This window comes from Phocoena phocoena, chromosome 6 (assembly GCF_963924675.1).
Source record: "Phocoena phocoena chromosome 6, mPhoPho1.1, whole genome shotgun sequence".
Taxonomy (NCBI): Eukaryota; Metazoa; Chordata; class Mammalia; order Artiodactyla; family Phocoenidae; genus Phocoena; species Phocoena phocoena.
The window spans coordinates 113,923,610-113,993,121 of record NC_089224.1 but is presented as its reverse complement, the minus strand read 5'-3'; the positions used below and the strand labels follow the sequence as shown (position 1 = coordinate 113,993,121).

General features: G+C 55.9%; 1 protein-coding gene across 1 annotated transcript; it reads left to right on the top strand.

Moving 5' to 3' along the window:
* Positions 1-29,269: 29,269 nt before the first annotated feature.
* On the top strand, positions 29,270-57,572 carry NACC2 (NACC family member 2). Its single transcript, XM_065879582.1, has 5 exons — positions 29,270-30,155; positions 52,799-52,963; positions 55,122-55,227; positions 55,527-55,624; positions 57,067-57,572. The coding sequence occupies exons 1-5, from the start codon at positions 29,270-29,272 to the stop codon at positions 57,570-57,572; spliced, it is 1,761 nt and encodes a 586-aa protein (XP_065735654.1).
* The last annotated feature ends 11,940 nt before the right edge of the window (positions 57,573-69,512 follow it).

Here is a 69,512-nt window from a genome sequence, read left to right as displayed (position 1 = left end):
GACGAGGCCTCACCTTGGCTCCTTTATGTGTCGCTCGGCGTGACTCCGAGGGCCCTGCCCCATGCTTTTTGGGTGAGGGCACCCCACGGGCACCGGGGAGAAGGCAGGTCTAGCCACGGGCACAAGGCCACAAGGTGGAGGCTTTGGGATGGCCCCGCTGGCTGCTCCCTTTCATCAGACCCCCACGGCCCCGCCCTCTGCAGGGAATACCAGGCAGTCATGGTCTTGCCTTGGTGGGGAGGTGGCCCAGAGCTGCCGTCAGACCACGCCAGGGCCGAGTGTCTTCGGAGAGCGTCTTGTGCCCACTCATGTCATGTGAGGAAACAAGGGCCTGAGGGGTGAGTCACAGAGCAGAGCTGGGGGTGGTGATAGCTGTGCCCACTCGTGGGTTTCTTGGGGTTCCAGGGTGCTGCCGTGGTGGGCTGTGGTGGGGCAAAGACAGCCGGAGCCCCCGGGTGGCAGCGGCTACCTGGGCCAGGTGCATCCGGGTGGACGGAGCTGGGTCGGGACAGACTGACCCTGGGTGAGGATGGCCGCACGAGGGACCAGCAGGAAGGGGCAATGTGTCCTCGTCCTGGGTGGGGTGGGGGTGAGGGGTCGCCCCTCCCCTGGCTCTTGGGTATTCCTGAAGGTTTCAGTTCTTCCTCAGTGTTTCTTTTTTTTAAGATTTTATTTATTTGTTTATTTATTTATCTTTGACTGTGTTGGGTCTTCGTTTCTGTGCGAGGGCTTTCTCTAGTTGCGGCGAGTGGGGGCCACTCTTGAACGCGGTGCGCGGGCCTCTCACCGTCGCGGCCTCTCTTGTTGCGGAAACACAGGCTCCGGACGCGCAGGCTCAGCGGCCATGGCTCACGGGCCCAGCCGCTCCGCGGCGTGTGGGATCTTCCCGGACCAGGGCTCGAACCCGTGTCCCCTGCACTGGCAGGCGGACTCTCAACCACTGCGCCACCAGGGAAGCCCTTCCTCAGTGTTTCTTAACTGAGCTTTCGTAGTAACTTTAACTGCACAGAGCCCCCGAGCGGGCTCGTTCCGAGTCCCGGCAGCTGTGATTACGTTGCAGCCACTGATTTCCAAGAAACCTCACGAGGGAATTTGTTACAGCCGCAGTGGACGCGGGTGCCCGGCACCGCCTTCCCGACGGCTTGTAGCAGGGGGAGCACTTGCCCGGCCTGGGCAGGACGAAGGGCTGGTGCTGGCCTGTTGCCCTGGCCTCGGCTGGCCCGGGCGGCCAGGGGAGTGATGCTTGCAGGGCGTTGGTTAACAAGGTGGGCCAAGGTAGTCCCTTGGGAGCTGGCCGGCCTGTTTCCGCCCCCCCACCCCCCACCCCCGGCCACCCTTCCCTCTGGGTTTCCAGCAGTCTGGGAGCCTGGTGGGTCCCGAGGTGGCCATCCCAGTTCTGAGTTTGATTTGGTCTCTCTTCTAGGGAACTCTTTCCTGTGTCCCTCGTTGGTTCCAGAACATACGAACACGTGGGAACAGACTGTTTCTTTTCCCCGAGACTACTGGAGACCCGTGACCCCGGGCTGCAGTGTTTCTAGGTCAGCCTCTTCCAGCACCTCCCTTCGTCCCCATGCCTCCTGGAGGGGCTGCTGGCCCCCAGGCCGGCCCCGCTGCCCCCATGCAGCTGGAGGAGCAGGGCACTGGCTCCTGCCCAGGCTCACGTGGAGACAGGGCCTTCCTGGGGCCACGGTCACAGCTGCTTGTGACGGAGAGGGACCAGTGGGCCCGGAAGTGCTGTCGTCATGGTGATGAACAGCACAGGTGTGCTTACTTATCCTTAAAATCGTCTTAACACTAGTGCTGGGAACTGGTCTGTTTCTCTCACTGCCTTCTAGCCCCCTCACCCCAAAGTGCACCGTCTGGAGACATGTGACACCCCAGGTGTGTAGGGTGCTTGGCGGGTCCCGGGGATGCTGGAGAGTCTGTGCCACCCACAGGCCTCCTGGCTCAGGCGTCTGGCTGGCGTCCTCTCCCCGAGCCCTTTCTGCTCTGGGGTATTGGAGGGCACCCCCTCCCGGGAGCTTGGAGAGGAGAGCCCCCACCTGCGCCACCCCCTGAAAACTACTACGAGCAAGGGCACCAGTGTCCTTTGTCAGCTGATTCCGTGCAGTCTGGGCCGGGCCACTTCTGCACCGACCATGACCTTAACAACACTGTCTAAGACCCCACTCGGTGGGCTGACCCGTGGGCCTCTGTAGAGCCCACAGGGCTGGAGACGGAGGTGAGGTGGGCGGGCCTGGGGTCCCGCAGGCCACGGGCCGGGTCCTGCTTCCAGGCTGTGCCTTGATGTGGTCACGGGCTGAGGAGCCAGGGAGCTGGGCCCTCCCAGGGGTCCTGGGCAGCCCGGGGTCTGCAGACCCTGCTCCACCTGCCCGGCCCTGGCCGTCGGGCCTCTTGCTGGTAGGGAGCGTCCTCTGCCTGGAAGCTGAGGGGCGGCACCCCTGGCTGATGCCACCGGGCTCAGCCTCCGAGGCTCAGGCCCCCGCTGCGGCTCGCCTTTGGGGATCCGGCGGGTGGGCCTCCCTCTTGGCCCCCTGCCCCCTTGGCCCCCTCACGTTCGGGGTCCCCCTCGCCCGGGACGGGAGGCTCAGACACACGCATGAGTAGTTTTCAGGTTCCGTGCCCTAAATTAGTATAGTGTGCACTTTGTTTTAAAAAGCCATGATTGAAGTCAAATTAACATATTTACCTTCCGTGCTCCCAGGGGAACCGTTAGGGAATCGCAGAGGTGCAGCGGCGGCTGCAGTGCCGGCTGCTGGCGAGGGTGGCACCCGGCTCTCCAGGCCTCCCGGGCAGGTGGTTCTCACGAGCGCTCACCCCCAGCCTCCCCTGCAGCTCCCCTGGCGCTCGCAGGGGCCCTGGGGCCCTCCTCCCCGGATGAGGCAGAGGAAACCAGGCAGGGGACTGTGCTATGGCCCTGAGGACTCGTGACCCCACCTACCCCACCCACCTTGGTGGCTCTTTCCTCTGGGCTTTGCTCAGCCCTTGTGGCCAATGCCCAGGGCCTTCGTCCTCCTCTCTCTGGTGTCTGCTTTTGGCCCAGGAGCGTTTTGTCCTGAGTCCTGTCTGTGGATGAAGGGGTCTCATGTCCACTCTCAAGATCCAGGCTCCAGTTCTCAGGCCTGTGAGCGAGTTCCTGCCCCACCCAGAGCCTCAGTTTCCCAATCTGTAAAATGGGGTAATGGTATTTATTCTGAACTTGAATTAAAAGAGGACACAGGACCTGGGAATTTAGGCCATTGAAACCAGCCCTGGGATTATTTAGGGAGCCTCCCCTCCCCCGCCCCGCCCCACACACATGTCTGCTCTTCTCAAGGAAACTGGATTCTGAGGTCAAAGGACCTGAGGTTTTCTGGATTCAGGGCTTAGGGGAGTGAGGGTCCTGGGGAGACCCGGGCTGCCCCACCACAGGGTGGGGCACATGCCTGGGCCTTGGGCCTGTGGACACAGTGTCTGTGGGTAGGCATTGCCTCCTCTGCCCTCGACACTATATTTTTAAAAACTTGTGCATGGATTTTTTTATATGCAGCACTGAAAATTTTATGATCAAAAAACTATTAATAGGGCCTCCCTGGTGGCGCAGTGGTTGGGAGTCCGCCTGCCGATGCAGGGGACACGGGTTCGTGCCCCGGTCCGGGAAGATCCCACATGCCACGGAGCAGCTGGGTCCGTGAGCCATGGCCGCTGAGCCCGCGCGTCCGGAGCCTGTGCTCCGCAACGGGAGAGGCCACAGCAGTGAGAGGCCCGCGTACCGCAACAACAACAAAATAAATTTAAAAAAAGCACACCTTTGTGTAACGAGGTACAAACTAATATTTAAATCCATTGTTCAGTTCTCACACTGCTTCCGACTACCTTTTATTACCATGTAAGTGGATATCTTAAGCACACTTGGCCGTGTAGCCTACAGAAAAGGGCAAAGATCTCAAGCGCACAGTTTGATGTATTTTTTTTCTTAATTTATTTTTGGCTGCGTTGGGCCTTCGTTGCTGTGCCCGGGCTTTCTCCGGTTGCAGCGAGCGGGGGCTACTCTTGTCGCGGTGCGCGTGCTTCTCATTGCGGTGGCTTCTCTTGTTGCGGAGCGCGGGCTCTAGGCGTGTGGGCTTCACTAGTTGTGGCTCTCAGGCTTCAGTAGTTGTGGCTCGTGGGCTCTAGAGCGCAGGCTCAGTAGTTGTGGCACACGGGCTTAGCTGCTCCGCAGCATGTGGGATTTTCCCGGACCAGGGCTCGAACCCGTGTGCCCTGCATTGGCAGGCGGGCTCTTAACCACTGCGCCACCAGGGAAGCCCCCATCTGAACCGTTTTTAAGTGTATAGTTCAGTGTGGCATTGAGTACATTCATATCGTTGTGCAACCATCACCACATCCGTCTCCAGAATTTTCCCATCTTCTCAAACTGAAGCTCTGTCCCCACAAAACTTGCACTGCCCCTCCTCTTCTCCAGCCCCTGGCCCCCACTGTCTCCATGAAGCTGACTTCTCTAGGTCCTCCCATGGGTGGAATGCCACAGGATTTGTCTTCTGGAGACCGGCTTATTTCACTGGACACGATGTTCTCCAGGTCATCCTTGTCGTACCCCATGTCAGAACTCCCTTCCTTTTTAAGGCTGAGTAATATTTCATGGTCTGAGCAGGAAAGCTCGATCAAAGAGCATTTGAGGAACTGAGTGTATTTATAGTCCCTGAAGAAAGAACATTGCACTCCAACTGTTCAGTTAGTTACACAATTGCTGGGTGTCCCCCAGGCAAGAGCACCAGCCCCCTTGGGCAACGCTTTTTTGCTCCTGGGCAGAAATAATCATTTGCATCTCTTCTGGGCACAGCCTTGTTTAAGAGTTAGCAGGTCGCAGCGTCTGGGACATAATCAATATCAGAGAGCAAACCAAGCAGAGGTACCTACAGTCCCCTGGAGAATGAAACAGTCCTGGTGGCCTCGTTGGCCGGTCCCTCCTGTGACATGGAAAGGGCACAGTCACCCTTTACCATATTTCCAAGTTTTTGATCATCGTTCAGCATCCCTCTGTGATCATAATTTCCAAGTATAGTTTCTAGAAGCGGGTTTTGTGTTCTGATTCATCACACGCCGTGGTAAGAGGGCACCCTGTGGAGGACAACACCGGAGCTGTGCGGCACGGGGGAGCTGCTAAGGCTGGTCGGTTTCTCTGCATTTCACAGGGAGGCTCAGGTCCGTTTTCAAGAAGCTCGCTAACTGCAGAGGTGGGTTTTTGCTCTTACCGGTCTCCCCCCAGAGCCTGGGAGCCCATGCGTGTTGCCAGCGGTGGCCCCGGGTTCAGGGTCGGCTGCAGGATCGGCTTGTCCAGCTCCGTCAGGGAATAAAAGAGACCAGATTCCCATGGAACTGCTGCAGATGGCTACATTGCCATGAAAGGTAAAGGGACTCCGGAAAAGTATTTGTTTCTGAATTCTGAGGCGTTGGGGAGAAGGCACACAGTGTACAGAACGTTTTGTGTAGTTTGCAGACGTGAATCTGCTGCCTGGAGGGCTCGAGCTGCACTGGGTTGGAAGAGGAGGGTTTTCTTCCCCAATATTCCAAGACCAGCCCCGCAGTTAGGTCTTGGTCGTTGTGGTCAGCATGAACCTTGGGCAGCAGCCCATCACTTCGTGGACCTAAAGACATCTGGAGACCTGGCCCCCTTGCCACCGTCGGGTAGGAGCCGTCTAAGGGTGAGCCCACGCAGGGCGCCTCCTCGGGAGATGCGCACGTGGGCAAGTATGTCCCTCTTTGTGGACAGCCCCCTTCTGGCCTGCAGCTTCCAGGGAGCAGAAGCCGCCTGTGGATGACCAGATGGGATCGGCTCCTTTCACGGGAGTGCCAGCCTGGAGGCAGGGACATCCTGCAGGGGCATCAGGCAGAACCATAGCCTGAGGGTTTGCTTGCTGTTTCCCAGAGTAAGAGCATAAATGGGCGGTGAGGGTGGAGGCCAGCGTGGAGCTCCTGGAAGGGAACACGTGAGGATTCTGTTCCCATGGACGGCGCTGGATGGGCCAAGCTGAGCCCGGGAAGGCTGGCTCTGGACTTGACGCCTCTTCCTGGGCAGTTCTTCCCGTGGAGTTGAGAATTGCAGGACATCAAATCCAGCATTCCCCAATTCATCAGCTGAAAACAGTCGTTTATGATTGACTCTGAGAAACTACAGAGAACAGTCAGATGTGAAGTCCGACTTCATTTATTTCAGGGTCTGATTTGGGGAAGATGAAACCGGTATCGTTGTCAGAGGAGATGTGGGTATTTGATCAAGTAGAACACTGAATGGTTTCAGCCTGGCTGGCTATTAATCCAAGGGACAACACATTTAACAAAATAATCTTAGAAATCAGTAACACCTTTCTAAGGAACCTTAACTGCTTGGGGAGAGAAGAATCTTAATTAAAAAAAAAAATACTAAGGATGTGACTAGTGCAAAGTACTGAAAGTCACCCTGGGGCAATCGGATGAGCGGTCAGGGTGGTGGTGAAGCACCCAGGTCTCCTCGTCCTGACACACCAGCACCGGTCACCATTTTCACACAACACCAGGTTCTTGTTTTACAAAATATAATGCTTGGCGGTAAAGGATCCATAAGCACCTTTAAAAAATTGTCTTATGAATACGCCCATCAAAACCAAGCAAATTTTGCCCAAATTTTAACGTTTCACGGCTTCTTTTCAGACTCGTCGTGTCCAGGTATTATAAACCCAAGGAAATAAAGATTCCTCTCTATGAACCTCCCACAGTGTTCCCTGTGTCCGTCCTAGGTTTTATCTTCCCCATCCGCTTTCACGTGCTGGGGCAACCAGACATTTCACTTTAGGGCAGAATGCCTCTTTTCCCCGTGATAAGGAAACACACCCTTCGGTGTGCTTGGATGTGAGCCGCGCTGCTAGTAGCCCCATTTTATTAGTTGCGCCTTTTAACTCCCGTAACTAACTTCTCCCTGATCAGGAAGGCTGCAGGTGATAGGAGGGACATGATAGGGACCTGCTTGTCTTACGTAAACGTCTTAGCACATCAGGCGAACCCAGAGCACACCTGTCAGCATCCCCCCAACACACACACGTGCCTCTCACACCTTGTTAAAGTGGCCGGGAACGTGGGCATGGAATCTGATGAACCCGCATAGGAGGCAGAGTGTGTGTTAAAGCTTGGCTTACCGACCAGTGTTTGGATCCTATACTTACAAATGATCCATCTATCTAAACATTAGTAGTTAATTAAATTTAATATTAGTGTAGGGTGTTAAAGTAAATGATTTCGGGAATTTTAGGTTGATATACCACACAGTTGCTTTTTTTTTTTTTTTAACATCTTTATTGGGGTATAATTGCTTTACAGTGGTGTGTTCAAAGTGAATCAGTTCTACATATACATATGTTCCCATATCTCTTCCCATGCTTTTTTTTTAACTTTGTATTTTGAGATAATTATAGATTCACGTGCTGCTGTGAATTGTACAGAATGGATGGATAAACAGAAGTGGTCCATCCCTACGATGGAGTATTGTTTGACCATAGAAAGGAGTGAAGTACCCTTGAAATGGGTGAATTTTATAGTGTATGAGTTATATCTTATTACAGCTGGTATTAAGAAAGATAATACTGAGAGACACAGTGGACCCTTTACAGGAAGCCCCTGGGGCTGCCCTTTCGTAGCCCCCCACCTCCTCTCTCCCGCCCCTCTGACAGTCGTTAACTGCCCGGGTCTCTGTTTCTGGAAGCTGTCCTTCTCCCCTACGCTTGCCAGCATTTGGTGTGTTGCTGGTTTTCGTTTCAGCCATTCTGATAGGTCTGTAGTGCATCTGTTTGTAGTAATTTGCATTTCCTAGATGGCTAAAGGTGGTGGACATCTTTCATGTGCTAATTTGTCATCTTGTGTGTCCTCTTTCATGAGAAGTTTCTAGGACTTTAGCCAATTTTCTCTTTTTTTCCAGCACATGTGTATGTATATCATTTATTTTAAAAACTGGGCTCTGAGCATACATTCGGTTTTAGAGTTTGGTGTCTTCAGTTAACATACTGCAAATTCTTTTCATGTTATCAATATTCTGTGATTTTTCTTTAATTGAAGTATAGTTGATTTATGATGTGTTAGTTTCTGATATACAGCAAAGTGATATATATATATATATATATAATTTTCCATTATGGCTTATTACAAGATACTATAGTATTCTTTTTCGTATTCTTTCCCATTATGGTTTATTACAAGTTACTGAATATAGTTCCCTGTGCCATATAGTAGAATCTTGTTGTGTATCTATTTTATATATAGTAGTTTGTATCTGCTAATCCCGAACTCCTAACTTATCCCTCCCTACCCACTTTCTCCTTTGGTAACCATAAATTTGTTTTCTATGTCTGTGAGTCTGTTTCTGTTTTGTAAATGATTTTATTTGTATCACATTTTAGATTCCACATATAAGTGTTATCCTATGGTATTTGTCTTTGTCTGACTTACTTCACCTAGTGTGATAATTTCTAGGTCCATCCGTGTTGCTGCAAATGAAGAATTATTTCATTCTTATTTTTGGCTGAGTAATATTCCATTGTATATATGTACCACATCTTCTTTACCCATTCATCTGTCGATGGACACCTAGGTTGCTTCCATGTCTTGGCTATTGTGAATACTGCTGCTATGAACATTGGATGCATGTATCTTTTCGAATTATAGTTTTGTCTGGGTATATTGCCCAGGAATGGGATTGCTGGATCATATGGCAACTCTATTTTTAGTTTTTTAAGAAACTTCCCTACTGTTTTCTACAGTGGTTGCACCAATTTATATTCCCACCAACAGTATAGGAGGGTTTCCTTCTCTCCACACCCTCTCCAGCATTTATTATTTGTAGACTTTTTAATGATGGCCATTCTGACCAGTGTGAGGTGATACCTCATGGTAGTTTTGATTTGCATTGCTCTCATAATTAGTGATGTTGAGCCTCTTTTCATGTGCCTATTGGCCATCTGTATATCTTCTTTGGAGAAATGTCTATGTAGGTCTTCTGCCTACTTTTTGATTGTTTTTTGTTTGTTTTTTTGTTACTGAGTTATATGAGCTGTTTGTGTATTTTGGAAATTAATCCCCCGTAGGTCGCATTGTTTGCACATATTTTCTCCCATTCTGTAGGTTGTCTTTTCATTTTTTTTAATGGTTTCCTTTGCTGTGCAAAAGCTTATAAATTTGATTAGGTCCCATTTACTTATTTTTCCTTTTTTTGGGAGACTGACCTAAGAAAATATTGCTATGATTTATGTCGGAGAATGTTTTGCCTATGTCCTCTTTTAGGAGTTTTATGGTATCATGTCTTATATTTAAGTCTTTAAGCCATTTTGAGTTTTGTGTGTGTGTGTGTGTGTATGGTGTGAGGGAGTGTTCTAACTTCATTGATTTACATGCAGCTGTCCAGCTTTTCCAATGCCACTTGCTGAAGAGACTGTCTTTTCTCTAATGTATATTCTTGCTTCCTTTGTTGAAGGTTAATTGACTGTAGGTGTATGGGTTTATTTTTGGGCTCTCTATTCTGTTCCACTGATCCGTATGTCTTTTTTTTGTGCCAACACCTTACTGTAGCTTTGTAGTATTGTCTGCAGTCTGGGAGGGTTATGCCTCCAGCTTTGTTCTTTTTCCTAAGGATTGCTTTGGCAATTCTGGGTCTTTTATGGTTGCATATAGATTTTAGGATTATTTGTTCTAGTTCTGTGAAAAATGTCATGTCATGGGTAATTTGTTAGGGATTGCATTGAATCTGTATATTGCTTTGGGTAGTAAGGCCATTTTAGCAATATTAATTCTTCCAATCCAAGAGCATGGGATCTCTTTCCATTTCTTTGAATCATCCTCAGTTTCCTCTGTTTTATAGTTCTCAGCATATAAGTCTTTCAGGTTTATTCTTAAGTATATTATTTTTTTGATGTGATTTTCAAAGGGATTTTTTTAAATTTTCCCTTTCTGATATTTCATTTTCACTGTAAAGAAATGCAACAGATTTTTGTAGGTTAACCTTGTATCCTGCTACCTTGCGGATTTTGTTGATCAGTTCTCGTAGTTTTTGTGTGGAGTCTTTAGGAGTTTTCTATATATAATTCATGTCATCTGCATATAATTTTACCTCTTTCCTTCCAATTTGGATGCCTTTCATTTCTTTTTCTTGTCTGATTGCTGTGGCTAGGACTTCCAATACTATGTTGAATAAAATTGGTGAGAGTGGGCATCCTTGTCTTGTTCCAGATTCTGTTTTGTTTTTTGTTTTCTTTTTTCCAACGTTATTGCATTGCAGCAGGAGGGTTCCAAGCAGAGGTTTTACATTTGGATAAAGTTGTCAAGTTTATCGGTTTTTCCTTATGGAAGAATTCTTTGCATAGTCCTAGATCCCCAAAATATTCTCCTATACTTTCTTCTAGTTTTAAGTTGTACATTTAGGTTCTGATCCATTCTGGGTTCATTTTTGTATCAGCATGAGGTTTAGCTTGAGGGTCACTTTTTTTGCCTCTGGACGTGCCGTTGCTCCACTACCACTTGCTGAAAAGGCAATCCTCCACTGATTGCTCTGCATCTTTGTAAAGCATCAGTTAGGCATATTTGTGGGTCTGTTTTAGGGTTATCTATTGTGTTCATTAGCCTGTCTGTCTATCCCCATACAGTCTTTTTTTTTTTTTAATTACCATTTCTTATTTATTTATTTATTTATGGCTGTATTGGGTCTTCGTTGCTGTGCACAGGCTTTCTCTAGTTGCGGCAAGTGGGGGCTACTCTTTGTTGCAGTGCACGGGCTTCTCATTGCGGTGGCTTCTCTTGTTGCGGAGCACAGGCTCTAGGCGTGCGGGCTCGCGGGCTCAGTAGTTGTGGCTCGCAGGCTCTAGAGCATAGGCTCAGTAGTTGTGGCGCACAGGCTTAGCTGCTCCACGGCATGTGGGATCTTCCTGGACCAGGGCTCGAGCCCGTGTCCCCTGCATTGGCAGGTGGACACTTAACCACTGCACCACCAGGGAAGTCCCCCCCCTGTAGTCTTGATTACTGTAACTATATAGTAAGTCTTGAAATCAGGTAGACTGATTCCTCCCATGTAATTCTTTTCCAAAATGGTCTTAATTATTCTAGTTTTGTTGCCCTTCTGTATAAATTTTAGAATAATCTTGTCTGTGGTTACAAAAAAATCTTGCTGGAATTTTGAAAGGAATTGTGTTAAACCTGTATATCAATTTGGGGAGAATTGACATCTTTACTGTGTTGAGTCTTTCAATCCATGAACATGGTATGTCTCTCCATTTAGTTAGACCTAGATTTCTTTCAATTTGTAGTTTTCAGCATGTAAGTCCTGTGCGTGTTTTGTTAGATTTACATGTAGGTATTTTTTTTTTTTGAGTGATTGTAGATGGTATTGTATTCTTAATTTTAGTAATTGCTAGTACCTAGAAATATAGTTTATCTTATATCCTGTGATGTTGTCTATGAAGACAACCCTGTCACCTGCAAACGGGGACAGCTTTATTTCTTCCTTCCAATCTGTGTGCATTTTCTTGCCTCATTAAGAATGTTGAGTATGAGTGGTGAGCAGACATCCTTGCTGTGTTCCCCATCTTGAGGAGAAAGTGTTAACTGTAAGATTTTTGTAGATGCTCTATATCAAGTTGAGGAAATTCTCTGAGAGTTTTTATCATGGATGGATGTTGAATATTGTCAAATCCTTCTTAGGCACTGAATGATATTTTCATGTGGTTTCACGGATTTTCAGATATTGTACCAGCTTGAATCCCTGGAATAAATCCCACTTGGTCATGGTATATAATTCCTTTTAAATGTTGTTAAAATCTGTTTGTTAATATTTTGTTGAGGATTTTTGCATCTATATCACGAAGGACCCCTGGTCTGTAGTTTTCTTTCTTTGTATCATCTTTGGTTTTGGTATTGGGATAAATCATAAAATGAATTGGAAAGTGTTTCTTTCTCTTCTGTTTTCTGGAAAAGATTGTATATATGTGGTGCTAATTTTCCTTTAAATGTTTGGTAGCGTTCTCCAGGGAAACCATCTGTGCTTAGAGATTTCTTTTTTGAGAATTTTGAAATTAAAAATTCAATTTTTAAAATAGTTATAAGACTATTTGAATGCTCTGTTCATTGTGGTAGTCCCCTCCTCCCTTAGGAATTGGTTCATTTAATTTAGATTGTCAAGTTTATGTGTTAAAGTTGTCCCTATTATTGCCTTATTCTTTTGACATTTGCAGGGTCTGTAGTGATACCCCCAATACCTTTCTGATATTGGTAATTAATTTGTGTTTTTTCTCTTTTTTCTTTGTCGCTCTTGCTAGAGGCTTGTCAATTTGATTGATCTCAGAGAACCAGTTCTTCATTTCATTGATTTTCCCCTCTACTGATTTTCTGTTTTCAGTGTTACTGCTTTCTGCTCTTATTATTTTTCTTCCTTCAGCTCGTTTTGGGTTCATTTTGTTCTTTTTCTGGGTTCTTGAGATGAGAGCTTAGGTTATTGATCTGAAACTTTTCCTTCTTTCTAGTACATGTACTTAGTGCTGTAAATTCTCCTCAGCTCTTAAGTGGTGTCCCACAAGTTTTGATATATTGCATTTTCATTTTCTTTTAATCCGATTTCCTTGATACTTCCTCTCTTGACACATGGATGAGTTAGAGGAATGTTGCTTGTTTCCAAGTGTTTGGAGATTTCCCTCTTACTTTTCTGTTATTAATTTCCAGTTTGATTCCGCTGTGGTTGGAGAACACATTCTGTATGACTTCAGTTCTTCTAAATTTCTTGAAGTTTGTTTCCTGGCCCAGGATCTTGGTGTATGTTTCATAGGCACTTGAAAAGAATGTGTATTCTGCTATTTTGTGGTGGATGGTTCTGTAAATGTCTATTGGCTCCTGTTAGTTGATGTTTAGTTCTCTGTATCTTTGTTGATTAACTTTCTAGTTCTTTCAGTTGGTTGTTCAAGAGAGGGTTTTGAAGTCCCCAACTCTCTTTTCTCTTTCTACTGGTTTGTGCTTCATATATTTTGCTGTTCTGTTGTCTGGTACATACAGAAGACTGCTATGTCTTCTTGGTGATTGACCCCTTGACCATTGAAATATCCCTCTCTGTCTCTGATAATTTTCTTTGCTCTGAAATCTGCTTTATTTGATATTAATATAGAAACCCTTGTTTTCTTTTAAGTTTGCATGATTTATCTTTTTCTATCCTTTTTTATTTTTTAATTTTTCAAAGTTTTATTAAATATAGTTGATTTAAATCAAGTTAGTTCCAGGTGTACAGCAAAGTGTATAGTTTCAGGTGTACAGCAAAGTGATTCAGCCATATATATATATGTATATATATTTTTTTAACTTGCTTTTATCATTATGTTTGAAGTGAGTTTCTTGTTGACAGCATATAATTGAGTCTTTAAAAAAAAAATCTATTCTGCCAGTCTCTGTCTTTTAATTGGTCCATTTAGGCCATTTACATTTAATGGAATTATTGATATGTCAGGGCTTAAATCTGCCATTTTATTTTATTATTATTATTTTTTTTTGCAGTACGCGGGCCTCTCACTGTTGTGGCCTCTCCCGTTGTGGAGCACAGGCTCTGGACACGCAGGCTCAGCAGCCATGGCTCATGGGCCCAGCCGCTCCGCGGCATGTGGGATCTTCCCGGACCGGGGCACGAACCCGTGTCCCCTGCATCGGCAGGCGGACTCTCAACCACTGTGCCACCAGGGAAGCCCTGCCATTTTATTTTTTGATTCTGTTTATTCTTCTTGATTGTTTCTCTGTTTTTTTTTTCCTTGCCTTCCTGTGGGTCACTTGAACATTTAAAAAAATTTTATTTTGATGTATCTGTATTTTTTTTTTTAAGAAGGGTACAAGTCCTCCTTTTTTTAAAAAAATTTATTTTATTTATTTTTGGCTGCATTGGGTCTTCATTGCAGCACGCGGGCTTTCTCTAGTTGCGGCGAGCAGGGGCTACTCTTCGTTGTGGTGTGCAGGCTTATCATTGCTGTGGCTTCTCTTGCTGTGGAGCATGAGCTCTAGACGTGCAGGCTTCAGTAGTGGTGGCCTGTGGGCTGTAGAGCGCAGGCTCAGTAGTTGTGGCGCATGGGTTTAGTTCCTCTGCGGCATGTGGGATCTTCCTGGACCAGGGCTCGTACCTGTGTCCCCTGCATTGGCAAGCAGATTCTTAATCACTGTGCCACCAGGGAAGCCCTGTGTCTGTGTTTTTTATTTTATTATTATTATTTTTAAACATCTTTATTTGAGTATAATTGCTTTACAATGGTGTGTTAGTTTCTGCTTTATAACAAAGTGAATCGGCTATATATATATATATATATATATATATATATATATATACATGTATCCCCACATCTCCTCTCTCCTGTGTCTCCTTCCCACCCTCCCTATCCCACCCCTCTAGATGGTCACAAAGCACGAGTGTATTTTTGAAAAGTAACAGCTCTATTGAGATATACTTCCATACCATATAATTTACCCATACAGTGTACAAGTCAGTAGTTTTTAGTCTATTCAGAGTTGTGTAACCATCACTACAGTCAGTTTTAGAACATTTTCATCACTCTGAAAGAAACCCCCTGACTTTCATCAGTCACTCTCATTTCCTCCATCCCTCCCTAACTTCACTACTCCTAGTTTTAGGCAATCACTGGTCCACTTTATGTCTCCATAAACTGTTCTGGACATTTCATATAAATTGAATCATACAACATGTCGCCTTTTGTGTCTGGCTTTTTTCACTTAGCGTCGTGTTTTTGAGGTTCACCCATGTTGTAGCCTGACGGTACTTCATTCTTTTTCAGGGCTAAACAATATTTCATTATATGGATAGACCACATTTTGTTTATCCATTCTTCCATTGATGGACATTTGGGTTGTTTCCACTTTTTGGCTGTCATGAGTAATGGTGCTATGAGCATTCAGACACAAGTTTTTGCGTGAGTATATGTATTCACTTCTCCTGGGTAGATACCTAGGAGTGGAATTGCTGGGTCATGTAATAACTCTGTGTTTAACCGTTTGAAGAGTTGGCAGACTGTTTTCCAAAAACGGCTACACCATTTTACAATCCCACCAGATCTTCACCTGCATTTTTAATGTGTTTTTTATTACAGCCATTCTAGTGAGTGTAAAATGCTATTTCATTGTGGTCTTAATTTGCATTTCCCTAATGGCTAACGATGTTCAGTATCTTTTCATATGCATATTGGACGTTTATGTATTTTCTTTGGAGAAGTGTCTCTTACCCATTTTAAAATTGGGTTATTTGTCTTACCGTTGAGTTGTCGGAGTGTTTTTATATATTCTGCATACAAGTCTGTGGTCAGAAATATGATTTACAGATATTCCTTCCCATTTTTTGTTTTTTCACTTTCTTTGTGGTATTCTTTTTTTTTTTTGCGGTACGCGGGCCTCTCACTGCTGTGGCCTCTCCCATTGCAGAGCACAGGCTCCGGACGTGCAGGCTCAGCGGCCATGGCTCACGGGCCCAGCCGTTCCGCGGCATGTGGGATCTTCCCGGACCGGGGCACGAACCCGTGTCCCCTGCATCGGCAGGTGGACTCTCAACCACTGCGCCACCAGGGAAGCCCTCTTTGTGGTATTCTTTGAACCACAAAAGTGTTTAATTTTTGTGAATTCTAATTTATCTTTTTTTTTTTCTTGTGCTTTTGGTGTTTAAGAATCTACTGCCTAGTCTAAGGTCACAAAGATTTAGTGTTTTACAGTTTTAGCTCTTAACATTGAGGTCTTTGATTCACTTTAAGTTCTGTGTATGGTGTGAGGTAAGGGTCCAGCTTCATTCTTTAACATGTGAATATCCAGTTGTCTCAGCACCATATGTTGAAACACAGTTTTTCCCCCACTGGATGGTCTTGGCACCCTTGTTGACCATAGATACATGGATTTATTTCTAAACTCTCAATTCTGTTCCATTGATCTATATGTCTGTCCTCATACCAATACCACACTCTCTTAATTACTGTAGCTTTGTAGTAAGTTTTAAAATTGGGAGGTACTAGTGTTCTAACTTTGTTCTTCCTTTGCAGTATTGTTTTGGCCATTCTGGGTCCCTTGCATTTCCATATGAATTTTAGAACTGGCTTGTCAATTTCTACAAAGATGTCAGCTGGGATTTTGATTAGGTTTGCATTTGCTCTGTAGATCAATTTGGGGAGTATTTCCATCTTAGCAATATTAGGTCTAATCCATGAACATGGATGCCTTTCTATTAATTTAGATCTTTAGTTTCTTTCAACAAAGTTTTGTAGTTTTCAAAGTATAAGTTTTACACCACTTTTGTTAAATTTATTCTTAGGTATTGTACGCTTTTTGTGGTCATTATAAATGGAATTTCTTATTGAATTTCATTTTCAGATTGTTCATTGTAAGTGTGTAGAAATACATTTGATTTTTGTCTATTGATCTTATATCCTGCAACCTTGCTGAACTTGTTTCTTAGTTCTAATAGTCCTTTGCTTGGTTCCTTAGAACTTTCTTCGTACAAGATCATGTCATCTGTGAATCGAGATAGTTTTTCTTTTTCTTTTCCGACTATATGTCTTTTATTTTATTGTCTTGCCTAATTTCCCTCACTCAAATGTAGAACTTGTACAATGTTTACCTCCTTGCCTTGTCTTTGAGGTTAGTGGGACAGCATCCTGTCTTTCACCATGGGCTATGATGTTACTTGTGGGTTTTCCACACATGTCCTTCATCAGATTGAGGAAGTTCCCCCCATTCCTAGTCGGTTGAGTATTTTTTAGGTGCTGAGTGTTTTTATGTGTTATTTACGTGCTGTGCGTTTTTAGATGAAAGACGTTAGAATCGTCCGACAGAGGTTTTTTTGGTCTCGTTTTGTTTGTTTTTGTATTGTTGTTTTGTGTTGTTTATCTGACAGAGGTTTTAAAGCAACACTGCAGTATTCCAGTATTCCAGAGTCACAATTAACTTTGATATCAGCTTGTCAGAATTCTTCAATATAGTTGACTTTATAATTTTATAGTTTCCATGACCTTGGGCATCATGTAAAAGAGATGCTAGCTTCTCTGGTTGAAAGAGTATGCGGAGTTTCGGAAATTCAGATGAACTCCTTTCCTCATGAGAAAGCACATCTAGATCTTGAAAATAAAATATGTGCTGGATTTACAAATCAGGGAAAAGACATTGTGTTGTCTTTTTAACCCGTTATCAAAGCAGTCTGATTTGCCCAGGATCCCCCTTGATTGCAGGCATTTGGGGTATTACATGGAAGTGCTTTTCGGTCTAGTGGTTTCTCTGAAAAGGGTCCCCTCCCCTTCACATGCTAGGTCATCTAAAATATTAGAAGTTACGTTTATGTTCCGGGAATTCTGAAAATATTAGCTTATAAAGCTGCTCATCTCTTAGCCCGCGAGGACGCAGCTCTTAAGAGTCTGTAATTCATGGAATCTCTTCAGAGGGAGGAAAAAATTCCACCCTCAATGTGAAGGTAGGGCTTCCCTCGAGTCTAGACACAGGGAACCCTCCGCTTCAGCCATGGGTCAGAAATAAACACGGAAAATGTCTCTTCTCCCTGTCTCCGAGAGATGTTTTCCCTTGCAGGGGACATGAGCTATTTCCTTGATTGACAAATAGATGACCAGTGGGGACAGACAGGACCCCGTCATCCTCCCTACAGAGTCTCCCCACTCGCTGCCACCCCCTTGGGGTGCTCTGGACAGCGTGGCTGAGACCAGCCTAGTGGTCCCGGTAACTGCCCATCCCTGGTCCTCAATGCAGAAAAGGGACGTTAGGATACAGGTGGACTGACAGACTGCCACCAACCAGCTTGGACTGTTCCTGCAGGCGAGTCCGCCTGGCTACCTGTCAGGTATAGTTGTTTAAAGGTTGTAAACAGGACCCTCGTACAGATATAGAGAGAGTGCATGTCAGAGCTGAGTCTACGTCGACATGAAGGAAGCGGCAGGGTGGGCCCCCCGGGTAGGGGGAGGGATGTCCTGGACCTGCCAGGCCCGACCCTAAACTGGCTGATGTCCTGCAGGGCAGAACCCGTAACCTTTGGGGGTGTCTCTTCTATGGAGAGATACCTTTGCATCTTTCCTGGACAAAAAAGTGAATGAGTTTGCACGTCACTGGACAGAGCCTGGGCGGAGCACGGGCAGAAGAGTGGTCCTCGTCCTTGGATAATCCCGTGGGCAGCCCCTGTGATGGTGAAGGGTCGAGCAGTCGATATTTTGCTTAATTTCCAAGTTTCTAATAATCTGTGAACCGTCGCCCACCCACCTGGAACTGACGTTTGCGTGTCCCGTGAGCTTGCCCCCCACCCGGCTGCCTGCCCGTCACGGGGCAGGTAGAGCCACTCTGTCCGGCCTTTCCCGACCTGGTGGCGTCGGGGCCAGGGGCTGGGGTGGTGTTGCTGGAGCAGGTGCTGCAAGGGCTCTGCCCTTCTTTCTGCCACCAGCCTCTCTTGCAGGCTGGGCTCCCGGGTGACGCCTACACGGCCAGGTCCCCGTGAGGACCAGCCTCGTGCTCTGTAGAGCAGGGGAAGCAGCTGAGTGAGGTGAGTTCCCAGTACTCAGCGGTGTCGGTCGCAGGGCCCTCGCTGTGGTCCCAGTGGCTGGGGGGACCCGTGACCCACTTCAGTGTGCCTGGCGTGTCCCCACCGGGCAGCAGGAGACCACCCAGCGTCTGACGGGATATGAGTGTGTGGCTGTGGCTTCCTGCACCTCCAGGGCGGTGAGGGGAGCAGGCCTGGGGCAGAGCTGACCCACCTGGCATTGCTTCCTCTTCCCGAGCCCCCGAGGGGAGGGTCTGTTCCATCCTAGAATGCGGTGGGACCGGTGGGCCTTATCCCCACCCAGTGACAGCTCAGGATGAACCGTGTGACCTCCGGCCAAGGGATCAGGGACATCTCTCTCTCTCTCTCTCTCTCTCTCTCTCTCTCTCACACACACACACACACACACACACACACACACACAGAGGCACACACACACCTCCCCATCGCGGGCTCCCCTTCCACCCGTGCACACCCGCCGACACCCACAGCCTCTCAGGGCGCCCGGTGTGTCTGGGGCTGGTGGGCTTCAAGATGCAGAGAGGGAGGTTCTGGTGAAGGGGCAGCTGGATAGCGGATACCTGGATACCTGGCAGGTGGAACGAGCAGGGGAGGGCTGGGGCGGACATGCGCGGGGCTCCTGAGGGTCTGCAGGGGCTTGGTGCCCACCCAGACGCGCCTTTGATGCTTTTTACCCAGGAGCGATCTGACTGTTTGTCCTCTGTCCTGATCACATCTTTGAGGCCTTGGCGAGCCTGTGAGCCTACAGGACGGCCCTTGACCTTGGAGGCCAGGAGGCCTGGGCCTGACCCTGGGGGACCACATGTGAGGCCTTTCAACCTCTCACTTCAGCCAACCAGCTTGTCCTGGGGGGCCTGGCCCTTCCCGGGGTGCCCACGGAGCGCCCCCCCCCCATTCCCTGGCAAACCCAGTTGGCTGGTTCCCTCCGTGGGCCTCGGTTTCTGGAGATCTGGGTCTCCATAGCCCCCACCTCCTGGCTTGTCTTGGGAACCACGTGAAACTCGGTGGGTGGGGGGGCGGAAGCGACAGAGCTGTGGCCGTGGCCAGGTGCTGGGAGGGAGGTCCCCGCCTCGCGCCCCCCAACCAGCCTGCCTCACAGAGGAGCTGCCTCCATGGGAGGGGGAGGGGGGTCCTGCCCACAGCCTGGACCCACCTCTAGGAAAGAGCACGCCACCCAACATGCCGTCATTCCCCGGCCGTCAAGTCGGGTGTTTGTACTTATGCTCTTTATTTTCCATATCGCTAACTGCCTTTTATGGCCGTGCTGTCGGCCTCAGCCTGCACGCTGGACTTTCCTCCTCGCCCAGGACGTGTCCGTGTCGCAGGGGTGCTTCGGGGAGATCTGGTTTTGTGGTTGAGATTCTCATGCGGAGCACGAGGACAGTTATGTGTAGCTTTTATTTGGCCCCCAGGATTCTTACTGCATTATCTGTATTTCCTTTAATTTGTGGGATTTCTAGTAAATGGGCTTAAAAATAGGCCTGGGCGTGATGCCAGGCAGATGTGGGCAGCAGGCATCTCTGTGTCTCTCTCTAAAGGCAGAGCGGGGTAACCCCCGTGTCACTCGGGCCTGTGTCTCCTGCGGGTCCCTCTGGGGGCCCCGACTCCAGGCTGCATATGGGGGGGCTGGGGCCAGGGCTGGGCAGGGTGTGTGCTGAGCGCTAGTGTTCGGGGCTGCCCGGGAACATGGGGGCCAGGGGTGCTGGGGTCTGTTTGAAGAAATGGAGACAGACGGGTGCTCTGATGTAGGCCGGGTCACCTTTTGTTGGCTCTGCACCTCCTGGGCTCCCTGGGCAGCAGCTTTGCCCCCAGGTGCCCCCACTGCCCCAGCTGCACCTCAGACCCCAGGGACCCTGAGATCTGGTGTCAGTGCCGCCCACCAGGGCCCCGGTTGGCCCTCTGGTGCCCCCCGCCCTCAAGGGTTGGTGCTGTGTTGGGCTCTGAGTCGCCCAGAGCCTTCAGTTCTATAGCCCCATGCTGTGTCTCCCCGCAGACAGGGGGACTGGGCCTCAAGGGCAGAGCTGAGGCCCACGCGGGCCTCTCCTGCCCGTGCAGGGCTGGAGCCCCCTCGGGGGTCAGGGGCCCACTGTCACGTCCAGTCCTGTCCCCACGCCCTTCAGTAGCTTGGCGCTCTGGCTGTGCCTCCTGCCTGCCAAATCCCATCCCCAGAATAGGGCACTGCCTGGGGCTGGGGGCACATCTGCTCTGCTTCTCCTCTGCCGTGGACTCAGATCCCTCTGGAGAGCCGGTTAAATGTGGATGCGGGGGAGCCCAGGAACTGGGCCCCTGGGTGGGGTGGGTGGCTGGGTGTCCCCCAGTGCGGAGGGTAAGGGGGCACAGTGGCGGGAGCCCCTCGGGAGAAGGTGGGACAGGCTGGCCGGCCCCAGGGGAGGAGCGGCGGGGTCCCTGAGGTGCCGCGGGCGTATCCCCTGCCCCCACTTGTCTCTTTCTTTAGGGCCGCGGGGGTGAGGCTGGCTAGGGAGTGGCCTGGGACACTGCCGCCCAGCTCCTGGCCGGGGGGGACCCTGGGCCAGCGCCCACCGGCAACCACCTTGGCGTGAGCTTGGAGGTGGGAGCTGGTGCGCCGTGACCCCGTCTCAGCCTATTTGCCCCCCCCTCACCCCAGCAGCTGATTTAGTATTTCTGTGTCGGTCTGATTTACATTAGATTTTTAAGCATAATTAGAAATGCAGGGGAGCTTTGTGTCTTACCTCGACTATTTATGGCATGATATGCAGATGAGGGGAGCTATGAATATTAAAGATGGGAGTGTGTGCAGAGGCGCTAATGAGCTGGGTGACCGGCCGGGCCTGGCACGCGCGCCCCCTCCACCTGCCGCCCGGGACCTGGCCGCCTCGAGGACCCCCGTCAGCCCTCGGAGGGGACAGCAAGGTGCTGTAAGGCCGAGGGGGGCAAGTCTGGCTCCAGGGGCCCAGCTGCCCGGCCCGGGCAGCCCCTGCTCTCAGTGCCGGCCCCCCAGTGCCCCCAGCCTGGGTGCAGGGCGCGGGGGAGACCCAGCCTCAGCCTACGAGGGAGGAGTAGGGTGGCGTCTGCAGGCATGGATCTGGCTTTTTAAGTTACTAAACGATGCCCGAGGGGCACACTCTTCAAGCTTACGGTATTTAAGTTACAAATACAGGCGAGAGAGATTGTTGGCCCTGTTCAAAACACTGCTTAATTCTTCCCAAGCCTTCTGGAACCATTTGATGGCTAATCCGTGGACGTGGTGGGTGCAGGGTGGGCAGGTGGGCTCATGGAGGCTGCTGCCCTCCCTCTGGGCCGGCTGCTCCTGTTTCTTTAGGTTCACGCCCTGTTTGTTTAGCTCCCGACCCCCTCTCCGCACGAAATATCTGAGCGGAGGGTCAGAGGCTGGCGTGTCGGTGGCAGGCAGTCATGCCTGGTGGGCGGTGGCATGTTGGAAGGAGCCCCAGCTGCAGTTTTGCCCCTGCCCATGGGATGAGCTGGGCCACCCAGACCCCCAGGCTGGACCCTCTTCAGAGCCCACTGCATGGGCCACGTGCTGTGCGACTCAGGGCCCGCTGTCCCCTCTGGGAGGGTGTCCACCCAGCCCCCGCGGTCCTGCGGCCAGTGGGGCTGATGGGGCCAGGCTGTGGGTGCGGCACCCAGGGCCCTGGGCCCTCGGGGGGCTGGGGGTGCTGTGTGGAGGGCCGGCGGGGAACTTAGGTGTGTGCTCTGTCTCTGAGGACCAGCCCTGCATCTGTGGCTCCCTCCGGGGCGGCAGGGGACGGACTGATGAGCACATTTTTGAATTTGCAGATTCTCGCAGGCTGCCCTTCTCTGGTTGGGAAAAAAAAAAAAAAAAGCTTTTAGGCAAACATTTGTTAGTGCAGTTAAAACCGGCTTTTATGCCTGACGCTGGTCCAGGCTGTGGTCTGGGTGGAGGCTGCCCAGGTGCCTAGCTGAACACAGGAGGCGTCTTGCCTCTGCCTGTCAGGCTAGGGCTCAGTGAGCTGGTGATGGGGGGGGGGGGGGGGGCGGGGGTGTATTGGAGGTGTGGCCACAGCCCGGGACCCAAGTGGCCCTGAGGTTTCGAAGGCCTGTGCGCCCCCTGCCCTGGGCACCGGGGACTCCAGGACAGCCAGGCGCAGAGGCTGAGGTGGAATTCTCACCTCTGCAGCAGAGTCCTGGAGGCCCGGGGCAAGTCCAGGCCTCAGCGTCCCTCTGTCCAGCAGGGTCAGTCCCCACCCTCTTGATGACCTCGGTTGCCCGGGATCATGGGTGTTGAGAGCAGGCAGCTGGGGAGGGTGGTGACTGGATGCAGCCCAGGCCAGAGGCCTGGGCAGGAAGCTCATCCTCTGGGTACCTCAGCCTCCTGCTCTGCACCCACCTGGAGGGGGTGGGGCTGGGAGGCGAGCACACAAGTACACAAGTCGGGACGGTGGGGAGGGGGCTCCGAGCAGCTGAGACCCCACCCTGGAGCCCTGGTTCCCTGCCCGGGGCCTTCCATTAGCAGCCCGGCCCCCTGACAGCCCAGCCCTGCTTTGTGGTGCATTAGAAGTTTAATGCAAACCTGAGGCTCGAGCAGGCCGGTGCCTCGCCCAGCTTTCAGGGGGCCTGGCACGCCCGAGCCGAGCAGCCTTGCTTCAAACAGCCACCCGGACCTCCGAAGGGTCAACCCCCAGACGCCTCCCCCTTGCCCGTCGGAGGAGCAGAGCTCACAGCAGAGCCAGAGCATGAACGGGGGACTGCAGATGGGGCTGCCAGAGAGCCTGGTAACTGGAGCCTGCGCCGTAATCGGAATCGGAAAGCAAGGCCGTCGCTCTGATGGCTGCTGTCCAGAGTGACACCCCGCCCCGCCCACGCTCTCCTGACAGCCTCCGCGGGGCAGCCTGGGCGGTATTCCTGATGCCCCGACGCGCCCACGTGTGTTCATGCTGACTCAGTAACCTGCCCACCTCCCTGCAGGACACGGCCCTGGGGGATGTGGCCGCTGGGGCCTGGCCCCAACTCCGGAGCGCCCTGCCTTTTAGGAGGTGGCCTTGCTGCCAGGCCGGCTTCTCCCGAGGGCCTGAGATGGCAGGGCTTGGCGGCCGGGCAGCGGGACTGCCACGGGGATGGGCCCCCGGCTGGGGGCTAGGTGCTGGGGGTGAGAGGGGCTCCTTTTTCTGCTGCCGGAATGTTCCCTGGGGCACCTGCCCCCTTCTTCCCCTGCGGTGTGTGTTTAATGGCTGTGCATTTGCCGAGGTCCGGTCCGCTTATTAGGTTGGTAAAATTAAATCCTGCAAAATAATTTAATTTAATTTAATTTGTCTCGCCTCCTTTTCCCTCGCCCGTGGTGCTTCTGCAGAAATTAAACGCTGTGCTCCTGCGTGGCGCCGTGCCCCTGCCGTAGCAGGCCCCTGAGGATCTGCGGTGGGTGGGGGAGGCTGGCCTCTGACGCCCCCTGGCCCCTGTGTGCCTGCGTGTCTACAGCTCTTGGGGCTCATAGCCCCACATCCTTCTCTCGGCCACCTGTGGGTGCGTGGCCCGCCGGGGGCTGGGAGGCATTCTGGTGGACAACCCATAATCCCAGCCGTTCCCAAGGGAGGGTCCACAGAGAAGAGACCCCCCCGCCATCCACTTCTTCCTGGGGAGGTCTAGAGTCTGTGTGGAACAGGCCTCTCCCCTGAGGCTAGCACAGCTGCAGGGGCTGGACTCTGGCTTTGTTATGTCCCAAAGTGGGTTCCATTCTGAAGGGCATTATGAGGGGGAGGGTTCCGTGGTGCAGTGGCTTTGAGGACGGCCGGGATGAACAAGGATCGGATCTCGGACGTTCCTCCCGGCTCTTCAGGACCTTCCGTGAGCGGGCGGCACGGGAACCCTGCTGCGGAGGGAGACAGAAGAGGTGGTGCTGCTTGGGTAGCAGGGGGTGGGGAAACAGAGGCACAGAAGCGGAAGGAGGTCGTGTAGGGCTGGGCCGGGAGGCCAGCTCAGGCCCCTGGCCCCTCTCCTCTCCGGCCACTGCGCATGGATCGGCCCTCGGCACGTCCCGCTTTCACAGTCCTGGGTGCGTAAGCCAAGCCTTTATTTTATTCTTTTCTCCTAAAGTTCAGCTTTGTTCTCGCTCCGGCCGAGGCTTCTAAGAAAGCAACCTGAAACCAGCTCGTGCTGGGCTGTCCTGGGCTGGGCCGTGGGGCGGCGGCCTCACCCGCACAGGTGGCTTGAGGACACGGCAACAACAGGGCTGGTTGTCCCCATCCCCGGGGCCAGACGGCTCCGTCACCTTCCGGGGGGGATGGTCCCCTCTCCGGGTGAACCGTCTGGCCGCAGCCCCGGGGGGCAGGCCCATGAAGCACGGACGGGGCCTAGGCAGGCGCCGGTCTCTAGCCGTGTGCGTCTCTAGCCAAGCACTTTCCTAAGAACATCGTCTGCCTCGACCCCGTGGTCACCATCGGAGGGCAAACGTGACCCCCCTCCCAGGCGGGCATCCCAGACGTGGAGTCCTCTGCTGGAGGCCATAGGACCTGCATTTGAGGTGGCTGGCGCCGGGCCCGGCATGTGGGGTGGTACCCAGCGGAACCCAGGAGCCGCTCTTGGAAGGGTCGGCTTCGCAGACCTCGCTGGCCCCCGCTCTCAGTTCAGAACCTGGCTGCTCCCTGCCCAGCCCTGGGCAGTTGGGACCCTCTGGGGGCCGGTGCGCACTGCACCTTTGCAGCTTCCGCCCACCCCAGCCAGGCTCGCTCACCCCCTCCCCTCTCACGGCACGGGAGCCCCCATCTGGCTCAGGAGGCCCCACCTCACTCTCTGGGAGGCTCCCGGTGGTGGGTGCAGGGGCCCTGTGGCGGCCCTCCCCACTGTGCTGTGCGTCCCTGGGCCACACAGCCCCTCTCTTGCGGCCCTCCCTGGCTGTGCCCAGCATTGGGTGAAACGCCCGTCAGGCATCGGACAGACTTTCCCAGCCTCAGCAAGCTCCCGCGTGGCACCTGGGGGACTCCCCTGCGGAGCTGGCAATGAAACAGGGGCCTGAAGGTGGTCGCTCTCCTCCACCCAGGGAGGGCCTGGGTGCGGCACAGCGGAGGGGAGAGCTCGTGGAGGGCGGTGGAAGGCTGGGTGTCCTGCACCCAGGCCAGGGTTGGCCCCTGCCCTTCCCTACCCATCACGGGCCCCACTGTCCTTGGGCCTCTGAGTGTCCCTCTGTTTCTCCACACTGGCTCCATGTGTGCCCAGTCTGCCCCCCTTTGTGGCTGGGCAGGCACATGGGGCTGTGCCCGCACACACACACCCCGCCCCCCGAGGCCCCAGTCCCTCATCTTGGAGCTAGTGGGCTTCTTCTGGGCCCCAGGAAAAGGGGACCACCAGGATGACACAGCCCAGTCTGGGGGGCCTGGCAAGGCTACCCAGTGGGGGTGAGGGGAGGCGTGCAGACCCGGGCGTCCACGTGGACCCGAGAGTGCGGTGCGTAAGGGCCCTCGGTCCGTCACCTGGTGGCCGAGGCCAAGCCGGGATGTGAAACCTGGCTGGTGCTGAGATGATGGCCGCCCCGCATGGGCCTCAAGCTGGAGGAAGCCCGGCCAAGCCCCGCTCTCTCTCCCCACACAGCCCCCGGGTCCCCAGAGCACCGAGCGGGGACCATTTCTGTTAACGCTCCACGTGCGGGCCTGTGTTGCCGTCACCCCCCGAGTTGTCAGCAGCCCCCTGCAGGAGGCACCAGGCCGCCGCTGCCGGCAGCTGCTCGCGGGGCGGCTTCCCTACACCTCCATTCAGCAGCGTTTCATCTGGTCTCGGAAGCTGAGCCCACGGTGTGTGAATGGGGAGGCGCCAGACGGCTCTTTCTTTCTCTCCGGATGCCTCGGAAGGGACGGTGGGAGGGGTGCTGCCTGTAGCCCACCCCCCCCGCCCCCGCCTTGCCCCCACATCGCCTGATGGTGACGATGCTGGGCGCTGCAGGAGACAGACCTTCCTTGGCCATCTCCACTCTCGACCCTGCCCCTTCTTGCAGGCTGCCACAGTTGGTGGCAAGCAGGGACACTGAGGCTGGGCAGGCCAGTGGTCTGCCCCAGGGCCCACACTGTCCAGCAGGTGGGGGCTTGAGCCTAGAACGAGGTCCCACGTCCTCTGCAGCCAAACAGGCAGTAAGCACAGCACGGCCGCCCCTGCCCAGGAAGGGTTCAGTAGGCGGCGGACGCTGTGGACCCCGCACCAATGGCCTGGCCACACGGGTAACCTGGGGGCAGTGCCTTGGCTGCCACCTCCCCGGGGCAGGTCCTTCGGGGGCTCCTGGTTGCTGGCCACCACGGGCCTGGCCCCCGCCTGTAATCACAAAGTTGTACTTCTTTAAGAGAGCTGCCCCGGCTGGGGAGTGGGGGTACAGGGTGATTACCTGGGGTTTTGGGGCCGGACTAGCTGGGCCTGCCGCTCTGGGACCCCAAGAAGGGGGGAAGGCAGGCACTGGGGCCTGCAGGGCGCCGGGGGAAGGGGGGGCTGGGTCTCTTCCTCCCTGGCCCCTTGCCCTCACCTCTTTCTGCCTCATTTTCTCATCTCCCTTCTTTTCCTCCCCTGCTCACCCAGCTCCTGCCCTGTCTGCCCCGACCCCCTGGCCTCCCTGCCCCCCTCGCCGGCCTCCCCCACCCGGCCCCCCCCTGCCTGCACTGCAGGAGTTAGGCCGCTCTGCCAGCCCTGCAGACTGTTTGGCATAGTTTAAATGCTTTGACGCTCGGGCTGTACTGGATGGCGGGGTGGTAGTTTACTGGGTAATTCATATGCAGAGCCGCGCTATACGTCTCCAGGCCGTCTCGGTTGCGCGGCACCGCGAGCGTCTCTCGGCACACCGAACAGTACTGCTGCCATCTTTGTTTGCATTTGCAGTGAGTCATCAAAAGTCTGTCTTGTACCAACACCCGGAGCCGTGCATTCCTCTGGCACCGACACTCCACTGTTTTTAAAGCCGGGGCTGGGAGCTGGCATTACTTCGGCCCCCAAATCAAAGGCGGCTATTCATTCCCGAGGGCTGCCTGAATGTCCGTCTGCATCCGGCCTCTTCATTTAGATGCTGTGCGCTGCCCCGGAGAGCCGGGCTGGGTGCAGCTGAGCTGCGGCCCGGCCCAGCCGAGACTCTCTGTCCCCCTCCTCCCCCTCCTCCCCCTCCCCCCCTCCTCCCCCTCCCCCTCCCCCCGCAGCTCCTCTCGCCCTCCCCACCCCAAGGGCTCCCGCTCCGTTTGCTGCATTCCCGGAGCAGCTGGCGGCTGCGGGCGGCCGGTGTGCGGGCGAGCCTGCCCCTGCCAGGCTGAGCGGGCAGTGCCGGGGCCACGGCGGCAGCGGCCAAAGGTAGGTCTCCCCTGCCGCCGGTGCCACCGGCCAGGCCGGCAACTTCTCCGCGGCGGGGGCGCTGCGGGCCCTGCCCCCACCCCGAGCGGCCGCCCACCTGCTCAACTCCTGCCGGCGGCCGGGCCGGCGCTCCGCCCTCCTCTCGCCGGCCGCCCGGCGCCTCCGTGGCCGCCCGCACTTTCCTCCCGCGGGACCGAGCGGCCCTTTGTACGGGCGCCGGCTGCGCGGAGTTGGGCCGGCGCCTTCTCCGGCCCGTCCGTCCCGGCCCCGCTTCTCTGAGTCGGACACCAGCTCCACAGCGCGGGAGCCCCATCCCCAGACCCTGCGGGCCGGCAGCATCCCGACCACGGCCAATCCCTTGCTCGGCCCTCCCCTGTCTCCCCACGACCCCTTTAGTCACCTGGGCTGGGAGCGAGCCAGCAGGGATCGGCCGGCATCGGGAGCTGGGGGGCCGGGAGGGCGCGCAGGTGGGGCTGCGACAGGGTCCCAACTCCTGGGCTGGCAGCCGGGTCCCCGAGGCAGCTCGGGCTGGGGGAGCCGGGCGCGGCTCGGAGCACCTCTGGCCCGAGGTCTCCTTTGCCTGGAGGGCGAGCAGAGGTGTCGGAGGGGCTGAGTTCTCCCAGCTTCAGCTCACTTCCCTGGGCAACCACTCCTGCCCGCCTCTCCCGAGGGCCGAAGGGGCGGCTTCTCAGCCGGCGGGGCAGAATGCCCCCCCTGGCGGGCCCTGTGCACGGCTGCTCTAGGGAAAAGGGGAAAAGCAAACCGAAAGCAAAGCCTCCGAGAAACCGCTCGCCACGAGACCCCCGCCACACACACCGCGGTGCCCTGCCTCTCGCTCCGGGTTCGGGTCCCTCCCAGGGGACAGGCGGCAAGGGGCTCCTTTGCTGCTAACTTTTTCCTAGGAGAAGAGTTATGCAGACGCGGGCCTGCCGCCCTCGCCCCTCCAGTGCTGTGGGTGGACCGCCCCGTCCCGTCCTCCCGTCCTCCCGACCTCCCGTCCTCCCGTCCTCCCGTCTGTCCGCCGCCTGCAGGCCTGTTCTCGTCTTCTGCCAGGACAGGGTGTCTCTCGGCCCCGAGGGCTTACATGCTCTGCTGGGTGGACTCTGGGAGCATCCCGGGGTGGTGTGGGAGGGCCCCCACACCCCCACCCCGGCTGGAAACCCAGCTGGGGCTTCTAGTATCCTGGGCGGCACTGACGGCCCTGCCAGCGTCCCACCATCGGCCGGGTCTGCGGCGAGACCTGGTCTGGCTCGTGGCGGCTGGAGGGTCTGGGGGTGCCCCGCAGGGGGGCCTGGGCACTGTGGTGGTGGTGCGGGGCCCGGCCCTGCCAGTGGGCCGCTGGACGTCCGGGGCCCGACCCTGACCGCGGCGCCCTCTCTCCCGCAGATGCGCCCCGCTCGGCCGCTCCCGCACTGAGAGTCTGAGGCCCACCCGCCGCCCCCGCCCGCCATGTCGCAGATGCTGCACATCGAGATCCCCAACTTCGGGAACACCGTGCTCGGCTGCCTCAACGAGCAGCGTCTGCTGGGCCTCTACTGCGATGTGTCCATTGTGGTCAAGGGCCAGGCCTTCAAGGCCCATCGGGCCGTCCTGGCCGCCAGCAGCCTCTACTTCCGCGACCTGTTCAGCGGCAACAGCAAGAGCGCCTTCGAGCTGCCGGGCACCGTGCCGCCCGCCTGCTTCCAGCAGATCCTGTCCTTCTGCTACACGGGCAGGCTGACCATGGCGGCCAGCGAGCAGCTCGTGGTCATGTACACGGCCGGCTTCCTGCAGATCCAGCACATCGTGGAGCGCGGCACGGACCTCATGTTCAAGGTGAGCTCGCCCCACTGCGACTCGCAGACCGCTATGATCGAGGACACCAGCTCCGAGCCCCAGAGCCCCTGCAACCAGCTGCAGCCGGTCACCGCCGCGCCCCCCTACGTCGTGTCCCCCTCCGTGCCCATCCCGCTGCTGACCCGCGTCAAGCACGAAGCCGTGGAGCTGCCGCTGGCCGCGGGCCCAGGCCTGGCCCCCAAGCGCCCGCTGGAGACGGGGGCCCGGGACGGCGCGGCAGCGGCGACGGGCCCCGCGGTGGCGGCAGGCACGGCCCCGCTCAAGCTGCCCCGGGTCTCCTACTACGGGGTGCCCAGCCTGGCCACCCTCATCCCCAGCATCCAGCAGGCGCAGTACTCCCAGGGGGAGCGGACCAGCCCGGGGGCCAGCAGCCTGCCCACCACCGACAGCCCCACCTCCTACCACAACGAAGAGGATGACGAGGATGACGAGGCCTATGACACCATGGTGGAGGAGCAGTACGGCCACATGTACGTCAAGGCCGCAGGCAGCTACGCAGGTAATCCCCACCCGCCACCTCGGCCGCCTGCCTGCCGGCACCTCCTGTGTGGGCACCGAGGCTGACCTGGCCTTACCCCGGGCCACTCACAGCCTGGCAGGGAGACGGACACGTCCGGGGGCACCGTGCTGCAGGTGTACAGGGACAGTCCCCAGCCCAGACTGGACGAGCTGGCAGGAGCTGACACCCGAGGCAGGAGCAGGACCCAGGTCCGTCTTGCAGGGCCTTAGCTAGGGACTCTAGACTCATCCTGGGTGAGATGAGAGGCCACGGGAAAGTTCAGCCGCAGCGTAGCGTGTGGGACAGAGCCCCGGCTTTCATCGGACTGATGAAGAGACTGAGGGCCTCAGTGGACCAGGGACCTGCCTGAGGGCTCACAGGGCAGTGTGTGACCCAGACTCGTCACTCACCTGCTTGAGGCCTCAGTGTCCCTGTCGCTGAGGTGCCTGCCCCAGCAGGCCCATCTTCGCTGCCTTTGACCTCAGCCCTTTCCCCACCCATGTGCTTTCGCCTTCCCTCTGACTCAGGGAGGCCAGAGAGTCCCTTGGGCCCCTCCCAGTCGCGGCCGTCTCCCTGGGGCTAGCACCAAGTGGCCGGCAGACAGCGCCTCTTGAGCTGAACGTGCTGCCCCCCACTTATTCTGGGGGGAGCTCCCGCATTTGGGATCTATGAGCCCAGCACGCACTGGTTTGCGGTGCCTCTGCGTGAAGGGTCCCATAGTTGGGGCCCCAGGTCAGGTGTCCTCTTGCCTTCCGTGTTCCCCGAAAACTGGCTGTGCGCCTGGGCCCGCTGCCTGTCCTGATTTGCATGCGTGGCCCATGTCCGGTGACTGGCCCGGATGCATGCTGCCAGTGGGAAGTGGCTTCCCAGAGCTGGGGCCCCAAAGTGCAGTTTGGGGACTCTTTCCACCCCTGAGACCCACCACGTCCTTGCGCCCTGATGGGGCCGACGCTGCCCCTCCTCTCCCTCCCCCTTCCACTCCTCCGCCTCCAGGCGGGCACTGGTCTGTCAGTCCTGGGGGGCAGGAGCAGAGGGAGCCTGGTGCACTGGCCAGCTCGGGCCGCTGGGACAGCCGATCCCCATGTGGCACCGGGCGGCTGGGTCTCGGTCTCTGGTCTGGCCAACGTGGGCCCTTCTCAGGGTCCCTCTCAGAGCTGCGGTTAGGCCTGGCCGGGACCCCGGGAACCACCCGTGTGCAGTTTCCTCTCCCTGACGGCCCCCAGGGGGTAGAAAGATCCGTTAGCACCCAGACTGGGCCAGAGGGAGCTGGGGTGGCTCCCAAGCCCCTCCCCCAGGAAAACAGGCTACACGGGCTCAGGGCAGACCCTGCAGGACCGCCCCCCCCACCAATGCCAGCAGCTGGACAGGGCTCAATGGAGGGGTCGGGACAGAATCGGCTGAGGGCCCAGGGGCAGGGCTGCCCAACGGTGGTCCCTGGTGGTGCAGTGCCGAACCAGGAGAGGACCCTAGTTCACGTGTTACCCCAGGGTCCTCCCTGTATGGCCCCCTTCCCGCCAGTGTGGCCTCGGGCCTTGGTGTGTACGAGACAGTGAGAGACACCACAGGTGTTGGGATTGCTAGGTGTGGGTGCAGGGCGGTAGCCCGTCTGAGGGCACCTGCCCCTCTGGCTGCAGGAGCCTGGACCCCCTCCTCACCTGGACAGTTGGGGCCCACCTGCACCCTTGGATTTTCCAAGGAGCCAAGGGAGGTGGCCGTGGACAGCCCGGGGTGCGGCTTGGGAGACCGAGCTGCCCCACTGCCTTGTCTGTGACTGGACTTTCTCACCAGCCCCTCCCGCACTGAGGCCAGCTGCTGGGTCCTACTGGGGCAGGTCACGGGTCAGCCAAGGCCTGTGAGCCCCTCATCCCACATCCCTGGGAGCGTTGGAGGTGGGACGGGGTGGAGGGAAGCTGCGACACTGGGGGCGGTGGCCTGGGAGCCTGTCTCCAACAGGACTTGGGAGGCTCCGGTCTGGGTTTTCTCCTCCCTGAGCCCGTAAGTGGGGCAGGGAGGGGGTGTGTGATTTCTTGGTTAAAATCTAGGTTATCGGCAGTGACGTCGCTGGCGTCACTGGGCACCTGGCGCGCTGGGAAGAGGGTTGGGGGGAGGGTCCGTGGGGGCCGGGCAGGCAGAGAGGGGCCCGTCCCCAAAGGCTGGCTGCCCCTTGGGCGCTGGTTTCCTGTACCCCGGGCTCCCTCTGTGCTGGCCTGGCCTGGTCAGGGGGCATCCTCACACCCCGCGTGGGCAGCCGAATACCCAGGTGCCCCGTGCCAGGGCCTGGACAGGGGTTGGGCCGGGCTCTCGAGCTGGTGGAATCCGGAAGGTTCTAAGGTGAACTGGCGCATAAGGGTTCTCAGGAGTCCCTTCTCCTTTCGGTTTCCCCACCTGCCAAGGGAGGGGGTGGCCTGAGTGACCCTCAGGGGTCTTCTCTCCAGCACACCACGTGCAGGAAAGCAAAGGGCGCAGAGCCCTGCACTGGAGACCCCGTCCCCACCCTCATCCCCGTGAAGAGCTGTCAGCAGCTCCCACGTGATGGGCCTCTTGTTGGGAAATCGAGGAATTGAATGTTATAGATGAGTGGATGGACTCTGGATCCCTCCCCCCAGCAGCCCCCACGTGGTTTCCCGTTTCCGTGCTGTGTGTTCCTCCGTTCTGTCCAAGTCCTGTGTCATCGTCGTTTGTGGACATGCCGTGTTTGATTTATCCACTTCCCTGTTGGAGGATATTGGGTGGTTCCTAATTGGTTAGGTTAGGAAAGGTGCCACTGGGAAGGCCCTAACCAGGATGGGGCCGATCAGACTTACCCCACATCGCAGTGGGCTCAGCCCCCCACCCCGGGGCTCAGGGCAGCTCGCGCTTCAGCTCCGCAGGGCCCAGAGCCGGTGGGCATCTCTCTGCACATCAGCCTCTAGCCGGGAGTGGGGCAGGAGCCAGGGGTGGCCCCGTCAAGGCAGCGCGGGTCTGGGGGGCTTGGTTCTGGTTCCGGGGGTGGGCAGGGCACAGAGGGCACCCCCCCGCCATGAGGGGTCCGCTCCCATGGTCTCTACCTGTTCACCCTCTTTGGGCACACCTGCACCCACAGGCTGTGAGCAGTGGTGGCCGGGATGGGCGTAGTCCCTGCTCTTGCCTGCTGCAGTGGACACAGAGAGACACCAGACTGGACCCTGACGTGGTGTTTCATCGTGGCGGGAGGCCACCGTCAGGGCAGGCTGCCCCGGGAGTGAGGCTGAGGGGTGCGGGGACGAGACGACAGAGGGTATGGAGGGGAGGTTCCCACGCCAACCCGGGCCCCCTCCCCTGGTCTCTGCAGTTCCGACCCCCTTCTGGCCTCCAAGCCCGCCCCCCTCACTGGGCAGATGTTGAATCCCGCAGGCGGATGTGCTCCCCTATGGGCTTCTGAGCCACAGGCCCGCCTAGGTGTTTACGCACCAGCCCCGAGCCTCCACCTTCACCCTTTCCCAGGAGGGGACCGCCGCGGGGTGCCCTGCTTGTGGCCAGTGAGCTGGTGGCCCTGTGTGGCCCTGCTCTCCCTTCCCCTCCGGGTCTGCCCACTGTCCCCACGCCTGGACGTGGGACGGACGCTGGTGGTGCGCGGGAGGGGGTCCTGGCACGCGGCAGCATGTCTGGTCCCGGGTTCCGCCGCTCTGAGCAGAGGCCGCAGGTGGCTCCTGCATGCCGGAGGATAGAGCCCTGCCCCGGGCCAGGCCTTCCCAGCATGGCCTGTGAGGTCAGCGCGGCTGCTGTCCCATCTTCCGGGGGGCGGGCCAAGCCTGCTGCGTTCCCCCTCCGCACGGCAGGGCGTCCCTCCAGCAGAGCCTCTGGGAAGCCGGGTTGGCGGCTGCTCCCAGCCACAGCTCAGAGCTCACGAGCTGTCGCCTGGGGGTCCCACAGAGAGGGAGCAGTCGGGATGGGCTCTGCAAGCTCCACTCCCCGCCACCCACACTGCCTCCGGCCCTGGGCCAGGAGCGTCCGCACCGTTAGAGCCCAGCACAACCCCTGGCCTGCCTACAGTGGTGCCCAGGTGGGGGGCGGCCTGCCCAGGCTCGGGGGGTTCCCGCTCTTTTAAGGCAGCATCCTGGCAGCTCAGGCCAGGCGAAGGAGGTGCCAGCGCCAATGTGTCTGTCCCACTGTATACCCCGGAGGCTGCCCTGAGGGCTGGCCGGGCACCCCAGGCACCATCTGGGGCTCACCCCTGAGGGCCTCCAGGGGCGGCCCCGTGGCTCCCTGGCCTCAGCTTCCATGCAGTGTCACGTTTAACCCTCACACCCCCAAACACCCTGAGATTTCTTCTTAAACCAGTTTTATTGAGGTGTAACTTACGTACCTCGGTGACACGGGTATGAAATTACCCATTTGAGATGTGGGTGTGGTGCCATTAGCACAGTCAGATGGCGAACGTGTCTGTCACCCTGGAGGCCCTTGCGCCCCTTTGCTGGCATCCCCTCCCCCACCCCCAGCCGCGGGCAGCCTCGGATCTGCTTTCTGTCCTCTGGGTACTTTTGTCCGTCACGTAAACAGAGTCAGGCTGTCTGCACTCTGGTCCGGCTGTCTCGTCAGCAGAATGAGTTTGAGACTTGCCTGTGCTGGGTGGGCAGTCCCACCTTTTTCTCCCCGTCTTTTTTATTTATTAAAGTGTTTACACACAGTAAAATGTGCCGGTTTCAAGTGTACAGGTGATGAGTTTGGCCATTGTAATCAGTCAAGTACCGCGGTCAAGATACACAACAATTTACTTCCCTCAGATGTTTCCCCGCGTCCTCCCCACCCCATCCCACCACCGCAGCCCCCGTTGCTCTCCATCACTATCATTTTTCCTTAAGTGGGATCACACAGAATGGAGTCTTCTATTTTTGACGTTTTTCATTTACTGTATCTTGAGATCAATTCATCCGTGTGGTTCTGAGTGTGGGTCCTTGGTCCTTGTGGTTGATGGTGTTCTCCCATGCCGTGGACATGCCACCAGTGGCAGTCGTGTGTGGCCGTTATCATCGGGCTGCTGTGAACATCCACGTACACGTGGGACTGCTTTTTTGTTCATCTACTGAAATTATTATGTGGGTTTTCTCCTTAATTTTACTGATGTGGTGTATTGCATCAGTTAAATTTTTTTTTTTTTTTTTTTTTGCGGTACGCGGGCCTCTCACTGTCGTGGCCTCTCCCGTTGCGGAGCACCGGCTCCGGACGCGCAGGCTCAGCAGCCATGGCTCACGGGCCCAGCCGCTCTGCGGTACGCAGGATCCTCCCGGACCGGGGCACGAACCCACGTCCCCTGCATCGGCAGGCGGACTCTCAACCGCTGCGCCACCAGGGAAGCCCATCATCAGTTAATTTTTAAATGTTGAACCACCCTTGAACTCCTGGGATAAGTCCCACTTGGTCATTATGTTTTACTGTTTTATATATTGCTGGATTCGATTCGCTAATGTTTTCTTAAGGAATTTTGCATCTAGTTCATGAAGGTTAATTATCCGTAGTTTGCCTATATATAGTATCTGTGTCTGGTTTTGTAGGAGGATATGCTAACCTTCTGTCTCTTCTCCTTAATTTTCTGAAAGAGTTTGTGTAAGTTTGATGTTCTTTCTTTCTTAAGCATTTGATAGAATTCATTCGCCAGTGAGGCCACTTGGGCCCGCAGTTTTGTTGTTGTTTTTGTTCCTTATGGGAAAGTTTCCAATTATACATTCTGTTAGTTTAGATGTAGAACTGTTCAGATTTCTCTCACACCTTGCTCGAGCCATGGTAATTTGTGTCTTTCAAGGAATTTATCCATTTCTGATCTATGCAGGTATTAATATAGCCGTGCCAGCTCTCTTATGTTTACTATTTACCTGGTGTTGGCTGTTTTCATCCTTTTCCTGTTAACCTATCTGTGTCTTAAAACTCAATTCTTATAGGTAGCACATGATTGAGATCTGCTTTTTTATCCAGTCTGACCATCTTCTATTGGGAATCTTTCGACCGTTTACGTTTAGTGTAATTTTCAAGGGGGTTAGGTTCAGGTCTGTCGTCTCACTATTAGTTTTTTATTATCCATGTTTTCTCTTTTTCCTCTTTTCCACCACTTTCTGATTGAATTTTTCCAGAGTTTCTCTTTAGCTCTGCTGCTGACCTAGTGGTTAGACATCCCCCCCACACCGCCGCCATGCTTCGGTCGTCTGGAGCTGGCTCATGAATATTTGACTTATCCCATCAACCTTCTCAGGTATGTCACCCCCTCCTGTGGAACTCAGACTTTCAAAGCTGTGTGTTTTCATTTCCCCGCTGTGGTCCTTAGTGAAATCGTTGTCATGTATTTTACTTCTTCGTAGGCTATAAGCCTTATGGTGATGTTATTGTTTTTACTTGAAACAGACAGTTGTCTATTTTCCACTTTTAGTCACTTTTAAAATTTAAATAGAGTAGAATTTACTCTTTGGGGCAAACTGTTCTCTGAGTTTAAACAAATGTATATGGTCATGTGATCACCTCCACGATCAAGATGCAGAGCAGTCACCTCCCACATTTTATCATCCCCCCGCGGACCCTTTGTAGTCTTTTCTTCCTCTCTCCCAACTCCTGCGACCGCTGGTCTGTTTTCTGTCTCATCAGTGGAATCACACAGTGTGTGGCCTTTTGATTGAATGCATTTGAGGTTCATTCGTGTTGTGTGAGTTCGTGCTACTTTTTTTTTTTTTTGGACTGCTGAATAGTATTCCCATGATGGGTTTATCTAGTTGCCAGTCGAAGCACCTTTGGTTTATTTCTAGTTTTTAGTGGTGATGGACTGAGCTGCTACAAACGTGGCATCTAGGTTTTTGTGCACCCTTGAATTGTCAGTTCTTTTTGGTAAATTGGCCTAGGAATGAGATAGTGGGTCATATGGTAAGTGCATATTTAACTTTATAAGAAATTGCCCAAACTCTTGTCTAAAATGCTTCTGTCACTTTATATCGCCACCAGCAAAGAGGAGAGTTCCTGTCATTCCATGATCTTGTCAGCACTTGGCTTTGTCTTTTTTTTAAAAGCCATTCTCATGGTCTATAGTGGTGTCACACTGCAGTGTTAATTTGTATCTCTCTAATGTCTAATGATGTGGAACACCCTTTGTGTATTTATTTGCCATCTGTATACCTGCTCTGGTCGAGTGCCTCTTCGAGTCTTTTGCCCTCTTTTTATTGGGTGGTTTGAATATGGAGTATTGTTGATATGGTGTATTCCTTATACATTCTAGGTGTGAAAGTCCTGTGTTGGATATGTGACTCGTAAACATTTTCTACTAGACTGCAGTTGGTCTTTTCTTTCTCTTACTAGTGTCTTTCATAGACATTTTAACATTTTGATGAAGTTTATTTTTAAAATTTTTAAATCTTATTTTTGGCTGCGTCGGGTCTTAATTGTAGCACATGGGCTCTTCTTTGCAGCAAGCGGGCTTCTCCCTAGTTGCGGCGTGCGGGCCCAGTAGTTGTGGTCCGCGGGCTTTGTTGCCCCATGGCATGTGGGATCTTAGTTCCCTGACCAGAGATCGAACCCACGTCCCCTGCGTTGGAAGGCGGATTCTTAACCACTGGACCGCCAGGGAAGTCCCCTGATGAAGTTTAAATGGTCAGTAATTTCTCTTACAGATGATGCTTTTGGTGGTGTATTTGATTCTTTACCTAACAAGATTATGAGAATTTTTTCCCCTGTGTTTTCTTCTAGATGTCTTATGGCTTTGGGTTTTACATTTAGTCTGTGGCCCATTTTGAGTTAATTTTTGTATAAGGTGTGAGACATGGATCGAGGTTCTGATTTTTTTTTCCACGTGGATGTCTAATTCTTTTTAAGAAATTTAAAATACGAAAAAAAGCCTATTATGTTTACCCACATATTTACCTTGTCCAGTTCTTCATACTTCGTATAGATTAGAGTTTCTACCTGGTGTTATTTTTCTTCTGCTTGGAGAATTTCCTTCAACCTAGTGATGGACTAGTAGTGAATTCTGAAAAATCACAAAGAGGTCTTTATATCACCTTTTAAAAAATCTGCCTTATTGAAGTATAATTTATGTATAGTAAACTTAGTCAGTTTTCACTGTACAGTTGTCACCTTCATTCTTGAAGGGTATTTTCGCTGGACGTAGAATCCTAGGCTGACTGTTACTTTCTGCTTTCAGTAGACGTTCTCTTGTCTTCTGAAATGCATTTTTTTCCTCGGGAAATCTTAGTCATTCTTCTCTGAGTTTCTCTGTACGAGTTGTGTCTTTTCTTTTTAGGCAGCTTTTATTTCTGCTTACATTTTGTTGAGCTTTTTGGACGTGCGCGTTTCTACCATTATTCCTTCAAATGTCTTGTGCGCCTCCCCCCACGGCTCCGATTAAACATGTTTTTGTCCCTGAGGTCCCAGGTTCTGTTTATTTATTAGTTTTCAGCCGTTTTTTTCTGTTTAGGCTTTAGATGGCGTCGTTTCCATTGCTGTTTCTTCACGGCTGCCGATCTTTTCTGCAGTTCCGTTTTGTTCTTATTCGTATGTTCCATTTCTGCCCTCATTGAGTTCCTGCTTTTCCATTTTTTTTAAAGTTCTGGTGGTATTTTCTAGCTGGTGTTAAAGGCTTTGCCTGCTAACGCTGTCCGCTTTGTTATTTCTTGGTCTGTTTCTACCTACTGATTTTTCTCCTCTTTGGGACCACCTTTTTGTGGTTCTTCACGTATCTATTAATTTTGTAACAGGTGCTGGACATCGTGGATGTAGAGCACCAGCAGTTGTCCTGAGTCTCTCACAGTGGAGTTCAGTGGAATTTCCATGATGAGTAATGATTTTGAGTGTTTTTTCATACTCTTGGCAGCTTATCTGTCTTCCTTTGTGAAGTGCCCATTTAAATCTTCTTTCCCACACTTTTGTAGAGTGAGTTGTCTGTCCTTTTCTCACAACTTTTCGTGAGCTTCTGTGTACTCCGGATAGACCTCTTCTGTCAGACAAGTGTCGTAAATATCTTCTCCCGCTCTGCAACTTGTCATCCTCTTAATAGAATTTTGAGGTAGTGAGTTTATTAACTTCTTTCTCTAAGGAATCTTCCTTTACCTCCAGATCAGTGTGATGTTCTGTGTACCTTAAAGTTGTCTTTTTGATTTGAAATCATTTTAAATTTACAGAAGTGTTTCAGGACAAGCACAAAGAACTCCTGCATACCTTTGCCTCAGACTCACTGGCTGGTAAGAATTTGCCACATTTGGCTCTGTCATTCTTTTTCTTCTTTTAAGTATAGGTTTGTTTGGTTTTTTTTTCTCTGAACCATTTGAAGGCAAGTTGCAGATATTATGCTCTTTTACCCCAAAATACTGAGCATTGCTTACAAACGGGACATTCTCTTGCATAAACACAGGACAGTGTTCAAAACTCAGGAAATTTTTTTTTGGCTGTGCTGGGTCTTTAGCTGCAGCACGTGGGATCTTCGTTGCGGTATGCGTGCAGGATCTAGCTCCCTGACCAGGGATCGCACCCGGGCCCCCTGCACTGGGAGCACGGAGTCTTACCCACTGGACCACCAGGGAGGTCCCCAGGAAATTCAGTTTTGACCCAGCAGTACTGTATAGTCAACGACGCTTAAATTTCCAGGCTTAAATTCCGCCAGTTGTCTCGATATTGTCCTTTGTGGTCACGTTGGGTTTTTCTGATCCAGTATTCAGTTCAGAATCACACGTTGCATTTCTGGTTTTTCTTTTATTCTGGAATAGATTCTCAGCCTTTATCCTGCATGAGACTTTCCTTTTGAAAGAACATGGGCTGGCTGTTTTGCAGAAGGTCCCTCTGTTTGGGTTTGCTGGGTTTTGTCTCACGGTTGGGTGCCTGGCGTGCGTTTCTGCTGGAATTCCACAGCAGCAATGCTGTGTCCTCCTCCAGCCACGACCCTGGTCTGGCTCAGTGTTGGTGACGGCCCCTTCGGTCGTTTGGTCAAGGTGATCTCTGCCAGGTAGAGTCACTGTGAGAAGAGAAGGTGTGTCATTAGCCTTTCACCCAAGCCTTTTAGTGTTTGTTGATGACTCTTGCTTGGACTGATCCCTACTCTGATGGTTGCAGAGTGGTGATCGGAACTCCATAACTCCTACATTTATTAGTCGGTGGTCTTTTGGAGGGAAGAGCTTCTCCAGACCCCCCTACTTATTTATTTTATTCCTTCACTTATTGTTGTTGTTTATTTGGTGTTAGTATAAAGTTGCTTTTTTTTTTTTTTTTTTTTTTTTAAGCATTTTCATATTGTCTTTTTCAGCAAAAAAAATATCCCAGGCTCATCTTATGCTTTCTGTTCCCCAGCCCTGGAGTCAGCTTTTTTCCCTCTGAGTGGGGAATGGTATTTAGGAACCAAGATCTGGGTGCTACGTTTGCTTATTGCTACTAGGGTGCTGTTTTTATACCCTTTTAGTAGTCAGAGCTAGGAATTTATATATTTAAAAATCACGAGTTTGTACTGGTATCTCCAAATTTAACTCAATGTCCTAGGCTTCTCCCAGCCTCCTCTCTTCCTCACGTCTGTTTTCCCCTCTAACAGTCAAGATTCAGACTCCCCTGCTTTGTTATTAAAGGCTTTTCTCTCTGTAGTAAGTATATCTGGAATTGATTTTTTTTAATGTGGTGTGATGTGGGGCTCAAGATTTACTTTTTTTTTTTTTTTTTTAAAGGGGATTTTTAAAATATTTATTTATTTTTGGCTGCATTGGGTCTTACGTTGCTGCGTGTGGGTTTCTTTAGTTGTGGCGAACGGGGGCTACTCTTCGTTGCGGTGCGCGGGCTTCTTATTTTGGTGGCTTCTCTTGTTGTGGAGCATGGGCTCTAGGCGCACGGGCTTCAGTAGTTGTGGCTCGTGGGCTTAGTTGCTTCGTGCATGTGAGATCTTCCTGGACCAGGGCTCGAACCCGTGTCCCCTGCATTGGCAGGTGGTGGATTCTTTTTTTTTTTTTAATGAGACCTTTTACTTATTTGTTTGTTTGTTTATTTTTGGCAGCATTGGGTCTGCATTGCTGTGCGCGGGCTTTCTCTAGTTGCAGTGAGTGTGGGCTGCTCTTCGTTGCGGTGCGAGGGCTTCTGGTTGCAGTGGCTTCTCTCAGTGCGGAGCACAGGCTCTAGGCTCACGGGCTTCAGTAGTTGTGGCGCACGGACTTAGTCGCTCTGCGACATGTGGGATCTTCCCGGACCGGGGCTTGACCCGTGTCCCCTGCACTGGCAGGCGGATTCTCAACCGCTGCGCCACCAGGGAAGCCCCAGCCTTTTCTTTAAATATTGAAATGGTCATACAGTTTTCCTCTTCTGCTCTGTTAATGTTATAAATTGCTTTTTCGAATATTAAAAAACCTTGTGTTTCTGGGATAAGCTCAACCTCGTTGTGATGTAGTATCCTTTTTACGTACCTCTGGATTCAACTGCCCGACTTTTTTGCCCTTTTTCGGGGGGGGCTCTCTGGAGCTGTGACCACCCCCAGTCAGTGTTCATCTCCTAGAAGGAGGCCTCAGGTGGGTTGCCAGGTGTCCAGCAGTTGCTAAATCGAGGGAGCCACTCCCATCTGGCCAGACCCTGAGAGTGGAGCCCCTGCTTCTGCCGGGGGTGCCCCCCTGCCCACCACAGAGCTCCAGCCTAAACATTGGGAAACCTGTTAAATGCATACCCCCCACCCACACAAGGCACACACAGTGTGGGCGCCAGTGTAGGTACCCCAGACCCACATCAGAGGAGCGGGAGTTTGGACCCAGCGCCTGGACCACCGGCTGCGTGGGACAAGCCCCTGCTTTTCATATTGCCTCATATTTTCTCTAGGATTTTTGCCACTATGTGGACGAGAGAGGGTGCCCTCTAATTTTCCTTTAAGGTAATCTCTCCCTTTTTCGCTAGCAAGGTTATCTGGCCTCATAAAATGATTCGAGAATTATCACCCTTCCCCCCTTTTGAAAATGACCTGGAAGAGTTTGTATAACCTTAGTCCATTTCTTAAATGTTTGAAGTAATGCCCAGATGAAGCCACTTAGGCCTGGAGTGTTTTGCAGGACGGTGTTTATTAGATTCATGTCTTTATTAGGTCCAAGTTCAAATTTCTTTTTCTTCTTGTGTCAGTGTTGGTAAGTTGTGTTTCTCTTCAAGCTTATAGGTTTCATCTAATTTTTAGATTTATTGGCGTGAATCTACTACTTACATCTTCTTAAAATCTTCCTAACGTTTATCGAAGAAAGTGGCAGACTGTGACTTGGGGCAGATCTGCCCCATGGCCTGTTTTGGTACAGCCCACAAACTAACGATGCTGTTTATATTTTTAAAGTGGTGTGTAAAGGAGAAAAAGCAAAAACGAAGGACGTTCAACAGAACCCAGCCTAAAAGACTGACGACCCTCTGGCCCTCTCCAGTAGAAGTTTGCCAGCCCCTGTTCTGTAGACTCCGCTGGGTCACGTGAATATAATATTTACAATCAATATTGTTCATTTGTGTCTTTTTGCCTCATTATCCTTCCTTCAGTCTCGCTAGAGATTTTTCCAACATACTAGTCTTTTCAAAGAACCAACTTTTGGCTTTTTCTCTCTTATGATACAGTTGACCTTGGAACCGCCTGGGTCCACTTATGCACAGACCTTTTGCAATAAACACAGTACCTGTGAATAAATGTGCATTTCTTTTTCACACTTCCGTTTTGATGTCTAGTGCTGGTAACACGTATAATACCTACAGTGTTCCGTATCATATAAGACGATATTGATGCAGGTACTGAGAGACAGGTGGTTCATCTTGTAAACAGACGATGTAAACTTACGATATTCGGTGAATACAGCCTAGTACTGCAAATGGATTTTCTCTTCCTTACGATTTTAACAACATTTTCTTTTCTCTAGCTGGCTAAGAATACAAATGTATACACAAAATGTGTGTGAACTGACTGCACATGTAAGGCTTCTGGTCAACGGTAAGCTATTAGTAGTTAGGGTTAGGGGGGAGACAGAAGTTATATGCAGCTTTTCGACTGCTCAGGGGGGTCGGCGCACCAACCCTCACATTGTCTAAGGGTCAACTGTACTTACATATATATTTTTTTAATTTCAATTTATTTCTACTTCCTCTGAGTTAATCTGCTATTTTTTTTCTTGCGGTACGCGGGCCTCTCACTGTTGCGGCCTCTCCCGTTGCGGAGCACAGGCTCCGGACGCGCAGGCTCAGCGGCCATGGCTCACGGACCCAGCCGCTCCGCGGCATGTGGGATCCTCGCGGACCGGGGCACGAACCCGCGTCCCCTGCGTCGGCAGGCGGACTCTCAACCACTGCGCCACCAGGGAAGCCCTAATCTGCTATTCTTTTCCTAGTTTTCTGATCGATTGATTTCTCAGCCTTTTAAAAATATATGCACTTTAGGGCTGTCCATTTCCTGGTCAGCACGGCTTAATTCTCCCCAACCCATTTTGATATGTCGTATTTCCATTATCATTCAATCAAAAATATTTCCCAGTGCTTTCGTGATTTTTCTTTTCTTGACCCTTGGGTTATGTCCTGGTGTGTTGCTTAAATTTTCAAACATGTTTTGGATTTTCCGGTCATCTATTTGTTGTAATTTCTGAATTAAATTTCCTGTGGTCACAGAATATATTCAGACCACTTCATTGTTCTGACGTCTTTTGAGACTCTGTGCCCCAGCAAATGTCCCATATGCACTAGACAAAAACTATGTTGCACCAGTAATTCAATCAAATCTTGCAGACTCTTTCAGATTTGTTTTTATCTTCTTATGTTGGCTCAAGAGATGGGGTGTTCAGATCTCCAGGGAGGCTTATAGGTTTGCCATTTCTCCTTTTAGTTCTGCCTGTTATTATGAAGTTTTGATTTGGGTGCCTGTCAGTTGCAGGCTTGTTTCATCTTCCTGGTGAACTGGTCCTCTTATCATCGTGAAATATCCTGTAGCACCAGCAAAGTTTCTTGCTTTGAAGTCTGCGTGGTCTTACATCAGCAGAGCTGCCCTGGCACCCTTCTCTCTGATGTTCACCTGATGCAAAGCTTACAGGATCTTAGTTCCCCAACCAGGGATTGAACCTGTGCCCTCAGCACTGAAAGCGCTGAGTCCTAACCATTGGACCACCAGGGAATTCCCTACCCTCGCCCTCTTATCTGGGATCACTTCCTTCATGTGGCTTCATGTCTTTAATCAGTTTGGAGTTCTGGGTCATTATAGCTTCCCACACACACCCGCCCTCCTTCCCGGGCTCCCGTGACACACATGGTGTGCATTCACCACGTCCTGGGAATTCCAGGTGACTTTTATTCTGTTTTATGACTTTTCTGTTTCTTTTTTCTTCTGCTGCTTTAACCTGGAAGTTATGGATTGAATTATTTTCCAGTTCACCAATCTTCTCATGTGCTCGGTTTAATTTCCTTTTCAACCAATCATATTTCTAGGATTTGACTGTTTTTATTGATTCTAGTTTTCCGGCGAAATTCTCCATCTTGTACATTTCTTGCACAAATTAAGAGTAGTTATTTGAAACGCGGTGTCTGCCTGTTGAACCTGTTACAGATCGCCCACGGGTCTGATCTAATGTCTCTTTGTAAATTGTGGGGTTTTTTTTTTTTTTAATCATTTGGCTTTGCTGGCTTTGTGTTGCTGATAATTTTTTATTGAATGCTTCACATTGTGTGAAGACATTTTGGAAGCTCTAAGCAGAGCTGCTCCAGAGAGGGTCTGGGACCTGTTAGAGGTTTGCCTGAGCGGCTGTCAGATTTATCAAGCAGTGATGTGACCTCCTGGAGTAAGTCAGGCTGGACGCTCCTGGTTGCCCTGCTCCTGGGCCCTGGCTGTTCCCAGGTCTTGGCTGAAAGCCTGGGTGTTCCCCAGAGCACCGCCTCCTCAGCAGGCCCCAAATCTCGGTGTTTGTCCAGCCCATACGTGGGACACCACATTCTTTTTTTAATTTATTTATTTTATTTTTGGCTGCATTGGGTCTTCCTTGCTGTGCACGAGCTTCCTCTAGTTGCGGCGAGCAGGGGCTACTCTTCGTTGTGGCATGCTGGCTTCTCATTGCAGTGGCTTCCCTTGTCGCAGACAGAGCATGGGCTCTAGGCGCGCAGCTTCAGTAGTTGTGGCACACGGGCTCAGTAGTTGTGGCTCACGGGATCTAGAGCACAGGCTCAGTAGTTGTGGCACGCGGGCTCAGTAGTTGTGGCACACAGGATTAGTTGCTCCGTGGCATGTGGGATCTTCCCGGACCAGGGCTCTAACCCATGTCCCCTGCGTTGCCAGGCGGATTCTTAACCACTGTGCCACCAGGGAAGCCCCCGTAAGTTTGTTTTCTATGTCTGTTGAGTCTGTTTCTGTTTTGTAAATAGTTCATTTGTATCATTTTTTAAGTTTCCACATATAAGTGGTATCTCATGATACCACTTTCGCTGTCCGATTTCCTTCACTTAGTGTGATACTCTCTACTGGGCGACTTTTTTTAATGCAGCTTTTAGAGTTGTTCTTGCCGAGGGACTCAGTCCACTATTGGCTACTGCCTCCTACTCACAGTGGGCGTCTCTGGGGTATTTTACAAGGTCAGTGCATTTATTTTTGTGTAGCTAACGTGTGCTCGTTATCTTAAAGAATGTAGAACGATCATACAGTGAAAAGCCGTTCTCCCGCGTGGCCCCTCCACCTCCCACTCTGGTCCCCAGAAGCATCCACAGTCGGCCCGGCATCCACGGGTGGGCAGGGAGGCTGCGAGCTTCTCAAGGTCAGCACTGGACAGGAGGATGGAGAACAGAAAAGGGACGTGGTCAGATTGGCGATAGAAGAGCTGCCGGGATCACTGTGGTGGGGGTGAGGAGACCAGGTTAGGGGACCGGTGGGGTCTCCTAGGGCCAGATTTGGGCGCAGGAGACAGAAAAACCCAGAACCATGGGCCTGGGGAGGGACAGCACCAGGTTTCATTGGGATGGGCTTCCATTCAGTGGGAGGGGGAGCTGCCCAGAGGGAGTTGCAAGTGTACTGAGCCGTGGCCCGCGGGGCCAGTCACCAGGTCGGGTGGCCGTGGTGCAGGCTTGCACTGGCCGCAAAGCCCTGCTGGAGCACCGTCCAGGGTCTGGTCTCTCGGCCCTGCGTCTTCCCCAGCAGCTATGCCTTTAACTTCCTGAGCACGGGGCCTGGAGACCCGCTGTGTCCCTTTGTGTCCTGGCAGCTGGGGTTTACACACAGGTCCTCCCGGCTCTTGGCCGCGTGTTTCTGTTTCCACCTTTATTTTTCTTTCTTACTGGCTTTTCCCTGCCAGACTTTTGCTATTTTTTAACCCCACATGCCAAATTGCATTGGCTCTTGGATGCATTTCGTGCCCCCGTTTTAGATCCAAGAAATGGGTGGTGTATCACAGTTACGTTGGTGTCACGTAAAAGACAGAATGATGCCCGTGGTGACCCCCCCCCAGCCGCCTGGGCCCAAGTGCATCTGTAGGAACCACCACCTGCCTTGTTCCTGGGATGCTGGTACAGGTGTGTTCAGTGCACAGATGTCCTTCACAGGTGTGGCCCTTTCAAAACTGCCAGTCTGTTTGGCACTGAGTTGGCAGCTGCAGGGATGGGCTAGATGGCCCACCCGTGGTGCGTTTGTCACGAGTGGAGGCCACCCGGAGCTGAGCGGGAGGGGGCTGGGGAGGGCCAGGCGGCCACCTGGGCATGGGGTGGTGTGGCCTGAGTGTCCACCGCCCAGAACAGCTCCGTCAACCAACCCCCAGGGCCCCAAGACTCCACCGTGCTGCTCCGACAGTCACCCCCCAACCCCATCCCCTGGCAGCCACTGTTCTCTGTCCCCATGGTTCTGTCTTTGGAGCGTGTCCGACACATGGACCTGCCCGGGAGATAACCCCGGACGCTGGCCCCTCTGCTGGGCGCAGTGAACCTGGGATCCATCCAAGTTGTGCGTCAATAATTTGTTCCTTCTTGCGGCCCTGTGGTGACTGTCACGTGGATGGCTTCCTGGCTGTCCCTTCCCCTGACGCAGGACATTGGGTGTTTCCCGTTTGGGGCATCTGTGAGCAGAGCGGGTGTGGACATTTCTGTACGGGGTTCATTGCGTCCAGCCCTCCTCTCTTTCTTCTCCTGGGTAAATACCTAAAAGTGGAATTGCTGGCTCAGCTGTGCATACGGTTAGCTCTATAACAAACTGCCGCGTGGTTTCCAGTGTCCCCACCACCGGGACGAGCATCCCAGTGGCTCCGTGTCCTTACCGGCACGTGCTGCGCCCAGGTCCCACCGAGCCGTCGTAATCACGAGCAGTGGTATCTCAGCACGGCTTTAGTTTCCATTTTTCTAACGGCTCAGGACGTCGAGCATCTCCATCTATGTGTTCTCTGGAGAAGTGTCTGTTCAGGTCTTCTGCCCATTTTTTTCTTTTTAGCATCTTTATTGGAGTATAATTGCTTTACAATGGTGTGTTACTTTCTGCTTTTGCCCATTTTTAAAATTGGGCTTTTCGTTTTCCTCCTGTTGAGTTTTGAGAGGCCTCCCTGGAGACACGTGGTTTGCAGATCTTTCCTTGGTCGGTGGTAGCTGGCTTGTCTTCTCGTCTTTTATAGACAAGAGTTTTTCATTTTGATGAAGTTTAGTTTCTCATTTAATTTCTTTTAGGGATTGTGCTTTTGGAGTCACGTCTAGGCTTTTAGCTGAAGCCAAGATCACAGATCTTCTGGTGAAAGTTTTGTAGTTTTGCGTTTTACGTTTAGATCTGCGACCCACTTGTGTTCATCTTCGCGTAAGGTGTGAGGTTCGGCTCATGGGTTTGTGCCTGTGTGTGACCTGTGACTTGGCACCATTTGTTGGCAGACTGTCACTTCCTTCTTTGGGTGTGTGTGCATCTTTATCACAGACCGGCCAAGCGCACTTGTGTGGGTCTGTCTCCGGACCGTGCACCGTGTGTCTGGCAGGCCTGGCCACGGTGCATTGTGGGGAGCCGTGCACCGTGTGTCTGGCAGGCCTGGCCACGGTGCATTGTGGGGAGCCGGTGTTGGGAGATGTGGTGCAGCATTTGGTTTTCAGTTGTATTTTTCTACATAATTAAGAACTGGGGGTTCGGTTTCTTATGCTGCCCTCTGAACAAATGGCATGCACTTTCGTGGAGTGGGCATCACCTTTTTTGTCCCCTGTTCGCCCCACCCAACCTCAGCAAAGCTATACTGCGGCTGGACCAGGGCGGCTCGGGCAGCTGCCGGCGGTCACCCACATTGCTGGGGCTCCCGGGGGCGGGGGTTGCTTATGGTGACTCCCTAGGACACACTGTGGATTTGGGGACGGGAACAGGGGCCCTTGGGGCTTCCTGGACATGACCGCATCCCGTGGTCGGGTGTCTTGGTGTGTGTTGCCCAAGGAGAGGGTCCGGTGATTTCTTCAGATTCCCAGTCTTTGACCCTCAGGAGGTTGAGGAATTTCAGGACTGAGGTCAACGTGACCCTCCCAGTTTCCCTCCTTCCATTCATTTTTTTTTTTTGGCTGCGCTAGGTCTCGGTTGCTGCTCGCAGGCTTTCTCTAGTTGCGGCGAGAGGGGGCTACTCTTTGTTGCGGTGCGCGGGCTTCTCATCGCGGTGGATTCTCTTGTTGCAGAGCACGGGCTCTAGGCGCACGGGCTTCAGTAGTTGTGGCACGCGGGCTCAGCACTTGTGGCTCACGGGCTTAGTTGCTCCACGGCATGTGGGATCTTCCCGGACCAGGGCTCGAACCTGTGTCCCCTGCGTTGGCAGGTGGATTCTTAACCACTGCGCCACCGGGGAAGTCCCCCATTCATTCTTCTAAAAAAAAATTTTTTTATTGTGGTAGAGTGTAGCTAATATAAGATTTACTGTCAAGACCACTTCTGAGTGCACAGAATCAGGTACAGGCACATTGTGCCACCGTCACCACCATCACCTCCAGAACTTGCTCATCTTTCCAAACTGTCCCCACGCGACACTTGCTCCCCTCCCCCCACCCCAGCCCCACCGTCCACTTCCTGCCTCCATGGGTTTGACTCCTTCAGGGAGCTCACGCGAGTGGGTCCTGCAGGCTGTGTCTGTCTGTGTCGGGCTCACTTCCCTTGCGTGATGTCTCCCTCGTTTGGGTTCAGGCAGGTGTCATGGTGGGGGCAGCAGGACCTTGAAGGCACAGCCTGGACCCCTCTTGCTCTCTAGTTAGAGACCCTGCAGGGCCCACCATGCACCCTGTGAACACACTGGTGTCTTCTTCGGCCCTTGTGGTGTGAGGGAAGCTTCTGCCTGCCTCTGTCCCAGCTGCCCGTTTGCCCAGATTAGCTGCTGTTCCAGATCGTTCCATCGGGACCTTTACCACCGTGACTCACCTTCCCTACACACAGAGGGATTGCTCACCCCCCGATACAAACAGCTAATTGCTTTCACGCGCTTCTCTCCAAATTTCACGGGGCCTAAATATTTGGAGCCCACGATCCTAGAAACCAACATTATAAAGGGTTATAACCGGGGCCGTTGACGATGCAGGCGGCCGCCCCAGTCCTGGGGCAGCAGGAGGCCGCCGGGTCCCCCGGCACACGCAGGGAGACCTGGGTGTGATCCGAGGGGTCTCTGCAGGCTGCCACACCCCTGCCCACAGCCCACCGAGGGGTCTCCCATCACCCTTGCCGTCAGGCACTGGAGTGACCCCGCCAGAGGCTGCCAGGGAGACTGGAGGGGCCCCGTCAGTATGCCCTGGTGCACAGCCTCTCCTGGGTTTCCAGAACCTGTTTGTAACTCGGCACCCCTCCCTAGAAGGAGGCCGCTGGAAGCTCGGGCCGGGCCGTGGTGGGTAGTTTGGGGCTGGGGAGGGCCGGGGCACATGGAGCGATTCGGAGCCCCTTTCCAGATGAGCCGCCGCTCTGGTGGTATTTTTAGCGGGTGCAGAGTATCCGGCACATGGCGGAGCAGAAATAGAAGTGGTTCTTTTGGCTTTTCTGGATCTGACAGCCTCTGGCTCTAGGGGAGCCGTGCTGGGGCTGGGGGGGCGGGTGTCGTGTGGAGCGCAGACAACTTCTGCTGTTTGGAGAAACATCGTGGCCGAGGAGTTGTAGATGGGGATTATTTCTGCTGGTGAGCGCTCTTTATGTAAATGCCACGGCGCCAGCGTTGGCGCCCTGCTCCGGAGTCTGCGTCTGCGAGTGTAATCACAGCAGACTTGTTGGGGGAGGGGGAGGGGGAGGGGGAGGGGAGGGGGAGGGGGCGGGGTGGGGGCGGGGCGGGTAATTATGTTTTAAAATATCATCCGGGTTGTTTTTCCTGTGCTCCCTGAGCCCCTGGGTAATTCCGGGTTTGCAAGATGCTGGCGGCTCTCTGCTGATCTGCCCCCACCCACTGCCAGCGTTCCCCAAACATGCCAGGTGGGAAATGCTGCCCGAACCCCTCGAGCGGCCACCCTTCGGACTTCTGCCCTGAGCTGTGCTGCAGCCTCGCCCAGGGCTGGGCTGATTCAGGAAAACTCCCCCCTTTGAACTGGAACTGGCCGCCGCCAGGCCGAAGGCACCGCGTGCCACCCTCACCCTGTGGGTACTGACAGGTGCCTCCCTAGGAACGGCTGAGCCCTGAGGGGACGGGGGGGAGGGGTGGCCTGGGGGTCCCCTGGTGGGGACTGGGGCTGACTCCGGAGCGGGTGATTCCAGACCCAGGCCGGGTGGGCTCGAGCAACAGGTGGGTCCTCAACCCATCCTCGGGGCTGGAACTGACCATCCTGCCTTCTTCCGCGGGACTCGCCCTGTGGCTTGGGGGGTGCTGGCCCTTCAGGGACTGGGCAGCCCTGACCTTTCCCCCACAAGAGCTTGGTGCAGAGATAACTAGGGGCTAATCCGTGCTCACGCTGTGCCAGGTCTGGGGCTTGGGCACCCTTCCTTGCCAGCCTCCCTCTCCTGAAGGGCTTCCAGGTCCTTCTCCCAGCCTCACCTGGCCTCCCCCAGACTTAGGTGCCTCTGCTGAATTTCCCTGTGACCCCAAAGGGGTGTCACAGTGCAGAGGGGATGGGACACTGGCCAGCCCAAGGGGCTGCCTCTGACCATCTTGGAGTGGCCTCGGGACCTCCGCAACAGGCTCTGCCACTCAGCCCCTGCCCTGAGGCTGCTGGAGGAGAGCTTCCAGCACAGCCTTGCCCTCTGGGTGTCTGAGCCCTGGGAGGTTTTACGAGCCGCGCTCTCCCCCACAGTGGTCACTGAGGCTGCTAATGAGAGCCGCCGTCCTCAGCAAGGAAAACCCAGCCCCGGGTGGCCATCAGAGCAGCCCGGAGCCTTTCCAGCCTGCAGACCCTGCCCGGGTGCCCGCGTGACGGGTGGGTGCCCGGGGGACGGGCCCTGGGGCCTTCACCTGCAGGCCTTGCTGCTCAGCCAGGTGTGTGGCGTGGGCCCGCCCTGGAGCAGCTGTGATTTCTCAACGACGACAGCTGCCGGGAGCAGGTGGCCCTCCCAGGAGTGACCCAGGATTGCCATGTGCTGGGGACACAGAGGAGGGAGGCCGTGCCCCTGCCCTGTGTCTGGCCAGTGAGTGCGGGCCGCAGGGTGAGGAGTGCTGGACGGGTGGCCGTGTGTGAGCCTGAACGGGGAGGCCGGCGTGCGGTAGAGCCCGGCCGGGTACAGGCCTCCAGCCGACCGTGCAGTGGGGGCCGGGCATGTGATGGTGCCCGGGCTGCTGGCGCCAGGCAGGAAAATGAGGAGGGGATGGGGGGAAGGCGCAGGGCAGGAAGTGGGGGCCTGCTTGTAGGGTCTTGGGGCGCAGAGCCTGGTGAGGTGGGGTCCTGCCCACCATGGGGGCCTCCACGTGGCCGCTGCCCTCACCCGGCCTGGCCACCTGCTGAACCCTCTGGGCTGGGCACTCCCTGCAAGCAGGGGGCAGGCCCTCGGCCTCCCAGCGCCTGGGGAGGCACCTGGGTGTGCTGGGTGCCCAGCAAGTGCCCGATAGACTGGCCCCCCCTACCCCATGAGCCCGAGACGGAACCCCCAGCCCAGCCTTGAGCCCCTCCAGAGGGCCCATGGGTAGGTGGGTGGTTAGGAGGCCGGGCGGGGGGGACGGGGCCGAGGCCATCCTCTACTTGGTGTCCCGTGCGTGGTGCTTGGGCTCAGGGTGTGACACGGGGACTCCGGGGGGGCCTCCCCCACTCCCCATCCTCCCGCCCCATCATAGCTGCAGGTGCTGGCGCGCCTGGGGGTCCCTGGATGATCCCCAGTAGTGGTTTGTCAGGAACATCCCCAGACGGCCCGGAGGCCCAGAGCCGGCGTGGGGACAGCGTCAGCGCTGCCCGGCTGTGCCACCGCCTGGCTTTACTGGTGGCGAACACCGATGGCGCTGCTCTTGGCCAGGAATACGTGGTGCAGCCTCTGGGGGCGGGGTGCCCACGTGCAGGGGGGCTGCTGTGAGGAGACAGGCTGGGGAGTGGTCGACCGTACAGGTCTGTTCCCCTCCCCCGCTCTGCCCAACCTCCGCCCTGCCCCCACCCCCAGCCCTGAGCCCTCATTCCCGCTCGCCCTGCAGGCCTCAGCCTGCTGGACGTCCCCACCCTGGGAGCCTCCCAGGCCGGCTGGGAGTCCCTCACCTGCCTTCTCTGCTCTCTGTTTCACTCGGGTCCTCCCGGCAGGGGCAGCACCTGGTGGGCAGGGAGGGTGGGCACGCAGCAGGCCTGCTCCAGGCCTGGGTGGGCAGGAGGGGAGATCTGCTGTGTCCCTGACTGGGTGGCCTCTGGGCCCACAGTGCAAGAGAAACCGGAGCCCGTGCCACTGGAGAGCCGTTCCTGCGTCCTCATCCGCCGCGACCTGGTGGCCCTGCCCGCCAGCCTCATCAACCAGATCGGGTACCGCTGCCACCCCAAGCTCTACTCAGAGGGGGACCCCGGCGAGAAGCTGGAGCTGGTGGCAGGTGAGCCTCACCCCCACCCTGTCTATTGTATGCAGCTGCCCTGCCGTTTGTGTTTTCTTCCGAGCTGTGAACAATGGACTCATCACCAGTCAGTCAAAAAAAAGAACATCTTAAATTTTCTCTAATTTCCTTTTAGAAGAATGTGTCATTAAGAGGAGTTATTCAATTGAATTAATTTAGCATTTTAATTGAATCCCCTGGGCTGGTCGCGCTTCTGACTGGCAGGGGCTGCAATCATGATTGTGTTTTAATTTAGGTCGGGGATAAGACCAAGTCCTGGTGCAGTTTGCTAGTCCCCCCACCCCAACCCCAGCTCCCCAAGCGTCCAATTGCCTCGTTTGAGGGGTAAGTGACCAGAGCTTCCAAACCGCAGCTCCCAGGCAGCAATGGACTTGTTTCTTCTGTAAAAACAAACAACACGGTGGGGTCCAAAGCCCCTTAGGGCTCGTGCCTGTCGGAAATATTTATCTTCTCAGCGTTGGGATTCATTCGGCCTCACAGCTCCTTGTAGACTTTTTTTTGGTCCGTGCTGTGAGGATTGTGGGATCTTAGTTCCCCGACCAGGGATTGAACCCGGGCCCTCGGCATTGAGCGCGCAGAGCCCTAACCGCTGGACCACCAGGGAAGTCCCTCCTTGTAGACTTTTAAGGCTGTCCGGCGGGAAGATGAGAATTGATGGGGCCTTGCCTCTTCCTCCGTGAGCTGCTGGGCCATCACTCCTGACCGGCACCCGCCTGCCGCGCCTGGGCAACATTATGGGGTTCCTTCTACCTGAGCCGTCCCCCCTTCTGGAACCACGCCTCAGCAGGCGGCCTCGCCTTTCAGCCGACAGGAGGGCAGCTGGGCGGTGTTGGCTGGTCTGGGTGGACCTGGGTGGGGTGGGGATGCCCCCGGCCATGCCCTGAGCCCCCCGCCCCTGCTGGCTGGCTTCGTTCCAAGCAGCATCCAGCTCCTCTGTTCAGGGAGCGCCAGTGTCAGGCTGCACCGGGTTCTCGGGGCCCTGGGGATGGGTGTGGTCCCCAGGGAGGCCTGTCTATCAGTTTGGGGTTGGGAAGGGCACAGGCCGGCCGCCTTCCCTGGCCAGGCCCCACCTGGCCCCAGGCCTCCTGCTAAGCCCCCCTTTACAGATCTCCCCACGGCGTGGGGGCTGTCCGGCCCGTGTGGCTCAGGGTGACCTGCCCTGCCCTTGGGTTTGAGGCTCTGCAGACCTTGGGTGGGGTGAGGCCCTGCGGGACCCTTGGTGTGTCGTGGCCGGAGACGCCCAATGGTGGTCTCCATCTAGAATCAGCCATGTGCTTCTTAACCGGTGCCTGTGGGCTTCTCTGGAGACCTGGCTCGTGGGGAACAAAACGTTAAGCCGGGGAAGGCCCCCCGAAGCCGGAGTGGCAGCTTTCACAGGGGTCCTCGCATCTCTGCCCTGCCCGCCCCGCCGCCCAGAAGGGGAACCTTGTTCATGTTTTCGAATGAGGAGATTCAGCACGTGCCCTGTAAAAAGTCAGATCGTAGACAAAGGCCCAGAGGAGGCCCTGCAGGCTCCCGTGTTCTTCACGCCGGCTGACTCTTGCAGAAGCTCCTCTCTCCACGGGCAGCGTCCAGGGTAAACAGAGGCCTCCCCTAGGCTCCTGTCCTCCCTGTCCTTCGTTGGCCTGAACCCTGGCGGGGGCCCGGCCTGGCCAGACTGCGGGGTGACGAGCGCTGCGGGGCTCACCGGTCCCGTCTCCGCCCTGGGCCGGCTCTTCCGTCCCGGCACCCGGAGAGGTCAGTGCTGGGCAGGGGGGAGCTGCAGCCCGACCTCTATGATTCCAGCTCCCATCACTGCCCACGGCTCTTCGGTGTTCAGGGAGAACTGAGAGGCAAGATGAGTGTTTCCCAAACGCAAACGCAGGTCGGCTCCAGGCAATCCCCTCGAGGCTGGGAGGGCAGTTTGGGGACAGCCCTTTGAGGCGTGTGACCAAGGCTGCCTGCTCCTGGTGACAGGGCCCCAGTGCAGCGGGGAAGGCCTGGAGCGTGGGGTCCCAGGCCTGGAGGGGGGCTGCCCCAGACCCTCCCCCACCGACCGCCTCACCCGTGGGCCGCCCGTCCCGGCCGCAGCAGCCCCTGGGCTGCCCGTGGCCCTGGGCCTGAGGTTGAGGGCCTGCCTTCTGTGTGGCGGCCACAGGCTCCGGCGTCTCCATCACGCGCGGGCAGCTTATGAACTGTCACCTGTGCGCGGGGGTGAAGCACAAGGTACTGCTGCGACGCCTCCTCGCCACCTTCTTCGACAGGTAGGTCCCCCGCGGGCCCTGCGGCTTCTAGAATCTTCTCTAGACGAGGCCGTGCGTCCAGGCTCCCCCACCTTCCCGACCTCACAGGTGTCAGCCCGAGGCCGTCGGCCAGACCCGGGTCTGGGGAGGGCTTGTGGACCCCCCTCCCCGCAAAGTGAAGAACCACACCGGCTCCACGCCACTGGGGTGGGGGGCTCCTTCCCCTAAGGGGCGGTGGGGCATGCAGGCAGGGACCCCGTTCCCGTGCGTCCCCTCCGGCCGGCGGCCTCACGCTGCCCCCCTTCCTGTCCTCCCTCCAGGAACACGCTAGCCAACAGCTGTGGCACGGGCATCCGTTCGTCCACCAGTGACCCGAGCCGCAAGCCGCTGGACAGCCGCGTCCTGAACGCTGTGAAATGTAAGAGGAGGACTGGGGTCTCGGGGGTGGGGAGGCGTCTCAAGGAGCTCCAGGAGCCCCCAGGCCCTTGGATGTCAGCCTGGGAAAGGCGGCTTCTCCCCAGGAGCAAGCCGGGCCGCAGGGTCGAGGGGGAGAAAAGAGCAGCTCGCGGGGCCGGTCTCGAGGTGTTAACATTCTTGGTAGGTTTCCAAGCGTGATGAGTTCAGCTGCGAAACTATTTTAATATGTGAAATAGATCTAATTTTCCTTTTGGAACAAAACCGCTTATTTACATTTTGGGGTTATTTTGAGCCTTTGCCATCTGCTCGGCCCGCTTCTGCCTCCCGCTGCTGGGCCCGTGGGGGCGGAGTCTGGTCCATCTCGGTGGCAGACCGCCGCCCCCGTCCCCCCCTGCACCCCCCAGACGAGGAGGAAGCCACCGGTGCCCGGCACGGCCCAGTGCAGCCAAGAGCACGTCCTCCCGTAGCTGTCGGCTCGCGAAACACTTAGTTTTCTGGCTTAAAAAATCTCTCTTGTGAGGCTAATTCTGTTTTAGAGCAAAGAGGGGCCTTTGCAGCCAGTAATCGCGTCCCAAGGCATGGGTGGGGTGCCGGCAGCGGCTCTGGGAAGATGCCGAGAGGGGGTGCAGCTGGTGTTGCCCCAGAGCAGGGCTCACAGTGGAGGGGGCTCACCCTGGGGGCCCCGCCTCTGTGTTCCGTGCTGTTCGGAGAGCTGGGTCTTGAGGCTCCTAGAGGAGAAGCGGGGAGAGGGCGTATCATTCTTATTGCGGATGACGATGCCACAGTTGCGCTGGGGTCTCCGGGCCAGGGACTGGGCCCCCTCCTCACTCCTTGCCAGCCCTTTGATCGGGCCCAGAGAGACCCGAGCCTCACAGCTGAGTGGGTGCCCAGGCCCTTCCCCGATTCCCACTCCACCAGGGCAGGGAATCTCAAAGGCTTGTCTGACTAAGGATGCAAGGTGGGTGGGACAGAGTGGGAAAGCGAGGCCCAGAGATGGGGGCCCACCCAAGGCCGCACTGCCAGCCAGTGGTCTGGAGGAACCAGAGCCCCCTGGGCCCTCTGTGCTCCTGCTAGAGCCGCAGGCTGGGGTCCTGTTTCCTCTGACTGCCCCTCCCCTGAAGGTTCCCCCAGGCTGTCCCAGAGGAGCAGGGTGGGGCTTCCAGCAGTGAGAAAGGTAACCGCTGGTCTTCAGGCTGACCCAGGAGAGGCCTCGGTGGCCCTGTGGTCTCCCTTGCCAGAGGGGAACAGAGTGGAGGAGACCCTGGAGGTGCCCAGCCTGCCCCACTGGCCCCGTGGTGGCCTCTCCAGCCCAGAGTGCTCTGCCCCCTGGCTTGTCCAGGGTATCTCAGTCCCACGGCCCCTCAGGAGGCGGAGGGCCAGCATCGTGGGATTCCTGCGGGTGGGTGGACGCTCACGCCACCTCCCGACGCCCTGTCCTTGCAGTGTACTGTCAGAACTTCGCCCCCAGCTTCAAGGAGAGCGAGATGAACGTGATCGCCGCGGACATGTGCACCAATGCCCGCCGCGTCCGCAAGCGCTGGCTGCCCAAGATCAAGTCTATGCTGCCCGAGGGTGTGGAGATGTACCGCACGGTCATGGGCTCCTCGGCCGCCAGCGCGCCCCTGGACCCCGAGTTCCCACCCGCCACCGCGCAGGTGTTTGAGCAGCGCATCTATGCCGAGCGGCGGGGCGATGCAGCCACCATCGTGGCTCTGAGAACTGACGCTGTGAATGTCGACCTGGGCGCCTCCACCAACCCCACCTTCGAGGCCGGCTCGGAGGCCGACGGGGCCGGCTCGGTCGTCCAGGAGGTGGCCGCGCCCGAGCCGCTGCCCACCGAGGGCCAGAGCCCCCCGCAGCCCTTCGAGCAGGGCAGCGCCAGCAGCAGCCGGCCCGCGACGCCGGCCGCAGGGAGGAGACCGGAGGGCCCGTACGCAGGGACCTTGTAGGGGCCCGAGGCCGGACGGGGCGCCAAGGCGGGTACTGAAGCTGCTTGCATGCGTTACTAATACAGACAAATGTGGTCAAGCCACTCACCTACTGAACTGCTACTGTTGCCTGAAAAAAATGTGATTTTTATCCTGCTTGTATTTAAAATTCATGAAGGAAACAAATGCATTCGTTACACTGTAAACGATTAGGCCCCTGGCGACCTAGTTGCGAGGAAGGTCCCGGGGCTCCTTTTTGATATTCGAGAGGTTAGTCTCCATGTTGTAGCTTTCCCTCCCCCTGTTCGGGGAGGGGGCGAGAGGCCGCCAGACCCTGGTGCCCGGCCTCCTGCCCCCACGGCTCCCTCTGCCTGGGGCGAAGCCAGGGGCCTGTGGGGCGGGAGCACGTGTCTCGGGACCCTCGTTCCTTTCCCGTGGGGACCCCCCGACTCCTCCGGGACCACGGGCCAGGGCTGGGCCCCCAGGGGCCAAACTCCTTGTTCTCCCTTCTTCCTGAGACTCGGGGCTCAGGCCCGCCGGGTCCGCCGTGCGTGTGGGGGTGTGGGTGTGTGTGCGGAGCGTGTGTGAGCGTATGCGGGGGCGGTGGTGACGGCACAGTGGTGGGCTGTGCTGGTCACTGTGGGCGGTGGAAGCGATCTGGGCTGCGTCTGCTCTCCTGCCCTGCGCCCGTGGGGTCTGCCCGACCCCTGCGGCTCCATGGACCCTCGGTCCACCTGGGACCCGGGGCCTGGGCCGCCGGCCCTGGCACCTGCTGGCTCCAGCCTGGCCACCTGCCGCCCGGCCACCCGCCCACCATCCTGTGAGGTGGGGCCGCTGCCCCGGGGCAGCCCACGCAGTCCGCAGCCTCGTTGGGTTTATGTTTGTTTGTTTATTTGTTTTCGTCTTAATTCAGATCTATTTCATGTATGGTTTGGAAACGTTCAGACCCAAAAGAGCAAAAAAATTAGGGAGGATTGGGGTCCCTGCCCCAACCCACTACGGCTTGGGGGTGGGTCCACCTGGATACCATGTCCCCCTGCCCCACCGGCCAGGTCCCACTCACCTCCTGTTGAAGTGCAGCCAGGGTGTGTTCCGAAGGAAGGGAGCGGGGTCCGGGCTGGGGCTGGAGCCAGGCCCCTCGGTGCTGGGCTCCCCCGGATGTGCTCCGAGCCCTGGGGTATGCGCGCCTCTGACGCGGTGGGTGGGTGGGTGGATGGTGGGCACAGGCCTGAGCTGGGGCGATTTGCAGGTGCACGGGTTCTGGAATGCATGGCGGGCGGGGTGGCGGGGGCGTGGAAGTGTTGGTTTGAGGCTGGAAAGCTCACTGTGAAGTTTAATTGCTGTTTGCGGGGAGGGGCGCACGCTGTCCGAAGTGCTCGTGTCCAGACGTCCAGGGGCTGCCTTCCCCTCGAGTCCCAGGCAGCCCCCAGGCCTAGCCAGAGGCACACCCCACCCCCAGGCTTGAGCGGGCCTGCTGCTTCCCCCCACACCTCGTCCCCCTGTCAGGCAGGTGTGGCTCAACCCTCCTGACCCGCAAAGTCGAGCCGCCCTAGTGTGGGTCCCAGCGGGAGCCAGCCTGGGGGGCAGAGGGGGGGCTTAGGCTCCTCCTGCTGACTGCAGCCCTCCCTTGTGGAGGGCGAGACCTGTGTGGGGGGGGGTGGGGGCGCCTTCCAGCCAGGCCACACAGGTGCCTGCCCTCCAGAGAGCGCTGATGGCTCCGGGCCGGGGTCGGGGGACCCTGGGTGGGCACTGGCGCAGGGAGGGCCGAGCCCTGTGGTCCCGGCCCAAGGGGCTGCAGCTCCTTCCTGCTGGGGCTTCGGACCAACCACCTGGCCCAGAGGCGGGCCTCCTCTGTCTCAGGCCCAGGTGGGATTGGAGCTGGCAGGGCCCCCCGCCCCAGGCCCACAGCCCACCAGGGGCCAGGACCAAGTCCTCCTGGAGTTGGGAGGAGGCCACACCCCCTAAGCTGTCAGGAGGCTGTGGGGCGGGGCGTGGTGGGTGAGGCAGACCCCACCGTCCCCCGCTTCAGACGGAGGTCCCTTCATCTGTCCCTGCCCCACGTTTGCACTTTCATTCCACCATCCCTGGGGACCTTTAGGGGCTGGCTGCCCGTCCTGGCTGTTGACAGAAGGGCTCGCTCTTCCCTTCTCCTCCACTCCAAGGTGGGCACGGCCCTCACCCGAGGCCAGGACAAGGAGGGGTGCCGCTGGTCCAGCGGGGGAGGCGGGGGCCTCCCTGAGACGGCGGCCTCCCTGAGACGGCCTCACCGCCGCTCAGGCTAGCACAATGTCCCGTGACCTCTGTCCTTTAATTGTTTGTAATCGCCGTCTGTTTTGTTGTTCTGGGTAAGGAAGGCAAGAGCTACAGGTGAAACTTTAATAATAATCAAATGTGAATGGGTCTGAGCTCTCCCTGCGCCCCGGGCGGGCCAGGCCGAGCGTTTTGCACTAATGTGTCCCGCGGCGGACGTGGGTTGGGAGCGTTGCAGACGGGCGTGGCTGATGATTGTATCTGCCGGGGCGCTCCCTCTGCGTCCTGAATGTTCCTCGGGGTGGGCGGCGGCGGGCCTGGGCTCGGAGGGGCCTTCCAGAGTGCCTTAGCATCTTCTGATCATTTTTCCCAAGGAAACCAATTAAGAGAACCAGACCCTCCCCCTCCTCTGTTTACAAGACGACTAATTCCTGTCCTGTGAGCGTGATCCTGACTCACCCAGATCCTGTAGACCGAGAGACAAGCCACTCAGTATTTATGAGATGTCTGCACCTTTATCCCTAAGCTTGACTATTAGCAATACGCATATAACTACATAGAGTCTATTACATAGAGCTAAGTCCTGTCAGCGCCTTTGGAGGAGAGAAGGACTGGGCCAGTCCCAGCGGCTGTGGTGGGCGGCTGGCCTGAGCTCCAGCGGCCGCCTGCCCTCTCCTGCCCTCCCCAGCGGCCGGGATGTGCCGGGGAAGCAGCTGGGACGAGTGCAAAGGTCCAGGAGAAGGGACGGGAAGATGCGACGTACTGTGAGCTGGGTGGGGCCGCCCACCTGGCCGGCGGCGGCCTTGGTACTTGAATCCCATCTTGCGTTCTGCACCATGTCTGGTCTCGCCCAGAGTCCTCTGGTTGCTTAACCTTGCATTTGATTCGATTGGCTTTCCTTGCCCCTGAATGTGCACGAGAGGCGAGGGGAGAGGCCTCTGAGGTGCAGCCCTTGGCCCCTGCCTGCTGTCCCGGAGCCGGGCCTGTTTCTCCTCCGTGAAAACGCATTCCTCGGCGGCCTTAGAGGAAGGAGGAATGCAGAGAGAGGCTCGCCCTGGGAGGGGTCTGCTGTGTGCCCGGCCCTGACCTGTCCCCATCTGATGGCCGGAACCCTCCAGCACTGGCCCCGTGCGTGCCACCCTAGCCGTTGACGGCTTAGATGCCCCTCCAATGGGTTATCTTTATGGAAATATCTTGCTGCAAGTAGAAAAAGGCCTATGGCCCATTGACCAACTGAAAACTCAGAGAAAACCTCTGTTTGCCTCTGCCAGCAGTAAACCCTAAACACAGAATCGAGCGCTCAGAGCCGTCCTGAGCTTTAACTACTGTTTCCAAATGCTGCTGCGTAAATTTGCCGTTACGTCATCCAGCCAGCTCCGGGCGTGTCACCCGCCGGTGGCCGGAGACCATGGGGGGCTCGGTACAAGGTGTTTCTAACCTAGCAAGGGTTTGTGGGTTCTGTTTGTTTGTTTGTTGTTTTGTTTATTTGAGAAAAACGGAAAGGAAAGTGATGCATCTGACGCGTTCGGATTGGACAACCTGCTTGAATTCTGATCGATGCTTCATTGTTAGAGTTTGCACATGACTGTAATTTTTATGTCAAAAGAAGCCAAAACTTGCAATACTATTTTTAGCAAAAAAATAAAAAATAAAAGAGCTAAATATAAAACGTATAAATATTTTTGACTTGAACATTTGGGTGGCACTGGGTGCAAATAGACCATTCATCCTTTGGACGGAATGTTTGGGAAAAAAGAGACTTTTGAAAAGGAGACGGTTGAGTCCGTGGAGGGGTTATGTACTGTAACTCAACGACTGTTAAAAATAAATCAATAAATTGTCCTGTGCTGTATAAAGGAGGCCTGTTTCACAGTAACACTGAGTTCCATTTCAGCCGCAGAAGAGGCTGGCTTTTTTTGTTTGTTTTACTTTCTTTTCTTTTTTTTTTTTGTTTTGTTTTTTGAAGAAGAAGGAGGAAACCTCTGTTTGCTCCTCCGGCGCCTCCCTCTCTTCCGTGCTGCTAATTGGCAGAGTCCAGACTGTTGCTTTTTCGCCACGGCTGACACCGTATCGTAACTCAGAAGACAACGTCCGCCAGCGACCAGGAAAGTGAGGGCTTGCAGTGTGCTCAGAGCCGGTTCAGGAGGCGAAATCCGTTACAAACAAACAAAAGGATGTGATCGTTCGTTGTAAAGCGCTTTGTAAAATTCACATTTACAGAATAATAAAGTCAGTTCAAACCCAGGTTGCCTGCACTTTGCTCGCCCAGTGGTGTTGGGGGGCGACATTGAGAAGCCGGGGGGGGGGTGGGCTGTTGGAAGCAGGGTGGTCAACCATCCCAGGACACCCTCAAGACCCGGGAGCCCTGGGCGGGGGAAGGGCCATCCCCAGGCTCGCTGCCCACCGTCCACACCTGCCCCACTTACCTCCCCCTCCTCCCAGTATCTTACAAGGGAAGGGGGCTGGTGGGTAGGATGTCCTTCAGGTCCAGTGCCTGGGGGAGGGCCCTGAGCTCCGGGTGAACTGGCGAGGCTCTCCTTTTCTTTTTCTTGTCCGCAAACTGGGGCATCCGCCTCACCTGGCTCACCTGCCTGCCACCCCAGGTGTGCGGCTGCCTCCCTCCCCTTCCCTGCCCTGCTCCTAGGCCAGGTCTGCCCCCGGGTGGATGGAGGGGGAATTGCAATGGGCGGAGCAGGTCACCTGGCTCGACTGGGGGCCCCCGGGGCCAGGCCAGGCTACTCCATCCCCTGACCGTCCCTGGAACCGTCCCTCCAGGCCAGCCCAGGGCTGGGGTTCTCTGATTCAGGCCTGGCAGCTCTGTCCCCCCTGCGCTCCTCTGCTGTACCCATGGGACCTTTCTGGGCTCCTCCGGGCCCTGGTGGGCGAGGCCCTGCGTCAGTGTGCCGCACAGACACGGGTCAGGTCTGGGGCCCTCACGCGCGATTCCGACGCTCGGACACCTGGGTGTTGGGCTCCTCATCGGCTCTGTGCTGCGAGGTCTTGTCCAGAAGGCTCACCTCTGACCTGCTTCTAGAAGCATCTCCGGCCTCTGCTGCTCTCTCAGGCTTTGTAGCAGCTGCCGTGCCCAAGCTTGGGGTGGATTTATTTGCTCACTTGTTTACCTTGCCTCCCCCAGGGGCAGGGGTCTGTAGGTCTGCTTCGTGTGACTTTCCCAGAAGGGGGTCCCCTGGAGCCATGGCCAGCATGGAGCAGACACAGAGTCTAAAACGGGTGGGCGTGGTTTCCCGATGGGCCCCTGCAGCAGTGGGTCTGCTGGTTTGGGGTCGCCCTGATCCGCCCCCTCCTGCAGGGGCCACATCACACACAGGGGCAAGCTTGGGGAGAGCCAGGCGCGCCCGCCGACCCCAGGGCCCAGCCCCGATGGCCGAGCGCTTCAGGTCCTGTGTTCAGAGCTGTGCCCTGCTGCCCGGAGCCCAGCTCACCCGCCAGCTGGGCCTGTACAAGCCCCTTCCCCTTCCTGCCCGGGACCTCAGAGCTGCTGAATCAGTGGGTTCTGGGTCTCCCACCTGGGCTGGTGGAGACACCCAACCTCGGGGCCACAGGCTGCACCCCTGGAAGGCCCCCAAACGCCATCATAGGCCTCCAAATGCCCCCATTCAGGCGGGAAGAGCTGGGGCCCGGGGTGGGGGTGGGGAGGTGGGTATCTTGAGGAAGGGCTCTGCTCTGAACCCAGGGGTCCTGCCGGGTTCTTCTGGCTCCAGCCGCCCAGCCCAGCCCAGCTGCTTTCCCCAAGCGAGCCTCCCGGTGTCCTAGGAGGGGGGGATTCGGGCACCTGCCAGCCTGGCTCTGTCCCCTCCAGCCTCCGTCCTTCAGCCAGCCTCCCTGCCCTTGTAGCCTCCACAGAAACTGGCTGAGGCATCAGAACCTTTGCATCCCACCCCTTTGTCCTGCTCTGGGAGGGGGTGCGGAGTCAGCAGGACCCGGAGGCTCTGCCGGGAGCCCTTTGTCCTCAGGAACAAAGGGTCAGAGCCCGGTGGGGGTGGGGTCCTGAGCCCGCAGGGCAGGAGGGATGGTGCCTGCCTCTCTGTGCTGCCCCGGGGCACCCAGCTCTTCTGAGGTACACTTCTCTGAGCCTCAGTTTCCCTGAGGATCAGTTTCCCTTTCGGCCACCTGGGGCCCCCCACACACAGGTCAGGGCACATGGGAGGTAGGAGATAAGCAGAGGTGGATTCGGTGACATTGTGTCAACAGGACTCCTGCTGTGACAGAGTGGGGGTTTCAGACCGCGAGGCCATCTCCCCCCTTGGGCCGGCTGCTTGGGCTTCCCCGGGGTGTCTGTGGCCAGGCCTGGAGCTGGGAGGGGGCCTGAGGAGTCTGTCCTGGGGTGGTGCTGGGGGTCTCGTCCGGACCCAAAGCCGCCCCCCACCCACCCCCCCCGCCTTTTGGAAGCGGGCCTCGCTGAGCAGAGAGGCAGCGGAGGGGAAGCTGGTCCCAGCCTCCTGGGACCGTAATTTACTAACAGCTCCAGACAGACAAGTGGGGCTGGGAGACGGATGGCGCATTGCCTCGCGGGGAGGGCCGCGGAGGCCCCAGTTTCCGGGAAAGGCAGCCTGATTCTCCAGGGAGGGCGGTCAGAGGTAGGGAGCGGAGAGGCCTTGACCAGGCAGGGGCAGAGCCCACCTGCCCTGGGCTCTGGGCCTCAGTTTCCCCTCCTGCCTGAGGGCGGGGCTGGCCCAGGTATGTGGCTCTGTCCGGGTTCCATCAGGTAAGGACAGGGTGGCCCGGCAAGGAGCCAGCCAGGTTTGCCCCGCGGACTCTCCGCGGTTGGACCGGTTCCAGGTAGCACAGGGCCCCTTGCGCAGGGCGGCTAGGGCGCCACGCCAGCTCTCCTGGCCCAGGAAGTTCCAGGGTGCCCCGCACCTGTACCCCAGACAGGCCCCGGCTGCTGGTTAAGCCACCCCATCTCTGGCCCTCACTCCACTCAAGCCCTTGGCCTCCCTTCTCCTGGAGCAGGGGCAAGGGGCAGAGGCAGAGGTCATGGCTCCCAGCTTGGGGGCTGCACTCGGGCAGTGGGGGAGGGGAAGTCACTCCTAACGGCAGGTGTTCAGAGCTGGCCTCCTGGCAGGATTCCCTAGGCAGCCCCCCTGGGGACAGCCCCTGAGGCAGGAGTGGGGAACTTGACCTCCAGAGGACCTGTGGTCTGGGTCTCCTTCCTCAGCTGTCTCCGCCCAGCATGCCTCGGGCCTCACAGGGTTGGATGGAGCTTAACCCCGGCTGACCTCTGCCCGCCCACTGCCCATGCAGGGCCTCATTGGAGTCCCACCACAATCCTGTGAAGTGATCCAACCATAGCCCCATTTTTCAGACAGGGAAACTGAGGCTCAGAGAAGTTTATGAAGTCACCTGGACATAGCTGGAAGGAGGAAAAGCCAGCATTTGAACCAGGCCCCTGCCTGGACTGACCTCACTGGGCTGACCCCTGGCTGAGGGGAGGAGCTTCCCCAGGCTGGCAGGTTGGATGGGCTCAGCCGGGACCAGCAGAGGGTGGCCCGGCTCCTCCACCACCAGGTGCCGCCTGTCCATCCGCCGCTCCGGTCAGACTGCGGCGTGCACGGCCTGAGCCTCGTCCCCACCGCAAGGGGGGTCCACTCGGGACAGCTGTGGGGGGCGAGGGCCCAGAGCTGAAGCCCCTGCCCTGGGCGCCCGCCCACCTGGGGCTGGTGGAGCAGGGGACGGGCAGGGTCCCCAGCAGTGGTCCCAGACTTTTGCTGCGAGCCACACATCCTTGCCCGCTCCTCTAGGCTGGGCTCCCGGGGGTCCCCGGGGCGGGCGGGGGGGTTTCAACTTCGCCATATCAGTTAGGCTGCAAACCACACTCTGCTCGCTCTAAAAATCTCAGGGTGTCGGCCCCGTTCACGTCTGCTGGCCACCGACCGACCCCCGACTTTGGTGAGGTGTCTCCCACCCCTCTGCCCATTTTCTGAAGGGGGGGTTACCTTGTCCTTGTGCATCCGAGGAGCCCTCGTGTAAAGGCCTACTGGCCTGCTCCCAGCTGGCTGTGTTCTCTTGGGGGTGGGGGGTGGGTGATGGCCAAACAGAGGCTCTGAACTTTTATATCCACTTGCCTTGCGGTCCTCCCCCACCCAGGACGGCAGAAACGTGCCGGGCGGCTTCCTCCCAGACTCAGATTCCGGCCATCCCAGTCTGCTGAGCCGGGGGCCCTTCAGGTGGGAGGGAGCACCCGGCCTGCCAAGGCCCATCCTCCGGGGAAGGGTCTCCCCACTGGGCTGCCAACTACGGCAGCAGGATTTACTGCAGGGCCGGGGCCCCACCGCCTTACTTACGTGGCTGCACTGGAGCTGGTTCCGTAGACCCGGAGCTGCCTGCTGGAGGCGGGTGGAGGGCCGGCTGGTCCCGGGGAGGGGCTGCCCCAGACCCGCCTTAGTGTCACCACAGGCTGACCCACCAGTGGGGGCTTTGCAGGGACCTCGGGAGGCATGAGCCGTCTCCTCCTGCAGGACAGGCCCGACGAGACCACAGGGTCAGGGCCGAGGGCCAGGGAGGGCGTCTGGACCTTGACTCAGAGGGACGTGGCGCCCCTCTGCCCCGGGGTGTGGGGCAGCTCCGTCTCAACTGGGACCCTGCACAGACGCCTGCACCCATTCTGCTTTCAGTTTCTGGGATCAGAGCTGAAGTCCCGGAAGGGAGGCTGGGGCCTCAGCCGAGGGTCAGCAGGGATGCTTTGAGGGCAACACTGCATCTGTTACAGAGCTCTGACCCTGAGCAATCCCTCTGGTGGGAGCCCTGAGGTCTGCCACTCAGCCCCCAGGGCCCCCATCAGTTCCAGGAGGTCCCCAAATCCATGTCACCCCGTTCCTGACAAGGAAACCATCACCTATGCTCACACTCCCCGTTACACCTAGCAGACGAGCCTGAGGCCTGCAGAGGGGCATGGCCATAGCACACAGCTGGCCAGCTGTGTGGGAAGGAGGCCCATGCCCTTGACCCCTGCCCCGCCCCATGGAAGCCCACAGAGCCCCTGCCGGCTACACCAGGCATCCAAACCCGAGGTCTGATAGCAGGGGGGGCGAGCGAAGGGGCTGCCTCAGGGCACCTGTGCCACAAGGCACCCCATCCCTGATGAGGGACACACGGGCCTTGGACTGGCCCAGCCCAGCTGGGGAGAGATGAAGCCCCCTGAGGAGCGGGGTGAGGGAGAAGCATGGAGAGGTCGGGGCTGGTAAGGGCCCCTCTGGGCTCAGGGACTGGCTGCGGGGCTCCCGGGAGCTACAGCGGGCCGTGGAGCTCGGTGCTGGGCTCTGTCTCCACCCGGGCCCTGGGCACTCACTCGAGTCAGGACCTCCACCTGCCCCTCCTGCAGACCCAGAGGCAGTCTGAGCTGGAGCTGACTCCGCGCCCGGCTCTGCGGCCTCCCCAGTGCTGGGCCCCAGAGGTTCCTCCAAGACCGAGTGGCAGAGCCCCTCCGGGGGGGAAGGGAGTCACGAGCAGTGGGCAGAGCAGAGGGGATGCTGGTCTCGGCAAGGCGGCCTGGCTGAGGGGCGGGGAGAGTGGATCACTCGGACCCCACCCGGATAGGCCGGGGCGTTGCTGCAGACCCACTCCGAGTGGAAACACAGAAGTGATTAGGCCTAAAAGCTCGGGCCATTTAGCTTTTATACGATTGGCATCGAGGCCCGCGGTGCCCTCTGCTTTTTGCTATTTGATTATACCTCGGTGCTCAAAATACTGTTCCTGGAATGGAGGGGCCCGGCAGGCCTCCCTGGAATGGAAATCAATTTGATTAGAGAGCAGTCAATTACCATGAGGACGAGGCTGCCATCCAGCTCTGCAAAACATGGGAAACTCTCCGAGGAAATGCCCATGGGGCGGGGGGGGGGGGCTCCAGGAGGGAGGGGGCGGGGTGGGGGCAGGGCTGGCCTCCTCGGGGGCACCCCAGCCCCGCCCACACCCCAGGTTGGGAGGGGTGGAGGGGTCCCGAGCTCATTCCCTGCTTGGCCTCGGTAAGCGCTCGGGTTTCTCCTCCCTAACATGGGGTCGTGCTGATGCCGCCTCTCAGGGTTTGGGGGCCTCAAAGGGCCGCGCTCACAGGGTGCACATCGGTGCCTGGTGCATGGTGTATGTGCAGTGAATGCCGGCCCGGGGGGTTCTGTGAGGGCAAAGCAGAAATTCAGCTCCCAACACACACACACACTCAGAGCCCTGGGGGATTTCAGCTGGTGATTCTGTACCAGGAATCCAGGGAACGCCAGCCTCCCACAGAGGCTGGGTCTGGGCTATTCTGGGGTCCAGGCCCTCTCGGGCCTGTGTCTGGCCTCCACTTACTCCTGCATCAGAGATGAGCTGTGCCTGTGTCAGGGGGTGGCCCGGCAGGGGGTGGCCTGGAGCTCCCCGGGTAGGCCTGGCAAGGTGTGGGCCCCCCCAGGACCTGCCCAGGCCTCCACCAGACCTTGCAGTGCCTCCGTGCTGATCTCCGGGGGCCTGATGGAGGGGACAGAATGGGGACAGGAGACTTGCTCCGTCCATCCCCCCGGCCGGATGTCCTCGTGCAGTGAACAACCTGCCGGGCCTGTGACAGGCTCCCAGCTCCATCCTCTGGCTGGGGACTTTCTAAGTCACTTGTGTGAGGTTTTGTAAAATAGAAGTTTCTATCTTGCTGCGGTGTCATGGAAATGAGAAATCACCCCTCCACTCAGTATTTATAGAGCATCTACTCGGTGCACCAAACTCAGTGGCTGGTGCGTGCCAGTTGCCCTCAGACAGGAGCTCCAGTGTTCACGGTTTCGCTGGCCGAGGGGGACGCAGGGTCCACTGGGGGCACCAGCCCGGCACGTTCAAGAACAGGAGGCTACAGCGCTCTGCAGGCACACAGGGACTGTGGCCCCCGCGTCAGGGCTCCGTGCGGAGGGCCTTCCCCGTGGCGGACGCCACCCCCTCCTCACTCTTCCTCACACGCCCGGGAGAGAGAGGTGATGGTTTCCGTTTAACAGATGGGAAAATTCAAGGCTGCCAGAGCCTGGCTCCAGTCTCATGGCTGGTGACACTGAAGTGGTGCAGCCAAAGCGGAAAACGGCCTGGCAGTTCCTCAAAACGCCAAACATAGAATCACAACGGGACCCAGGAATTCCACTCCAAGGCTGACACCCCGAAGACTTGAAGACAGATGTTTAAACAAGATCTCACAGTACTGTTCACAGTGACCAAAGGTAGAAACAAGCCGCCCGTCCGTCAACAGATGAAGGGAAAGCAACACGTGGTCCCTCCACACGATGGAATATTATTCAACCATAAAAAAGAACGAAGGGCTGATTCACGCTACCCCGAGGATGAACCTTGAACACGTGATGTTGTGTCGAGGAAACCGGACACAATCTTGTATGATTCCATTTGTGTGAAATGTCCAGGAGAGGCAAAGCGGATCCGTGGTTGCCAGGGGCCGAGGGAGGGAGGGAAGGACGCGAGTGACTACCTGATGGGTACAGGGTCTCATTCTGGGGGGAAAAGTTCTGAAACTAGAGAGTGGTGTTGATTGCACCTCATAGGGAATGTACTTAATGCCACTGAATTGTTCAGGTTACTGTGGTTAAAAACGGTACATTTTATGTTTCGTGTATTTTATCACAAATGAAAAAAAAAATCCTCGCGGCCAGTGAGTGACGGAGCTGAGATGGGCAGCTGAGTCAGGCTGGCCCGGGCATCACCCTCCACCCAACGCTCCCCGGAACAGGGGCC

Coding starts and splice junctions, on each gene's coding strand:
- NACC2 (XM_065879582.1), top strand. CDS start 29,270: ATGTCGCAGATGCTGCACATCGAGATCCCCAACTTCGGGAACACCGTG. Junction 52,964..55,121: donor GAAGCTGGAGCTGGTGGCAG/GTGAGCCTCACC, acceptor TGGCGGCCACAG/GCTCCGGCGTCTCCATCACG. Junction 55,625..57,066: donor CGTCCTGAACGCTGTGAAAT/GTAAGAGGAGGA, acceptor CTGTCCTTGCAG/TGTACTGTCAGAACTTCGCC.